Source organism: Physcomitrium patens, chromosome 19, assembly GCF_059467195.1.
Source record: "Physcomitrium patens ecotype Gransden chromosome 19, ASM5946719v1, whole genome shotgun sequence".
In the NCBI taxonomy this organism is placed as follows: Eukaryota; Viridiplantae; Streptophyta; class Bryopsida; order Funariales; family Funariaceae; genus Physcomitrium; species Physcomitrium patens.
In genome coordinates this window covers 4,873,667-4,945,755 of record NC_143428.1, presented here as the reverse complement: position 1 = coordinate 4,945,755, position 72,089 = coordinate 4,873,667, and the positions used below count along the sequence as shown (strand labels likewise).

At 36.2% G+C, this 72,089-nt stretch overlaps 4 protein-coding genes and 1 non-coding gene across 59 annotated transcripts in view; 1 reads left to right on the top strand and 4 right to left on the bottom strand.

Moving 5' to 3' along the window:
- The window catches only part of LOC112272796 (transcription factor GTE1-like), a 5,765-nt gene extending 950 nt beyond the window's left edge, over nt 1–4,815 (bottom strand). For 2 of the 20 annotated variants that reach the window (XR_016498595.1, XM_090244707.1), the window contains exons 1-7: nt 3,787–4,117; nt 2,801–3,002; nt 2,086–2,447; nt 1,644–1,800; nt 1,069–1,276; nt 796–873; nt 108–261 (exon numbers count right to left, since the gene is read on the bottom strand). Coding sequence is in view for 14 of the 20 variants with exons in the window: in XM_090244707.1 (XP_090100833.1) it covers nt 108–261; nt 796–809 (168 nt within the window). In the remaining 6 variants the exon portion in view is untranslated. The other 18 variants (XR_016498596.1, XM_090244718.1, XM_073529074.2 and 15 more) reach the window with 17 other exon arrangements.
- A 1,723-nt stretch (nt 4,816–6,538) lies between these two features.
- Nucleotides 6,539–14,060, top strand: LOC112295920 (ABC transporter A family member 8). The gene is made up of 19 exons (XM_024547962.3): nt 6,539–6,951; nt 7,347–7,722; nt 7,875–7,954; nt 8,253–8,403; nt 8,547–8,666; nt 8,879–9,003; nt 9,228–9,386; nt 9,609–9,771; nt 9,920–10,045; nt 10,324–10,407; nt 10,614–10,708; nt 10,831–11,178; nt 11,362–11,562; nt 11,705–11,814; nt 11,952–12,036; nt 12,222–12,350; nt 12,551–12,656; nt 12,781–12,869; nt 13,000–14,060. The coding sequence occupies exons 1-19, from the start codon at nt 6,820–6,822 to the stop codon at nt 13,297–13,299; spliced, it is 2,979 nt and encodes a 992-aa protein (XP_024403730.1). The 5' UTR covers nt 6,539–6,819; the 3' UTR covers nt 13,300–14,060.
- On the bottom strand, nt 13,606–16,829 carry LOC112295921 (uncharacterized). Of its 36 annotated transcripts, none has more exons than XM_090244590.1 (7): nt 16,529–16,710; nt 15,908–16,132; nt 15,134–15,204; nt 14,787–14,813; nt 14,557–14,631; nt 14,132–14,193; nt 13,606–13,972 (listed from the first exon to the last, which is right to left on the bottom strand). In XM_090244590.1, exons 3-7 carry the CDS (start codon nt 15,164–15,166, stop codon nt 13,861–13,863), a joined length of 309 nt encoding a protein of 102 aa, XP_090100716.1. In that variant the 5' UTR covers nt 15,167–15,204; nt 15,908–16,132; nt 16,529–16,710; the 3' UTR covers nt 13,606–13,860. The 36 variants fall into 36 exon arrangements, 35 of the variants coding, with proteins under 35 accessions (XP_090100716.1, XP_090100721.1, XP_024403731.1 ...); XM_090244595.1 differs by having other exon boundaries at nt 14,569–14,631; XM_024547963.3 differs by having other exon boundaries at nt 15,908–16,063.
- Nucleotides 16,830–56,159: 39,330 nt separating this feature from the next.
- On the bottom strand, nt 56,160–58,163 carry LOC112295858 (uncharacterized). The gene is made up of 2 exons (XM_024547867.3): nt 57,901–58,163; nt 56,160–57,284 (listed from the first exon to the last, which is right to left on the bottom strand). Exons 1-2 carry the CDS (start codon nt 57,958–57,960, stop codon nt 56,607–56,609), a joined length of 738 nt encoding a protein of 245 aa, XP_024403635.1. The 5' UTR covers nt 57,961–58,163; the 3' UTR covers nt 56,160–56,606.
- Nucleotides 58,164–59,147: 984 nt separating this feature from the next.
- TRNAS-GCU (transfer RNA serine (anticodon GCU)) lies at nt 59,148–59,229 on the bottom strand. Its single transcript has one exon. It is a non-coding gene; the product is annotated as a tRNA-Ser (tRNA).
- Between the last annotated feature and the right edge of the window lie 12,860 nt (nt 59,230–72,089).

Genomic DNA, 72,089 nt, shown 5'->3' with positions numbered 1-72,089 from the left:
TAGACAACTAAAAGATGCATACTAGGCATTGAGGTTCCTGATAAATTAGTGGAGGAAGCTTTTACTACTTGGAGCGGTGAATGCAGAGGGAGAAACGTTTGAAAAACCTGGGCGTCAATGTCAACTTCAATTTCGTCAGAGTGAATATTAAACGAGGGGTTTCTCTGAGAAACAATTTGGATGACGCGACTCAGATTGTCGGGTGGCAACTTCCCTAGGCTCTGTCCCAAATGCCTTTTCTCCTCGATCGACATAGACCTACTGCAAGACATAAGAAACCAGAAATCACGAAATGACAGTTTTGTGAGGCGATAAGGGACGCGAAGTACTAGATTTGCATCACGTTTGACTGTCAGTAGATTGAAGTATTTTTAACTCGATATCATCTTCCAGACATAAAAACTTCAAAGGAGTCAGCACTAAAAACCAGATTATCTAGGATGGTATGTCACTGCCACATTGCCCTGCTGATGCATAAGATAGTCAGCTATGCAGCTTTGACCGCAGTTAAATGTTTGCAATGAAACGTTGATGTATGTATGGAAAATTCGTATACAGTGATACACCCAAGCTTCAATGCAATCGTAACTCACCTGAAGTAAATATTGTTCCGACAATTTTTCTGTGACAGTTAGGCGATTGGTGACTGTTTCATTCTGGTTCAAAGAATATGCCTAATGATAGGACTTGACTGCCAAGGTATCGCTAATTACACTATTCAGGAAAGAGACAAACCATTTCAACAGGGAGACGTAGGTGAGAACACGGAGAATCGTAAGAATTAATATCACGTACATCGTTGTAATCATGCAAACCTAGACCTCTAACATCCACAGGTTTCATAAAAGGCCAAGCCCATCTGTGCTGAGATATCTGCAAAATATACCAACATATCCTCACATCAATTGCTCATTACAAGTCTTCATGGAGCTATCACTTTTCCAGAACCTCCGTCACAATTGGAAATGTTTGCACTTCATCTCTATTCATACCAGCAAATAGATTAAACCGTTAAGTGGAGTGAGAAAGAAACTTTGAGTGCGATATGGTAGAAATGCTGAAACGCACCTGTTAACAGATAATTTTAACCTGATTGTTTAGTTCTTCCATGCGTATGCTTCGAGCTGTATCCAGTTTGGTTACACTAGCATTTGTTGGTGCTTTTTGTTGAGCGTATCACCATCTTTGTCACGATCTTTCAAACCAATTCCCGACTTCCCCTTGATTTTGCGTTCAGCGGTGCTCTTCTGGTTACCTCTGCAAGCTTTCTTTCCATCTGCAAGTACCCCAAAAATTTGAGCTCGTTGCATACCTCAGGCAAACATATTACATAAGGGCATAATGTTATAATTTCCTGAGATCATTTATGTAAAATTACCGTATCCCCTAAGGTATCCAGAGGAAGGTACTTGACTCGATCTTCTCTTTCGGTCAACAGCATATACTTACAAAAAAAATGTGTGTAGGAGGCAAAGATCCTGCTGAAGCAGCGTATCAAAGGAGACTAATTTTAAAGAAGTGAGCTTCCAAACATGGAACTTGTGCAGAAGTGTCGGGTGCAGTTTCAATCATACAACAGGGATTGGGTTGGAGGGAAATCAAGTGAAAAGCACACAAAATATACTCGCATGAAAATGGAGCACCTCTTCAACTTTTTCTGTGAGGATCTGACTCATTGCTTCAAGAGATATCTTGAAGCCTCTGAGACCTCCGTTTCATCCTCCGTAGCTCCTGTCGCGCTGCTCTTGACCTGCCCAACTGCAGCTGGTAAAGTCGGTCTACCAGTCCTAGTTCTTGCTCCTGTCACATTCTCCCACACCATGACCCGATGTAACTTTTACTACTCAACCATGATAATTAGTTGTGCACGATATTCCACCAATTCATTCCCCAGGTCTTCTCTCAACCAATTGTCGGAAAAAGATTACAGTTCTTGAATTAGAGAAAAGTTACGCTGCGGGTGGAAGGTACCGGACATGACATTGTTGCAAACAACACTCTCCAAAAATGTTCCACTTGAAACAATAATGATGTTCATTGGAAAACGCAAACTGATTGTATAAAGAAAAATACGAAAGAGGATACCTTGTACTTCCTGTGCTGGTCCAGACTGAGCAGATTGTGCAGCTTCTTCGCCTCCGGCCCCAATCCGACATCTCATTATAAATGCCTAAAACTCTAAAAATCTACGTGGTACTGAAGCATACAATGGACTTAATGCTGAACTCGGCCTGATTGTAAAATTCTGAATACTTTCGGTAATAATTCGTCACAATGGTAAATGCTCACTTTCTGCTGCTAAAACTCTGGCTCTCAGAAATGAGTTCAAATCCAAGTCACTTGTATAGGTGTTATGTCTAACTCAAATCCTCTGACTAATTAACAAAACTAGATGTTTCAAGTAAGCCAGATTTCAAGAAACCATTCGACTCAAAGCGACGCCCGACCTGGTTATCAAGAGTAAAAGACAAGTAGATTCATTCAGATAACAACGCTAAGATTCGCAGTTCAGTAGCACATGACGCGAATCTGTAAGCCCCAAACCCACACGCCATCGATAAGTTCAAATCCCGTAAACGATTCTCGGACATCCTTACGAATTTAAACTACACTTCAAAACCTTGTAAGATGATAGCAGAAATTCAATCTAAATAATTCTTCCAAATTTTCCGATTCCTGATTAGGTAGTCACATGATTTGATATTGGAACAAGAACATCAGGTTAGATCAAGAACATCAAGTTAGAGAGAGAGAGTTCAGGAAAGAAAAGAATCTGCTGAAGCAACATGAAGTAGATTACCGTGCTATATGGAATATCAAAGACGTTCTTCTCCACGTAATAAGCTGCATCTTGACTGGCGAAAACTACCTGGAGAACCCCGATCCAAAACTCAATTGAAGGAGAAAAACGTTCAGTCATCTGCTATTCCTCGCGACCTGGTCCTTGCAGATTTCTTGTTTTCGTCGAGTGTAACCGTTATTATCAGAAAGCTGCCTTACATCTAGTAAAACGAACACGAAATCGTCAAGACTGAAGGCTATCTAATGAGAACAACATGACGACAACTAAATGTTACATGCAATACTTTCATAGTTTACCATAGGTATTTTCCCACGCTCCACAAGTTTCCTAAGCCTGAGATTAGGATATTGAACTCTACAATCAAGGCAGTTGTGGAGAAATACTGGCCACTGGAAGCAAGCAAAAGATTGGAAAAGGAAGTAGCCCCGTAAGAACCCTACACAAAAGTCCTAACAGTCAAATCGCAACTTTGGGGCAGTAAAGATTGCGAAGGAAACTGCCCAACATTCTGAAAATGGGTGTTCACTGCAGAATGCTTGAGGAAGAATCAGGCAAGTGATTTCTCCTACCATATAAAAAAAACCCAGCACACGAAAAGAGTCCATCCGCAATCAATCTCTGAACTTCGAAGCAGTTCATTCAAAATAAACACTTGTGCACGAAAACCGTAAAATTGTCAATTAAACTTTTTCAATACGGGAATTCGGTGCGCAAGTGTAATGACTTCATGTACAGCTTTAGACTGTACATCTAAGACGAAGCAGGAGACGGAGTACTTTGCATATCTACCGTATCCATTACGAGTGCGAGAAAAAGAAGTGGATCTAACCGTGACATGAACAGGATCAACAAATTAGGCTATCAACCCCTGCATTGAAACCTTCAACGAACGCACCACCCCTAAAGAATTCAATCAGAGGTCCCGTGATGCTAACTTTTAAGGAGCCCATGATACTGAAAGAATTAATTACGAAGCCAATTACCTCCGGCCACCGCATAACATCCAACCTGCAACGAATTCCTCAAAAAGACAAGAGCCGTCGCTTATTCTGGCTGAAGTGGCGATATGCAAAGGAAGAGGAAACCATACTACATGAATGAGAGGTCGAAAAACCCCCCAACCAAACAACTTGAAATCGTGGTGAAGAGAACGGCAGGTTGACCTGCAAGGTATGAGAGCAGGGAAGAGGTTTTACTTCGTCGGATCATTGTACATTACTCTCTGGGTTATGCTACAGCAGCGCGGTTGAAAAAAGCTTGAATGGAAACCCTATCACGCTATTCGGAGGACGCAGATAAGTGAAGACGGATGCAAAGTCACCAACCTCGTCATAACCATGAAATTTCTCCCTACATGGAGCGGGAGGGAAGACATCATTCACTCTCGAATTTCTCAAGAACTGTAGAACCATTTCCATGGAGATTACTAGCTGTCCAAAATTGCGCAACCTTCAACAATTGCAGGTCACATTGTATCATCTGACATGAAACGAAGAACAAAAGTGTCACTCACGCAAACTTTTAAAGGTTACAAACGACGAACAACGTAGTTTTTATGCTTCTGGGAGCTTGTGAAAGCATATATTGTATACTGAATCAAGAAATGCCAATACTCTCATGATGATTGTAGCAGCCCACTTGAACTGCATTTGACATGAAAAGCTCTCGAAAAACTCCCAGTCTGACAAAAACAGAAAAGTCAAATGCAACAACTAACCAAATGCGAGAACCTGTAATGACAAGTACCCGTGGGCCTAGTAGAAGCCCAAGCCCAAGACCTAAAGGTTTCCTCCCTTTTGAATTTGTAATGAAGCATCAAATGCTGGTCCATGGGAAGAACTGTAGTCGACAACGAAAGACTCGCTCAAGGAAACAATTTGAGGGACACAGCAGAAGCAACATGTGCAAATCGAAGACGCCATTGGTGAGTGTACAAACTGGAAACCTTTAGCCAGCAACTACGACGTCCCTGCAAGATCTAAAAGCCTGCGACGTTGTTCCTGAAACAACTACAACGAGAAATTATGCTAATTGCTTTGAATCAATATGACTTTAGTTAGCCAGGCAACACGATTAAAAATAGAATTGACGTTCACAAAAAGCCTGATTAGTAGAGCAAAATGGAGACATGTCAGAGGACGTCATTACACTGAGCAAGAGGGTCTTTGAAATTGACAATGGACTTGATTGATTGAACGCTGCAAAAATTGGAGGTAGACAGCTGAAGATGTGAATTTAACTGTCGATTGTCTGTGCAGAGCTAACTATACAGTCCTACAAATGCATGGACAAAAGGAGCATATAACCTTCGCATGCATCGTATACTCCAAATTAGTATTATTTTAATTTGTGGATATAACTCTTGTTTAATAGCACGGGTACAAAAATTCTTATTAATTGTTACATTTTAAGACTTATCTAACATTAAAGTCAACATGTGATTATTAAAATTTTATCTAATCTTAACAGGATGTGTAAGTAAATCCTAAAATTACAAAAAAAAATACATCCTATGGACTTAATTTAGATTGATATTGAAAACTTTATTTTGTTTTGTTTTGTTTTCTATTTAGATATTCAGCAGTTAGATACCAAAATATCCATAGTAATGACCGTATCTACCTACACTTGTAAGATTATTGTAAATGTTGTTTTAAAATTCTTCTGTAGTCGTAACTACTATCAATATCTAAGATTCCTTTCCAGAATGGTGACATTTGAATTCAACATTAGAAACATAACCATTTACAAATTGGATCTTAGTAATTATTGTTTTCTTTTAAAAAAGGAAAAATTAAATGAGGTTTAAGTAAAAATGAAATACATCTGAGTGGTTTCAAATTATATATATATTTATATATATATTTATATATATCTATATAAACATTTCACTGAAATAATATATTACTGAAATATTTTGATTTAGTTTGGCCATTTATTTTTGGCTTTGCTTTAACATACCATACCCATCTTGTATTGTCCAGAAAAGAAAAGAAAAGAAATTCATTATCAAAAATGTCAACAACAAATCATAATAATCATGCTATAAAAATCAATACTTGGTAAACAGACAAACTCAAACCACCATCCTTTCACAATTATACCTGTATTTTGAATTACTTTCAAACTATCAACCACTCTAATTACCCTACAAAATCTCGGAATCGATATCCCGCAAAAGATTTAGCATATACTGCTATAGTCAAACATTCAGCAAGACAAAATAATGACATCAGACTTCAATGACTACCACAACAAACCTATATCAGTTGAAAGGACTGCACAACAAAAACTATATACTACCAAGAGTACAGTTCTAGAATAAAACAAATAAAAAAAAACACTTGCACTCAAGTTCGTAAGACCACCTTTACATGAAACTAGCAAAAAGCACAACCATGTAAGAAAACAGATGCACAATAAGTGGTAAAAACCTCATTATACATATGCATATATACCTATATATACATATATATATATATATACATACTGAAAACATGAGAGTGAGAGAGAAGATTTCCAGCTCCCTCGCCCTTGCAACTAATTGTGGAGGCCGAGCTTGTTGCGGCGCCATCGCTGTCTCGCGGTGGCTGTGAAGCTGGCAGCGAGGAGGAGTGATGGTGGTACCCGAGGGGAGCAGGGGAAGCAAAGCGAGAGATTCGACACACTGGGGCCCACTGCCTCCGAGATGCAAGTGCCGCAACGCTCATCCCGGAATGGGGCAAGATGATAAGTCGACGCGTCTGGGATGCACCATGCCGAAACAGCGGTCGCGCAAGTTGTCGTGTTTCATGGGCAGGCGTGCAGCGACTCAGCTTCGCACTTGCGCAGTTCGGAGAATGTGTCAGTTGGTTCGTAGCAGAGGTTCAACTCGGAGCTCTGTACTGGCTCGGACCGTGAGAGGTCGCCTGTCTCCGCATCGAGTTCTTAGTCCAGTCCGACGTTTTCGTTGTCTGTAGCCGATCCCTTCGGTGAAAGTTTTTTGGAGGAGGATTCGGTTGTTTTGAAGGCAGGGAATGAATCCTCCAGCTGAGAGCCGTGGCGGTACTGGGGACCCAGAGATGGGTCGACCAGTCCAGGAGCCTCTGCGGCGCACTTCCAATGCCGCTCAAGCAAATGCCCTGTTCCGCAAGAATCTTACGTATCAGGTGATTTTTCCGCGGTGGTTCACTTGTGTTTGTAATAATACCCTGAAGGAAAATTGTTGTCGCGATCTAGATTCAACCTTAGAGTTAAATCACGGTACTGCTGGTAGTGGTTTCTGAGAGGAAACCGATTTGCGATTGACGGAGTTCAAACTCGCACTCTTAGAATCTAGAATGGTCTTTGGTGGAGAGGGCTTTGATTAGACACACACCCACGCATTTCAAAGTTATTTAATTAGTCAAGTGAACCGTTCTTTGAAAAGTATTGTCTCGATTCACCTAGTTCAAATTAAGAGCCTGAAAGCGATGGGAGTAGACTCCTGATGCGAGTAAGGGATGTATTGCTGGATGTTGTCGGTGAAGCAAGCAGTTTTCTGATTCAACCCGTGAATTTGCAGAAACGGAATTGGAAAACAAACTGCTGCCTGGTGGCCTTCCCAATCGTGCTGTGCGTTCTTCTTGTAGTGATGCAATTTCTCATCAACTCCTTCATTGGCGACCGCTTCAAGTGCGGCTGCAAAGACGTGCCCAATTCGAACGGGGTCGGCACAACGAAGCAGTGTGGGCTACAATTCTCTAATGCGGATGAAGCTCCGTTTTGTGGAATCGATAGACCATACCCGTGGCCATCCATTTTGCAGGTTCCAAGTCCGCAGTACCGTGCAACTAGAAGTACAGAATATCCTGATTTGGCTCAGGATGCTTCTTGTCGTTCAGCCGATACTTGTGCTACTACAATTCCTTACACCGGGACTAACAAAACCGCTGCCGATGGTAAGTGCTTGTTTCTGTTCGTTTGGTTCATAATGAATTGGGCTGTTATCTAGTTCGAGGTAATCTAGGTTTTCCCTGTTCTTTAATTCGGGCGGGGAAGTGGTCGATCATAAGTGCTTATGATGTGTCATCTATGTTTTTGGATGTTGCAGCCTTGGCGGGGTACCTTTTGGGTACTGGTTCATTAGACCTCCTCAATCCACAGACGTACTCTCTTTCCAGTGTTGTACCGGTACGATTTCAACTTCGAACTCTTGCGGACTCGCCGTATCTCCCGTAATCCTGTGTGGATTTAGGATGTGGGAATTTTATGATCTGTCATGAATAAGAACAGTTGTCATGTTTTAGGTCCTTTTCTTCTCATGCTCGTAATTAAGTGAGGTGAGCGTTCTGTAAGACTTGATTTTATGCACCGTAAATCTTGAGGTATCTTTGTTAGTGTAAGATTTGTCGAGAGGTTCAAGAAGGTAGTGGTTGTACTTTATGTGATCACGAACATCGATGGTGGCCGTGGCGTGAATTGTCAACAGGGTACAGATACCATTCCAATCGGCTCTCTTTTGTTCGAGTCGGCATTTACCTCTCCGAGGCCTATCTACATTCTTCGACCCAATTGTACGAACTCGAAGGACAACTTCAATTTCACCGTCAATGTTGGCGGAGGATTTCAGCTCAGCAAAGGTTATCATCAATTACCGTCATTCGATTTTCCTAAGAGCGCTTTGGGTACATGCGAAGTTCAGGAGACTTTCTGCGTCAGTAACGGCTATAAATGTTCAGCATATTCTTCAGAACATCGCACTGAAAGAAAATTGTGGATGCAGATTTTGCATGCTTGGAAACCAGGCCATTGTGGCGCGAAAATGCTTCCTCGGTGAACTCCATGCTATTTGCAGGCTACCGAGGGGGCAATGAACGAAAAGAAGTCAACGAAGTCCCAGCCGGTAATGCAACCTTGCGGTGCAACATCTATTTATTTTGATCTCGTCTAGTTGAATGTTCGGAGCTCCTGGTCGTCATATTTTTGCAATTTGCAAATCAACCCTGTAGAGTATGACCATTACCAGTTGAAACTGACAGCAATTGATGAGCATCTACCGTTCTACTGTACTTGAGGCTTAGGGGAGTATTTGGGTTGTGTCTGTGGTGGTTGCAGCTTACGACTTCCGGCGCACCACCCCAGCGAGGTTCGATGTGAATATATGGTATAACGAAACCTTTGCCAACAGGACGTCTCGAGGCCCGCCGTCTCTCATGCGTGTGACTCGCTCCTTGAACATGGTAACGGTTTCTCTCCCAATTTTTCAATATAGTGATTCCTGTCGAGTTTTCGTTGCCGTGCAGGCTTGTGATTCTGATTTCTGAAGTATAAGCATTTTACTATCAAGTTCTGTGTTAAAGGCTTTGCTTCTCTACTTTTTCTTTGCGATACATAGAACGTGTATACATAGTTGTACGGCATGTGCGCTAATGCTGGGCTTATTCTGTCTGCTGTGGAATTTTAGGCTGCACAAGCCTTCTTGCGTTTCAAGTTGGGCCCAACAGTTGAACTACCATTACTGTTCGTGAAAGAAATGCCAAAAGTGGGCACGCAGCTGCGCCTTGACTTCTCATCAATCATCGGGCCTCTGTTTTATATGTGGATCTTGGGTTTCCTGTTTCCCGTAAGTATATATTGCATCACCAGTTTTCTGCTTCCACCAAAGTTTCCCATTCATGCTATTACTTCAAGACCTCATTTCTGTTTTGAAGCATGCCTTTCTCGGGAATCGGATCTCTGAATCAGATGACATATTCCGCATCTCTGCTTGATAGACGAGTTTGTACTCCGAACTGGACCTTGTTGTCTGGGTCGATAATAAATCCTTGTAAACTTGGTGCATCAGGTGGTTCTGACCGCGCTTGTGTACGAGAAGCAATATCATCTTCGCATGATGATGAAAATGCATGGACTTGGCGATAGCGCTTACTGGGTTATCACATACTTCTATTATCTGGTCCTATTCTGTATTTACATGATCTGCTTCATCGTGTTCGGCTCCATTATTGGTAAGCCATTGTTCTCCTTCTGATCGCCTCATTTATCTTCTCAATGCAATGCCCAATTATTTTCCACTAGCATACATTAGTCCTTGCGAATGCGCCGCAAATGCATCTTTTCTTGCTGGAAATTAATCCAAGTCTCTATGGTTTGTAGGGCTAAAATTCTTCAGAATGAATTCGTACAGCTTACAAATTCTGTTCTACTTTCTCTACATCAATATGATTATTTCGCTTGGCTTCATAGCGTCCAATATCTTTCGGAATGTTAGAACGGCCACAGGTAAGCTCATCAATCGACCTTATTCTCTCATGTTTACCATGTTGGGCATGTGTTGTTATGCGAACGTGTCAAGGATGTGATCTGGTTCAGATCCTTTTATCGTGGATGTTTTAATACGATTAATTTTATTTCATTATTGTTCTCTTCCATTGTTGTACACCAAGCATAATGTCTTTCAGTTGAGGTGGGCACACGTATTTTGTAATCGGAAGATGTTCGATTTATAGATTCATAACTCTGACCAAGTGGAGTTGCTCATCTACTCAATTCGATTACAGCCTTCGGCTATTTGTACGTATTTGGATCCGGATTATTAGGAGCTTTCTTCTTCCAGAATTTTGTTGTAGACTTGAACACAGACAGTAAGTTTCTGCATCCTAGTTCCATTAACTATGTAGCTCGTAAATGTTTGGTTATACTTGGGCAATTTCTTATTGGCTTGCTTTTTCGGTGTTGAATACGGTTGCATTTGAGTTCAGTCCATCTGCTATGATAGTCTTTATCAACATATCATCCAATATCTTTCGGAATTGATGACACATATCTCTCTACATTTTTCTTCTGGCAGGAAAGATCATTACCGCATTGCAGATCATCCCTGCATTTGCAACGTATCGTGGACTCTATGAGTTTGCCGAGTATTCTTTTCGGGGAGTCTACATGGTAAGAGTCGAGCCAGCAAGTTTACAAGTTTGTTTTTGATCCACAGGATCATTTATTGTTGTCACCGCTGCCTAAAAGCGTTGTGGTTTGTGATTTGTAGCTAATGTATGGGTTTGACACAGAACTCGAAGGGAATGCAGTGGAGCGACCTTAATGACGAAAAGAATGGACTGCGAACGGTTCTGATTATCTTGTTCATCGAGTGGGTTGTTTTTATGCTACTCAACTTGTACTTGGACCAAGTGGTGGCATCTGCAAGTGGATTGAACAAACATCCCCTGTTCTTCTTGAAGTTCAAACGTAAAGGCAGCAAAGCCAAAGGCGCTATGAGCGCAAGCTCCAACCACACAAGCTCCCGCAGATTGTCTCGCAACTTCTCTGCCAACTCGAAATCTTTAACGCACATCGACGAAGGAGACAAACGATCAGTGGGGTTAAAGGTTACCGAACGGTCAGACGTCGCTAGAGAGGTTAGTTGCATCTTCCCTGCTCATCATTTTCCTTAGAAAACCCTTACCCCCATTAGTCTTATAGAATTTAAATCATATAGTTTAGATGTTTCTTGATTGTTGGCTGGTAGATCATTCAAGCTAATTTCTACTTTCGCAGAAAGATCATCGACTATAATCTTGAATTGCTTTCACATGCGGCAGAAAGAAGTGGCGGAGGAGTTGGCTGCCAATCCCAGCAAGGATTACCCAATAGTATGTGACAATCTTAAGAGAGTGTACCCTGCTCGAGATGGGAACCCACCCAAGTACGCTGTGCGAGGGTTTTCTTTGGCTGTTCCGCGGGGTGAATGCTTTGGAATTCTGGGGCCCAATGGCGCAGGCAAGACGAGCTCCATCAACATGGTGCCCTCCTCACTTTTCTGTTAACTGTCTTCAATCACACATCCCACTTTGAATGGATAATTGTACAGCGAATGAGTGATATGAAAGCACAATTTAATTTGGTTTGTGGAGGTTAACAACGTGATTTGATGTCTGATTGCAGATGATTGGGTTTTTGAAGCCAACTGCTGGCACTGCTTACATACAAGGGATGAACATTGTTACAGACATGGATCGTATTTACTCGTGCATGGGTGTTTGTCCTCAGCATGAGTATGTCTCTTCTCCCCTACCTCTCGGCCCCGTGGCAGTTATGGATTTCAGTGATAATCAATGATTATGTAGTCGGTTGGTAATTCAATATCAATGGAAGTTCATCATCTTACAATACACGTTTTTTTCCTGTGAAGTTTGCTATGGGGACAATTAACTGGGCGGGAGCATCTTTTGTTCTACGGCCGCTTGAAGAACTTGAAAGGGACAGAACTCACCAATGTGAGTGCAGCTAGTCCTTGTTTTGAAAGCTTGTAATGCACTTCCAATGAATTTTATGGCTTGTGAGTCTCTCAATACACAATCTTGTATAATGTTATTGGGCAGTGTTTGTGCATTCAGAGATTGCTGAATGCTGTGTAATAGGCGTTGATAACAACGCGGATTTGCTGGTTTGCCATGTGCAGGCTGTTGAAAGTTCACTACGAAGTGTCAATCTGTTCGAGAATGGAGTAGGGGATAAGCAGTGTCGGAAGTATTCTGGTGGGATGAAGCGGAGGCTTAGTGTTGCCATCTCTCTCATTGGGAACCCACAGGTAAGCATCTGCTCTGCCAACTTCGGAATTAATACCTTGCTTTCTTGTTGTAAATTTACTGCATATAATGATGTAACGGCGTTTGAAACACTACCATAATCTAGTCACTGGTAGAGCACCTCCAAATTCCTAAGACCCCCATTTTAAACAAGTTCAGTTTTAACGTATGGGTTGTACTTTTGATACTACGCAACTTACAGGTGGTCTACATGGATGAGCCTAGCACTGGCCTGGATCCAGCATCTCGTTACAACCTCTGGAACGTGGTGAAGCAGTCCAAGCAAGACCGTGCAATAATCCTGACAAGTAGGCTAACTCGTTTTTTTCAATCCCGCACTTCAGTCAGCTTCTGTTAATTCCATATACCGATTACGTATTGAACTGTAGGGAGATGTACTTTACATTAATCGTCTACTCCACATGACTGCAGCCCATTCTATGGAGGAGGCTGAAGCTTTGTGTGACCGTCTCGGAATCTTTGTTAACGGCGAGCTGCAATGTATTGGCAATGCTAAAGAGGTGATCATCTGTTGTGCCGTTCAAATTTGCTGAGAAATGTCTAAGGATATGAATTTTGTCTTCGGCTAATGCCAAAGTGGCTTATCTACCACCTGTAACTCACAGAAAATGGGAATTGTTAACTGTACAGCTTACTGCCAGATATGGAGGTCTGTATGTGCTGACCATCACGACACCTCAGGAAGAGGAATCTGAGGTGATTGCGTTGGCAAAGTCGCTCTCACCTAATGCAAACAAAATCTACGGCCTGTCAGGCACACAAAAGTTCGAGTTACCAAAAACGGAAGTAACAGTAGCGACAGTGTTCTCTGGTATTGAAGAAGCTAAGAATCGCTTGCACATTCAAGCGTGGGGTCTCTCCGACACAACATTGGAAGATGTGTTTATTAAAGTTGCACGAGGAGTGGATGGTGGGATTCAGCTTCAATGACATGGTAAGGCACGATTGGTTGTTATCAGTTATTTAAGAGATTCTAATTGACTTATTAATTCAAAAATTTCAAGGGCTTGTCGTGCCGCCAAGGTATCTGAGTAACACGCTTGTGATTTCCAGCTGTATAGGTTGATAATCGTATGCTCACGGATGAATAATGCACACCTTGCAGAGTTCAAGTTTTTCTAATTTAAGAATTTCCTACCCTATTACTAGTATGTTACGTTGTGTTAGTGTCACTGACTCGTCCATAGCTCTGTGTTTAATACCAGAGCTATCGACTCTTTTTAGAAAAGTTCAAGGTTGACGAATGCAGTGAAAATCTCATTAAATAGTGGTTGATTTAGACCACAAGTAGAGTCAATGCAGATTAGGAGTATGTCACCTCTTATTCTAATTAGTCTATCTTACAGCAAGAAATCCTCGCGCAACAAGTAACGCATGAGGAGAAGTACGAGATCCCAATGCAACTCGCCTCATATTTTGTAACGTTAGACGGGCATGTAAAGATGGGCTCAAGTAGGGGATTAGTGTGGCATATATATTCTTCAGTAGATCTCACTCGAGGTCATGACTGTTGGAATCTAGTCCCTCTGATTTTGCTTCGTCGGGACTACCACTGAAAGTTTTCATTTCGGGCGCAGCATGAAAAACCTCCTTCATAGAAATGCTGCATGCACATCGAAGTTTGTAAGGTGACTTATGGTTTACAAATGTACCTCAAGAGAAATGGATTTACCTATTGAGGAGACAGTAAAGCGTGTGGCAAATGCTACTGAAGTAGCTGATGTTTGGCAAAAGAACTCAGCAGAAGAGGATTGCAACAAACCGTAAGTCGTGTAATCGGCTGCCAAATTCTTCGGAGAACATCTGCAGTTCTTTCTCTAAATCCTGAAAATTTTGAAGCCATAGGTTAGTTCCCGACTCGGCTACCTTGCGAGCCTAAAAACATGCTTCTACACACATGCTGAAGGCAAAGTATTGATAAAAAGAACTGGTAGTTAACAAAGGCTACCAATGTTTCACCAAGATACCAATGAGCGAACTTGGCTAGACAAAGCTGCACATTACAGACCTATACAGTCCACTGGCTCTTCGGTTTTCTTAGAAATTAGATTCGTTTACAGAAACATTCAATTCACCGCAGCTTTCCTTCGTTGGATGAAAGGATGAAGTGCAAACCAAAACACGTCTGGCCTGCTATTTCCTTCATCGAATTTTATTAAAGATCCAAATTTCTTGAAATGGGCATACTTTATCTGGTACCTGCAGTCGAGCATTGCAAACATCTCGTCGGTGCTGCTCACGAGCCAGCTTGAACATTGCATCCTGAGGCAGCCATCACGTCATTCTAAGAAAATGGTTTCCTAGGCACAGCGAAACTTACTCAACTCTGTCGGTATTATAAATATCAGTATCATCAAAGCAGTTTTATCAGAATTCATTTACATACGAAGAAGCAAACGGAAGGGAATACATTCTACCTTTGCGGCTAGGGAAGGATCATGGACCTGCGTGTGAGATTAACTGCTGTCAAAAAGGGATTTTACTGTTTCCAAGTTGTAATTACAGTCTTATCATAATAGTTATAAGTCTCAAACATCAGTTTCTTTTCCATTAGACCTTATGTCTCACTGAATGAAAGTTTGCATCTTTGAGAAATTAGCAGAAAATTTATGGTAATCTGTGATTGGTATAAAGTGAATTAGTCCATGACTAAACAAGATGGAATAAAGATTGCTGGTAGAATCTAAACACTCGAGACTCGCAATATTTTACAAGAAGATTACAGGACAGATGTTAAACAAGTGAGTTTGTAGATATGGATTACCTTAGGTCCAAAGAATCTCATCTTTTGAGACATACGGTTCAATCCAAAGTCCAGCCTGGATCCTAATATCACTGTTGAAATGATCACTTCAAATCACTTCAGAATGATCACTTCAAAATGATCACTTCAAATACTACATTGCTTCACGAATGCAAAATTAACCAATATACTCCCACTACATTTGTCAAGCGCTGCTGTGAACCAAGGCTAGATGTACTCACATGTTTATATGTTGTCAAAAACCTATAATTAACAGGCCAGTTAAATACAATCACGACAATTACCTACATCTGGAATATCTACATTTTACGTAGATCGTCTCAAAACTATGATACTAGGATATAAAGCAGCTAATAAATCTAAAAGCAATCAGTAATGCCTGTGGCCAAAGAGACTGGCAAGATGCACAGCCAGGAAAAGAAAACTGCATGCCAGGAACATCTCATTTCTTGATATTACTGTAACCCTAGACTTGTCTCGGAATAATTCATCTCGAACTGAGAACTTGATGCCTCAATATGTTTTCGAATTGAGGCATCCAGGGGGAGTTAGGACTGTTCAGACTAGGATGTTTCAGATTATCCATTGCTGACAGACCAGTGAACGATTATCCTTGCGAAGGGATGGAATAGCTCCGAGGAGAGGGAGTGAAAATCAGAAACGCTTTTGATACTACAACCTCTCTAGCAAAGCAAGAAACAATGTATGCCCCAGACATTTTCTGACTACTCTCCCTCGAAAGAGTCATGCAATATGATCGGGAATGTGGTATACCTTCTCGGCTGCACTCTCCTTGCTCTCTATTGCAACTTAATGTACTTGAGTGCAAGCTCCAGCTCGCACAACCATCTCAACAGGAACTGCACCTTTCCCCTTCAAGCACACCTCCTTCTGAGGAACCCACCTTCACCCCAACTGTCACACATGTGACTGCACCACCCACAAACAACACGACCACTCGCCAAATAAGTCCGCCGCATGTCCAAGAAGACAAAAGCGCTGCGGCAGCACAAACTTAAGATGAGAGTTACACGACCTCACTAATTACACAACCTCGTGTTAACCAACTCATGCACAAGGGTGCGAATCAGCAATCCAAATTCCGAACAAAGACTGAAACACACAACCCTCATCCCCTTCGATGCACCTCTGCCTCAACATTTCTCCCAAACAAAACCCAACTCCCAATTATACCAACGACAAACCCACAGCAGCAAGTCCGTACCGCAGCAAGCGACACACGACAGTCACAAGCCCAAAATCTAATGACTCGGATACACAAAGGGGACCATCCCGCAATACACCATGAGATCTGTAAAGAGCTACGCGTAAGCAGTATAAACATACGCTACCGGCAAGTGGGTATTGAATGCAAAAGCAGAGAATGAGCAAGACCTGCAGCGCGGAGGTCGGCCCGTCTCCACCCAATCTAAGAAAGTACAGCTCCTCCCCGCACCCCACCTTCGCGATGGATTTATATGAGATGTACGGCTAATGGGTGGGAGAGGTAATGATCTCTTACCGCGCAGCTCGGAGGTGTGAGCAGCGCCGCGATTCAATCGCGACATCCACGATCGAAGAGGGGAAGCAAGATTCACCGAAGCGGGGCAGTGCTTCTTCTGAAACCAAGAAGGAGCGGGTTTAGGTGCCAGGCCCTCCCGCATGCGGGTACCGGTGCCCGAGACAGACGGAGGTAGGGGCAGGTCTGGCGTTTGGTTGATGGCACGTTCTTGTAATTGGGGTCCTGCCACGAATTGAGTGGCATGTTGGGGGCATCATATCCTTTGCAGACTGCCTTATCTCTCGGACTCAGCACTGCAAATGCAACTGGCGTAGAGTGACCCTACGTTTGTGAAATATCATAAAGTAAAACAAATAAATAAATATATCAAAATGTACAGTATCTCACACCTTTTTTGAAACCTTCAAAAATGATTCTCACGCAAGATTTTTATATAACTTTCTGAAGGTGGAACAGTGGAGCATTTCAGACCTTTTTGATGTGATCGGGGTTTAGAATAATGATAAACTTGGGGTCGAAGAATTGAGCCAGGAATCATTCTACAAAAGCAAGTGTATAACTTTCTATTAATATACTGTATAACCATGCGTTTAACTTGACTGTATAATAGCCATTAATTTGATACAATCTTTGTTGCTAAGTTAATGATATACTACATTTGCACCACCGTCCATTTCTGGTTTGGTGTACGCTCTACAGTGTTAAAAAATGATGCTCCGCTTGAATGCGTGTGTGGAAACAGAAGAAGAAACAAAATGGGAGTAAGAACTTATTTTCTAACAGACATAGTCGTACACTGCAGGGACAAATCATGGACGTGCGAGCTTTCAATTCAGCTGGCAAAGTACGAATCCATCTGGAACCCATCAGTGCTACACCTGCACCTTTCAGACATCAATGCCTATCTTATTCTGAGCCTCGTACATGGTGCGCCGAAGTTTCAGCATTTGAGAATGTCACCTAGTAGGCTGTAGGTGTAGTTTGTGAAGGGGTAACTTTACAAGTAAATACTATAGCGAAGTTGAGAGAGTAAAGAAGCTGGTTGAAAATAACCACGAAGGTGGTGTTTACTCTAACCGCAATGATCTAGGGTCTAATTTTGCACCGACAGCAACACTGATCATGGAGGAAAATGCAGGTTTCTGTCTCTTGTTGAGCAATCCAGGATTGAGCAAAGACGGACCCACTACGGCAAACTTCAAAAGAATGCTCTCAAGTATCACACCGCTGCATCTTCACGAAGATTGACAAACACTTAAGCGGTGGGCCCGAGAATATGAGGGAGGTTGGTAAACACATTAATTTTTGGAGACATTCTTACAAACGAAGCTGACGAAAACTGCGGATCAGCTGGGTACATTTCCTTTCAAAGAATTGGAGATTGCACTGTAGTCCTGCAGGGTTAAGAGCGCGCTGTACCAGAACATATAACTCACACATGTAATATAGACTCACACACGTTACACATTGGTTGCGAATGAGGCAAACATCTCACTTGAGCATAAACCATTCTCAAACAATTTTGTTTTTAGAAATGCCATTGCAAATAACTCAAACATTCAAGCAAGAGCAAGAGTAAGGAAGAAAAAAAATAGCCTTTCATTACGACATGTAGAGAGGTTACTCCTCTTACGAATTGCATACAGTATTCAATTTAAGTCATGTACTTTATTGAATTAGCTGAGAAACATACGCAGATCTTTTTTTTCAGAGCGCGTGCGATTGATACCGACAGATGATTCAGAAAGTCGATAATCTGAACATGCAGTTGCGAAATTATAGCACAATCCAACAGATGATAAATACGGACGAGATTCTGATGAGGGAATGGAGCAGTGCACCTCTGATGCTTAGGCTGGTCAGTGGTGATGGCCATGGTGATGGCCATGGTGACCTCCGTGATGTTCTGGCGGAGGCATGTGGTGGTGGTGGTGAGATTGGTCGTGGTGGTGAGGGTGATGGTGGTGGCCGTGGTGATGATCAGGAGCTTCAGGCATCAGAGGTGGAAACATAGGCGGTGGCGAGGGTGGGTGATGGTGGTGGGGTGGTGGGGGTGGAAAGAATGGTTGTGAAGAGAGCGGGTGATGGTGGTGAGGCGGTGGGGGTGGAAAGAATGGTTGTGACGAGGGTGGATAGGGGTTGTATCTAGGTCTCCTGTAGTCATAGTCGTCGTCGCTGCACCAGAAGCACGGTAGACACATATTGATTGCTCACGTTTTTTATCCAGAAACTAGCCAACACCAACTCTGAAAATAAGTCCACGGCACCCTAGCTCCCTCCAATCTGCAAATGACTCCAAAAATGCTCAGACAACAGAATTCCGCAACCAACAAGTAGCCAACCAAGAATCTGAGCGATGTTCGTGACAAGTAGGTTTAAATTGAGTACAAGATAAGTTACACAACCTTTGCTTAGCTAGTTGCCTCCAACATTTACTATCCTCATCAAGAATCCTCTCAAATAACAGATACATCTTGAACACACCCTAGACATTCTACAAGAACTTCTTCAACATCTTCTGCTGTAAGACACGATCTCAATGCCCACAGTTACCGCTCACAAAGAAACAAACAAACGATGACAAGAGCTACGACACGAAAATAAACACAAAATACTAACGCAACTCCTCTGAGTCTTAGATTGCTAATCAACTCGTAATCCACAACTAGACCGCAAGCAACCGCATGGAAACACTTGCCGAAAAACGACAACCCAAAAGAATCCAATCGAAAACACATCAATTCGAAATTTCTACATACCTGGGAAGAAGAAGGCAAGTAGTGGGTTCCCGAGACCTCGCAACGATCCAAGAGCAGAACTGAGACACAACCTAATTCGAGCTGAGAAGCTAAAGTTGAGACACAGAATCTGGGCACAGAGTCCCCGAGGAGGGCAGGCTAAGGTAGGGCTGATGATGAAGGTGATGGAAAGTCAGAAAGTGGCGGTATTCTCTCGCACCGCCCGTGTCGTGGATCCCACGCTTCCTGCGCTGCGCTCCCCTTTTCAACGCTGTTTACTCCCTCGTCCATGCCGTGCATCTCACTTCGCAACTCGCCCCACTCCATCGCCGGAGGTTCATCTCAATCTCATTGCATCATTTACCGCGTTCAATCCATAGCTCGCAATTCTGTTAGCAACAGAGGCGGAAGTAGATACGTTGGATACTCATTCTCTTGATTCTAGAACGATACGGTGTGCGCCTAAAGGAGGTGTCTTTGAAGGCCAAAGGAAATTAAATCACATATGTTTTTTTAGATACAGGAATGTTACAATCTGTTTTCCTACTTTGACACTCAGTAATATGAAAGCTCCCAAAGTGATCAATGGATGTGTGGTTCTGACAATGACCTCTTCTAAAACCCACTCTACAAGAAAGTTGCATTTTCTGATTGTTTCATACGTCTCATTTTTACACTGTTTGAGGTGTTCTGTAAAAATTTCTGACTTGTGCATCTGCTTCCTTCGACAACCGCTACTGGGGAAGCAAACGTGAAAAGATGAGTGAGTAAATAATCCAGAATGGAATAATAATGATTATATATATATATATATATATATATACATCCAAAAAAGAAGTAACATGTGGATGTTCACAAGATGCTCCAAGGACCCACTAAAAGTGGTTGTCTTATTCTCACTATAAAAGTGTGCAGAGGATATGTGTTGGTTTCATGGTTGAGTACAACATGCATGTTTTATTGTTGGTATTTAATTTTTCTTATATATATGCATATTTTTTCTTTTATCATTTTTTTAAATTGTAGAAATCATAAAATAAAATAAAAGGTTCATAACTAGTACTTGGCAACTACTGTTGTAGTCTTACGCACTATCTTTGCATGAGTAAGAGTTTTTTTTTGTTTTCTTTTGTTGTAAGAAAAACTTCATGGTGCAAAGTGATCAAAGATATTTGATTATTTTATATGGCATCATTGGATATAAGGATCAAAGACAAGGTCTTGTTGAATTCCACATCTAAATAAAAAATTGGATTTAAAAATCAAATTTTTTTGTTAGTATTTACTACCAAAGAAAAGAAGTTAGAGGATTTTTTTACCTTTAATATCGTGCGTTGCATGTAATACGGAAAATTTAATAGAAATATTTAAAAAATTAAAATTTTAATGTGATTTAATTTTCCATATAGTATTAATTTTTTTAAAAATAGATAGTAGAAGTAATATTAAAAATTAAAAATTAATCTTGAACAAAAAATTATATATTTTTGAAGCAATAGAATTATCTATGTAAAGAAAAAATAGTAAAGAAGAGAGTAATTTTTTTACTATTAAATTATTGAATAATATTTTGAATTTATGGTGCTTGCTTTGAAAATAAAAAATAATGCTTCTTGCTATGGAGGTCATTGTTGTTTATATATGTCTTAGTTAGATTCTATAATTTCTTTTGGCCCTATATCACTTTAGACTTATATAACTCAATTTTAATTCAATAGAATGATTTAAAACCTTTTGCAATAGATTATATATCCCATCTTCTCTTTAAATTCCGAATTTCAAAGTAATTAATGACTTAAATCGTTTTTAGCAAGCAAATTACCTAATCTAACTTTTTGGTCATTATTTTGTCCACACAATCCTATCCTTGCTTATTCTTTTATGCATATCACTTCAACCAAATGTCACAATGCCTTGAAACTTAGTAAATAGATTTTTAACTTAATAATAAAACTAAAATCTTAATTTTATAACCATAGTTGTCATAAACATCAAATTATGACCTTCAAAGTTGTTGTGTTTGATTTGCAATCTTGCTGAACCTCCTTTGCTTTGGCACTTCGATTCTCCTTGACTTGATTAGTTTTTGCTTTCAAACTTTTCAAATAAGTGGATACACTTGTCTTAAATAATGTCTTGAAATATTGCTATAATAAATGACTCAAATTAATCATAATAAACTTTCTTCCAAGATCCAAAATCTGCCCTCTTCATTAACCAAAACTAAAGATATAATAATCATTAAAACATTACATTATGCTTCTTTTTCTTCCCTTAAGTCACATTGATCTTTCAATATATCCCAAGATATCTCTAAAATGAGTATCTACTAGATATGGTCCCTCCTATCTTTATTGTTATCCAAAAAATCACCACAAAAACTCTAAAATGAGAATCAACCACTTGTGGTCTATCTTATCCTTATCCTCATCTTCAAAAAGTTTTCTAAATTGAGAATCTATTGCTGCACGACATTACACATTCCCTTGCTATTTTGTGGTGTGGCTTAATATTATTATTTTATGGTATAATATAATAACTTTCACCAAAGTACACATTTCCTTTCCAAATCCTTGTTATAAGCCTTATTGCATATAAAAATTACACTAAATAAACCAAATCAAGTTAGTATTAATGATTACATAATTTTAAACTTGATCTTTTCTTATTTCTTCTTAAGAACTAAACCTTGGCCCAAATCTCTAATGGCCTGTAAACATATAATTGCTTCTAGAATTGATCCTATCATCTACAACAATAAAAAGAATTATGAATCTCATTAAATATGATACTATGCATGGTTCAATATCTAGTAAGATGTGTCCATAATCAATCGTCCCTATAAAGCATGCCTCTTATTAAGACTTTGTTTGGTCATAGTTATAAATAATGGGTTTAATAGTATTTTTGAATAACTCTTCTAAAAGGTATCATGGACATACAAACCTCTAATATTTATCTATATGATTAAGTAGAAATAGATAAAAGTAGATTTATTTCATAATATGATTGATAGGGTCTCTCAACCATTGATAGTGTCCTATACTAGGGCGGGAAGACCACCTAATTATTTGATCGTTGTTGAGGCATTCATAACTTCAAATAAAACATTTGGAATACTGTCAGGAATTGTTCCTACTGCTAATAAAATCACTAAATAATGAGAGTCCCTTCCAAGGTCATGATACCAAATGGATTGTATCTCGCCATGAATTCGAGGAAGAACATGTCGTTCTTGAGGATCTTCATCTCAATTGCGTCGTCTTGAAGGTTGTGACAATCGTAATGTCTCCTTTGGTAGTTCAGTAAACAAAGGCTTTTGAGTCAAATTTGCTGGTTGTTGGTTCTTCATCTCTTCAGCATCACAATTATAAAGAAGCTACAAACAACGATTGAAAGTAGAATGTTATCTTGCCTAGTTCTTGTTTCTTTTATAAAGAAGGTTTTTATCTTGATTTTGATGGATGTTGTCGATGAAAAGCCTCCACCACCTTTGTTGCATTCACAAGATTCTTTACTAGCTTCCATATGCATTCATTAATATCATATCCACGGTAATAGACAAGATATTCCAATTTATTTTGGCATTGCCTTGAATCTAAGACTTCTTCTATTTCGAAATCTTCATTGTTATCCACTTCTATAGGAAGAGGTGGAGCTTGTCTTCTTCTTGGTATGTCCACTATCTTGTATGGTTTAAGAAGAGACACATGGAATATCAGATGGATTTTTATTAATTCCAATAGGTGCAAACGATATGCAAGTAGATTGATTTGTGCAGAAATAAAAAATGATCCAAGCCTTTAATAGTCCAACTTGTCACTATAATGAGTAGTCTTGATATTGCAATGAAGTAACCATACCTTGTTATCCATGTGGAATGATGGTTGTTCCTTTTGATAGACATCCATATTGATCTTTTGTTGTTCTTGAGCTTCTTTTAACTGTGCCTTCATCGTTGCATGTAGCTCTAATTAATGAATTGCCAAATCTTTCGTCGTAGGATTATCAACTTTTGAAAAGTCAAAAGTATCAAGTCATGGATGATAACCATAATTGACAATGAAAGGTGTTTATTTTGTAGAAGAATGTACCGTGTTATTGTAAGTAAACTCTGCCAATGGCAAAAGAGTTGTCCAATCATCTTATTGGTAGTTGATGGTACATCTTAAATACTGCTGCAAAACATAATTAACATGCTTCGTTTGTCCATCAGTTTGAGGATGGAATGCTTTTATATCTACTTTTAGAATCTTACAAAGAGTTTGCCAAAATCTTATTACAAATTGAGTTCTCCTATTTGATATAATATCCTTGAGAAATCCATGATAGCGATAGATATTATCAAGAAAGAGCTTAGCAGTTTCTTCACTTGTGATGGATTTTGTACATGGTACAAAATGTGCCATCTTGGTAAAATGATCTATTATCACAAATATAGAGTCATAAGAACTTAAGATTGAAGATCCATGATGAAATCCATAGAAATAGAAGACCATGGTTGTTCTCGAATGGGTAATGGCTGAAGAAGTCTGTAAGGTTGATGATGAGGAGTTTTTGATTTTGAGCAAACATCATATGATTGTACAAAATCTTTTACTATTTTCCACATTTGGAGCTATCAAAAGTCCTTGGATATTAGTTCCAAATTTTTATTGTACCTAAAATGTCTTGCTGTTGGAAAGTCATGACGAGCTTGAAGAACACGTAATGAAGCTTCACCTTGTGGAACATATAGGTGTCCCTCAAAATATAGTAGATTCTTCTTGAATTCAAACTTGAAAGTATCATGAGACTTTGAAGGACTTTTTTTAATATCACAATTAAGAGGATCACAAGACATACTTGATTGAACTTGCTTAATAAAATTTGAATCAACAGTTAGTGTTTATTTCATTGCTCGAAGATGAAGATGCTCTGGCTTCAAGAGAATTATTCATTATTGATTAAAAGCAACATCTCATTCTTTTGATATAAGAGAAGATCATCTAAAGAGTGCATCTGACAAACCTTGTTGTTTTTTTAGTTGATAAGTGATCTTGAATTCGAATCTTGACAAAGATATATTCCAACAAGCTTGGCAACGATTCAGAACATGTGTTGACATAAAATATTCAAGATTTTTGTGATTTGTATACATGATGATTGGGCTAGAAGCACCTTCTAGATAATGGTGTGATTCTTGAAATGAATCTACGATTGCAAGAAGTTCTTTGTCATGGATCTTGTAGTTGATTTCGGCTATTGAAAGTTTTTTACAATAAAAAGCTATTAAATGAAGTTTATCATCTGTTTCCATTTTTGACAATATGGCACCTAAAGCAAAGTGTAATGCATTTTTTTCCATAAAAAATGGTTTAGAAAAATCGATGTAATACAAGATTGGTGCAAAAACGAAGGTTGTCTTTAAAGCTTTAAATGCTACTTCTCCTTTTTGATTCCATTGAAGTTTGTCTTTATAAGTCAAACGTGTAAGTGGAGCTGCAATTTGAGAGAAATCTTTCATGAAGATCCAATAGTAATTGGCAAATTCCAAAAAGCTTTGGACATCTTTTACTGTTTTTGAGATCTTCCAATCCTTACTAGTTTGAACTTTCTTAGGATCGATTATAAGTTCATCATTTGAAATGATGTATCTTAAGAAGTCGACTTGAATAGTGTAAAATATACACTTTTCTATCTTAGCGTAGACTCTCACATCTCTTAGTTTTTGTAACACATGACAAACATGAAGTTCATGTTCTTCTGTATTCTTAGAATAGATTAAGATGTCATCTAGGTAATAGATGATAAAATCATCTAAAATCTCTCAAAAGACATCATTCATTAAATGTTGGAATGCTGTTTGTACATTTGTAAGTCCAAAAGGCATGACATTGTATTCAAAATTTCCATACCTTGTTCAAAACGCAGTCTTCCAGTCATCTCCTTCTTTGATGCATACCAGATTGTATGCACCTTGTAGATCTATTTTTGTATAGATTTTAGCTTGATTCAAGTGATCAAGGTGTCCAAATATTAAAGATAGCAAATACTTGTTCTTGATGGTGATTTTGTTGAGTCCTGAATAATCAATATACATCCGCAATGATCCATCTTTTTTCTTCACAAATAAAATTGGAGCTCTTATTGGAGATTTGGAATGGCGTATGAAGTTCTTGGCCATATTTTCTTCAATATACTCCTTGAGTTCAGCCAACTCATTTTGTGATAAACTGTAGATTGGTCCAAATAATGGTTGTGCTTTTTCTTGAAGATCAATTGAGTAGACATAGAGACGATGTTTCAGAAGAGTGTCTCCATTCTTCTTATCTAATATATCTTGAAAATTTTAATATTGGCTTAGAATGCCACTTAAAGTCTTTCCACCACTAGAAATAAATGTGACATAAATGACATAAGATGATCCTTGTTATGCGGTAGCAAGAAAGCTCTTGTACCTATAAATACACGTTTAATTGTATTAGACTTATGACTTTCTATTTCATTAACTATGCTCTTAGTTATACTTTTAGAAAAATTAAGACTATAAATAGCCTTATCTATTTTAGAGTTATATTTTTCTAGCCATGATAAATCTAAGATGACTAGATTAGGTGAGATCTAATGATATTAAATGTTACAAAGCTACTATGACCGTTAATTACTACTTCTATAGGAAGGGTTTCATGAATAACATCTCTTGAAGACAATGGACGATCATCTATGACTTCTACATGAACAAGTTTAGTTTTCTTCACTTAAAGTATGCTATATCTTTTAACAAATTCTTCATCTAAGAAATATGCTAAGGCTCCTGAATCTAACAAGGAAAAGGCTTTATGATGTTTAGATCCTAAAATAATATTTTTTGTAAAACAAAGAGAGGGTTTTGAGGAGAAAATAGGACCTTCAGTAGGTATTGTACAAGGTTTCAGCCACATAGTTCCTATTATAGTTAGACAAACTCGTTTTTTGATATACTATCTTCTTTGATAGTTGTACTCTTCATTTTATGGTTGTGTTGCTTCTTTGAATAATGTTGAGCACTGTGCTTATATTCTCCAAAATATAAGTACAATCCTTCTTCACGACAACAAGTCTTTTTTTGCTCAGTAAGAGGTTTGAAATGTATCGCATCAATTTACATATCCTCTACTTTTAAATGTATGTGTTCAAGATATGTTGGTGTTGCCATTGAATTATAGTAATGTTGAGGTCTACTTGTACAATGCTTAGATCAAAATTCAAAAAGATGATTGTCACACTTCACAGCAAAGTCAATTGCTTGATTCAATGTTTGAGGATCAGATGAGTTGAGCATAAATTTTTTTACCTCATATTGTAATCCATAGAGAAATTGGCTAACAAGTGCTGCATCATCCCACTTGATATCAGTTACAAGTTGTCAAAATTGTGAAGCATATAATGTTACTGATCAATTGTCATATCACAAAATATGGATCTTGTTGGTTGTAATACAAATTATATCATATTTTCCATACATGGATTGAAACTCCACCAAAAAAGCCTCTAGATTATCTAAAATTGGATCTCGTCTTTCAAAAAAAGATGAAAACCATGATATTAATGAACCTAAAAAAAATATACCAATGAATCTAATTTGTGATCCTGGAGTTGAATAACTTTAGAGTTGTTCAATCAAAAGTTGTACTTGATTGATAAATCCTCTAAACTTTGATTTGGTGCCATCAAACTTCTTAGGTAGGGCAATTCTTGATTCTCTAATAGTAGAAGGGTATTCCACCATAGGAAAAGAGACATGATTTGGTACAAATGTTGAAGCAATTCCAATCATTTCTATATCTTTACTTCCTACCAATCTTATTGCTCTTTATAGTGGTAAATTGAGATGATGCATTGCAAGCATTAATTCTCTCAATTGCTCTTACATTTATACCATTGCACTCTTCATTTCAGCAAGTTTTGCCATGATATCACTTAGAATAGAGAAGATATCTAATATTGCTCAAGACAAATAGAAGAGAGGATTTGAGAACAAAGAAAATTCTAAGGACAGTGTTAGTTAAAAAGAGGGTAATCCACAACTTCTAATATGCTTATGTCTTATCAAGAGAAAGGAGTAATCTACTTTTTATCAAGATTAGAGAAAGCTCTGATATTGTAAGTGCACTCTTGTCAATCTGTCAAGGACAAGAATTTAATAAAAATAAATAAATAAGTCAGACTTTTCTCGAAGAAAGATGACAAAATAGAAATAACTAAATACGTATATTCAAAAAGAAACTAGAACGGCTAATGCTAAAAGACAAGAAAATGAGAGACCCTTGAAACTAGACTAAAAGCAAGAAAGGAATTGACAAGAGTGAAGAAGGCTTCACTCTTGCCTCTATATATACTATTTACCTAAGAGCTACTTGTGATGTTCTATAGGACCTTCAAAAATTTATTGACTTTATAGAATAAGTATCTTAACTTACAAGATAAGTTTTCTATTTGGGCAGTACATAGCTAGCTTGTTTCGCAAGCTACCAATATGTGTGGCACGTGGTTAACTTGTTGACCATATTTCTAACCTACCAATCAAGTATAATCACATGTAAAGTCAAAACAACTTCTATGAAGCTTCTAGGAAACTTCACTAGAAGATATTATGAAATTAATCTACTTTACTTATTTCTACCTATTTATATGACATAGGTAACAATTATAGTGAATATATGTCTATGACAAGAAGCTTCATAGATATTACTTTGACTTTATATGTGTTTGTAGTTGATTGGTAGGTTAGAAATTTGGTCAATAAATTAACCATGTGTTGGTAGCTTATGGAACAAGCTAAAAATTTGGCATACATATAAAAATCTTGTCTTGTAAGTTAAGATACATGTCTTCGAAACTAAACATGTTTTAGAGGTCCTATAGGATATTGCCACATAGCTCTTAGTCAAGAAATTTATGGAGGTATGAATAAAGCCTTCTTCACTCTTGTCAATGTCTTTTTTTTTGTCTTTAGTCTTATTTCTAGAGTTTTTAGTCTTCTTGCATTTGACAATAGCCATTTTATTGTAGTAATATATTATTTTTGAGTATTTTTTTAGTCTTTTTGTGTGACACAATAATGAATTGTTATTTTAGTTCTTTGAAGTTCATATCTTTGATAATTTAGTAAGAATTGTAGTCATTGTATTTGCCTTGGTTTAGAAGTGATTGAATTATCCCACTTCTATTGTTATATTTTGAAGGTTGCAGATTATCTACCTTTAAACAACTATTTAGTTTTTTAATACTAATATTTTTCTTAAAGAGAGTAGATTATTCTTCTTTGTAAAATAATTTATTTGACATTAGAGGTTGTAGATTATCTTCATCTAATTTGATTTGTCGATTTGTTAAATTATTAGAAATAGAATGAAAAATTATTGATGCTACACTTAGCAGAGGTGAGAATAGATTTGCAACTATTGCAAAACTTTATATACTTGTTAATATTATTAAAGTGGAAATTTCACACATTGCTTATGCCATTCAAAGAAATATTAATTCTATGTCTATAGAAGAAGTTCAGAGTCTATGTTTAAAAATTGTGTAGTTAAAAGAAGCAAGTAGATTGACATCTCAACCAAATTTAGGAAGTTTTTCTTTTACAAGTATAATGGGGACAAGGATTAGTATACTTGAGAAGTTTAATTGAATAACATCAAAATTTTGAGGATTTTTGCAGTAAGTCAAGTTCTATCAAAGATTGCATCTCTTTTAATATTTTAATGGATTTATTCAAGTTAGATTCATAGATGCACTTCTATCTAAAAATATTCTCTTTTGATTTGCTTTTTTAATGAAAAAAGATTCATTATTCTTTTATGATTTAAATTCATTCCTAAAAGTATTTATAGCCACATTTAAAAAAATTGATCAAAAAAGAGTAGCAAAGACCAAGCTCTTATTTTTAAAAGAAAAATTATAGTCAGCTACCATATATACTACTAAATTCTAAAACCTTGCTTGCAACATGAATTAAAATAACAAAGCTCTTATCAATCAATTTTAATAAGGATTGAAGGACAACATCAAAGATTTGATATTAACAATGTTGAAAGTAAAATCTTTAGAATAATTTATTACTCAAGCTATTGTATATGATAATAGATTATTTGAAATACATCAAGAATTAAGATTTGGTTGAAGGAAAATAAGTCAAGTAATGACAACAACTTCTAAATTTTTAAAAACTTATTTATTAAGGCTAAAACCATTATAAATTGATATGATACATTTTAAATATCTTATTGAGTAAGAAAAGACTCATCATCATCTAAAGGTTTGTGCCTATATTATAGAGAATCCAAATACATTGTTCAATATTGTCCAAAGAATCAATAAAATGACAAAATGAGGAGCATGGTTGACAAAGAAGATAATGTCTCAAAAAATGAGTCTCTCTAATTACAATAGGAAGTATATGGCTAGAATCTTATGCAACTCCTAATAGAGATCCTATTCTCTCCTCAGATCTCTCACCTTATTTTATAATAGAAATTTATTTAAGACCAAAAAATCACAAAGTCTTAGCTTTGTTGGATTTTGGAACTTCAATATTGTCGTGTTGTAACATGACTATATGGTGAAAGATGATAATATGGATCTTATTATAGAAGAGCCAAATTAAAAGATAAAGTAAAAAAATATAGATAAAAGATTAGAAGCTAATAAAACTTTTAGTAGTACTATTGCCTTTTTAGAAAAGTGACTTCTACTTACTTTGTAGGACCACAAATAAGGTAAAACAAAGTAGATTGGAAACAAAAATGATATAAACATCTTTAAGAAGAAGTTAAGAGTAAATTCTAGCAAAAATTACCTAAAAAAACTAGATATTAATACTCGGAGAGGGCTAGTTATGAACTAGGGTCGAAATCAGATCCTAAGGCACAAAACCAAGTCTCAATGATAATTCTAGGATTCTTTTGTACATCAAAGAATACTATTTGATAGCAGACTAAATAAAGTTTTTATGAGCATTTTTTTTTTTGTGTGATTTGGATTTGTAATGACTTTGTAAGAGCTTTATAAAGTTAAGTTTGTTTTTGGATGACTTGGATTTTGTGAAATAAAATAGGATTGATATTTTGGGCAATTTCAAGAGTTTTGTAATAGATCTATAAGTAAAATTTTATAAATTAATGGTTATATTTGTGTTTAATATGTATTGTGATTTTTAGCTTAATCTAATAGTTGAATTGAGGGTTATTAAGGTTTAAGTGGGTCAAGGTCTTAGAAAGTAGAATTTTAGGTCTAGTGAGGATTTTAAAGATTTCTTGCAATCTACTAATTGAATTGGAATAAAATTTATAGATGAGGATAGTAGACTTGTTTTTTTTTATATATATAAGAATTTTGAGATCAATCGAATGGTAAAAAAGAGAGTTATTGGCTCTGCAAGATTGGCATCAAGGTCGGAGAATGAAGCACATTTTTGAAGTTATCATCTATTTGGTAATTTCGATCCTTTTCAAAAATTTTTGTGATTTTTTTCAACTTAATTTCTAAGAAGTGTGCAAATTTTGAGTTAAAATCAATGGTTCAATCATTAGTTATTGAAGTTTAAATCTATTATAGGAATTACTAGGATTTGGTTTAGGATTTAGGATTTGATTAAGAATTGATTTAGGATTAGGATTTGATTTAGGGTTAGTATTTGGTTAAGATTTGATTTAGAATTTAGGATTTGATTAAGATTTGATTTAGGATTTAGGTTTTTATTAGGATTTATTTAGAATTTAAGAGTTAGTTAGTTTTTGGCTTAAATTTTGAATGAAGTTTAATAGGTTTTTAACTAAGATTAAATTAAGATTGAATTGAGATGTATTTGAGTTATATTTGTAATCATTCTAATATTTTTTTAAGATTTTTTATTATTTCTTTGTAATTCCTCTGAGGTTTCTTTGAATTTGATTAAAACTTACTTAGTATTCTAATGGTTTAATTAGAGTTTAATTAGTATTCTATTAGAATTAAGATTTTGTTGTTGTAATTTCCATTCTATCTTTCACAGCCAAGTACTCAAAGTATTCTCAAGCAAGACTTCACATACTACAATAACGTATTTTATTAACATAGACTTTGTCAAAAAAATAAGATATATCCTTAATTAAGAAAATCAAACATATACATGTAAAAATAATAGATAGTTATTTATTGTCTTTTTAGGATGAGTCATGGACACAGAAATACAGGCTCGAGATCTAACAAGAAGTTCAAGAAGAATTGGCAAGAAGTAGATTAATCAGATGAATACAAGAACAACACCAGAGAGGTGAGCTAGAGCTCCAAGAGATGTGTTGTCGAGACTGAAGAACTCTTCAGCCTCGATTCTAATATATACTCCTATTTAGGAAGCTTCTCAAGCAACTTCTACGAACTAGGAAGCTTCTAGAAGGTTCCAGAGACTTGCTTCTAGAAGGTTTTAGAAACTTGTCTCTAAAAGGTTCTAAGCACTATGTCCCTAACATCTTCTACCAACTAAGAAGCTTCGAGAAGGTTCCAGAGACTTGCTTCTAGAAGGTTTTAAAAACTTGTCTCCAGAAGGTTCTAAGGAATATGTTCCTAACATCACCCCCTCCTTTAGCTTCGAGGTCTCTGAGAAGCAATGTTGTTGTTAATCAGTACCAACGTAAGAAAATGAAGATCTGTCGCATATTATTGTCGTATTACGTGCTTTCCTGCTCGAGAATGCGTCGGGCATCTAGCTGTAGAAGGTAGTATGGAGATTCGCCGATAGTCAAGCAGTCTATTAGTTTTTGACTGTTGGAATATGAACGACTGCAAGAATACACTGTAAATCTATACGGATGCCCTTTGACTGCTCGCCGAAGTCCTTTTTGTCCCAGCCCGTAGGTCTCTAGACGTTACAGAGAACCCGAAACAACCCAAACTGCTAATCTTCGATACCGCTTTATACTCACGATCTTTTATCCACTGACTATCTCCTTAGATTAACCCAATAAATTTCATTCACTCCGCATACTCAATCCTATGGACACCCTTTTAATTCTTCATCACAGACGTAACTCGATTTCACAAAACAGTCAAGAGTAATCAAACCCACTTCATTAAAAATCCCGATTCACCATTACAACACTGACTTCAGCAACGATTGCCTCAATCTTCCCAAAACCCTATGAAGAAAAAAAATCCAATTCTCTGTCTTTTTTCCCCGCCCGAAGCATGAAGCTAGCTCTTTCTTATCTTCAAAACCTCCCCATTAAAAAAAACCCCTTTCTCCTCCCCCTTCTTTTTTTAACCTTAATTCTGAATTTCTTCAATCTTTCGTCTTGGATCCAAAATTGGCTCCAACCGTCAGAGCTTAGATCCAAAATTGGCTCTCGCCATCAAGGCTTAGATCCGAAATTGGCTCTCGCCGTCAGAGCTTTCTCCTCCATTTTTACCTTTAAGAGATCCATTTATCGAAAACAACGTTCCCTGAAACGGCACAAAGAATAGGACAGCTTGAAACACAATCAAAACCTCGTACTCGGGTCCACATTGAGTCGCCCGACCAATTCAGGTCTCATATTGGGTAAGATGCCAGTAGTAACCTGGATGTTCGCGTAATTGGGTCAAATTGGTCCTCGCGTCACATTGGCTAAGACGCTCGTAGTAAGACCTAGATGTTCCCGTAATTGGATCAAATTGGTCCTTCACGTCAGACTAGCTGAGGCTCGTAGTAAGACTTGGATTTTCTCGTAATTAGACTACATTGGGTTGTCCGACCAATTCAGGTCTCATATTGGATAAGAGGACCCGGATTGGATTCTTGAAATTGGATCCAATTGGCTCTTCGAACCAGGCTCACCTGTCGTGTGAATTGGTCCTTTCTCTTCCTGTTGACTCCCGTTATTGGAATCGAACGAAGCATTTCAGTATGCCCCGGCTGACTGTAACGGGGTGACTGAACCTGACCACTCAGTATTTGCACTGGAGTTGGTCGTTGCTCCCAATATTTGAGGTAACTGAACATTAATAAAAGTTTATTTTTTTTTATATTTTCACGGTATACTCGTGTTACAACACAACAACGTCTGCTATAAACTCCAACTGTTGTTCACAAGGCAAGTGGTTCATCAGCCCTTGAAGCCAATGGTAGTAGCCCACTCCTTCAACTTCTGACCAAGCATGAACTTTCGTGTCCTCATTGTGAAATTATCCTACAAATACGCCTTCTGGCTGACCATCGTAAGCAGGTTCAAACTCGAATACAATCACCAGTGATCGGTTATTTGGTATCCTCCATCGTCATCGTGGTGTAGGCAGTTCTTCATCTCGAGGTTGCTTTCGTGAGCTAGTCGGTTGAGATAATCTGACTGGCATAGTATCTATCTCTTGGCTATCTATATCAGAAGACCAAACTATGGCTACTGAAAAAATTCTACTTTATCTTCGAGAAAATAACTACATCAACTACGAATTTTGGTGGTGCTTTCTCCCTTTCTTATATTCTTGGGTGAGTAAGCTTTAGAAGGAAGCTATCATCGAATCGGCTTAGGTTTATGAGGATGTTGTTGATGAAACTCCTGTACCTTTTGCGGTGCATTGGCAAAATTTTCAGCTGGCTCCCACGTTTGCTCCTTAATGTCGTAGCCGCACCAATGAACAAGATACTCTAACTTGTCCCACCTTTGCCATGAATCCAACACCTTTTCAACCTCGTATTCCTCGTGGTTCTTGATCTCAATACTAGGTGGCGGACATTGCACTCTTCCAAAAAAAGACGACTCTCGATAAGGCTCCAACAGAAAAACATGAAAGATTGGATGTACCTTCATAGAAGCCGGTAATTCCAAACGGTACGCCACTAGATTGATTTGCTTCTGGATGATAAATGGTCACAATCTTTGATAGTCCAACTTATCACATGGTCGCTTAGTCTTGATATTCCGTCGAAGAAGCCATGCTTTATCTCCAATTTTGAAAGTAGGTGCTTGATTCCGAAATCTATCTGCAGACGCCTTATAGGATTCTTGAGCAGATTGTAATTGAAGCTTCAACATATTTTAAAGCTCTAATAGTTGTTTCGCAAATCCTTCAGCTGTTGGATTGTTATTTGTTGACAGACTCAATAAATCAAGCTTCGGATGATACCCATAGTTGGAAAAGAATGGTGTCTATTGAGTTGATGCATGGAAGGTGTTGTTATAAGCAAACTCGGCTAGCGACAGATATGTGGTTCAATTATTGTGCTGATAGTTGATGCTGTATCGTAAGTATTGTTCCAAGACTTAGTTCACCCGTTCCGTTTGGCCGTCAGTTTGAGGATGAAAAGCCGAAGAAAGCTTGATATCCACCTTCAGTATCTCAAAGAGAGATCTCCAAAACTTTGATACGAATTGGGTTCCTCGATCTGATATGATATGATCAGATAGTCTATGATATCGATACATATTATTGAGAAAGAACCTTGCTGTGACTTCACTGGACCATGTCTTCTTACAAGGGACAAAGTGCGCCATCTTTATAAGTCGATCTACCACAACAAATATGGTATCAAATGAGTTCGATTATGGCAGGTCCATGATGAAGTCGATGGAAACTGAAGACCATGGTCGACGTGGAATCGGCAATGGCTGTAGAAGTCCATAAGGGCGATGCCGAGGATTCTTGGATCTTGAATAGATGTCGCAGGAGAGGACAAAATCTTTCACATCCTTTCACATTTGGGGCCACCAAAAATCTCAAGAAATAAGCTCCAAGGTCTTGTTGAATCCAAAATTTCCCAGAGTTGGAAAATTGTGGCGAGATGGAAGAACTTGGAGTCGTACTGGTCCTTTTGGGATATACAACCGCTCCTCAAAGTATAAAAGATCTCCCTCCACCTTGAACTTGTCGTCATTGGCATGCTGCTTAATATCAATGGCTACTGAATCTTCAATGGTCACGGCACATATTTGATTTAGGAAGTCAGCATCAATTGGCACAATAGTAGCACAAAGTTGAAATTGTTCTGGCTTCAACAATGTCATACATTATTGATCAAACGCTGCTTCTCCAGCCTTTGGTACAAGATACGATCTTCTCGATAAGGCATCAGATAGTCCTTGCTGCTTTCTAAGTCGATAAGTGATAATAAAATTGAACCTAGATAGTAACATACTCCACCGAGCTTGACGTCGATTTAGAACTCAAGCCGACATGAAATACTCCAAAATTCTTGTGATCTGTGTATACGGTCACTAGGTGTGCAGCTCCTTCAAGAAAGTGATGCCATTCTTAGAAAGAATCCACTATAGCAAGAAGTTCCTTATCGTGGATCTCATAATTGATTTCAGCAACAGAGAACTTTCGAGAATAGAATGCAACCAGATGGAGCTTCTTGTCTTCTCCCATTTATGAAAGTACAGCTCTCAAAGCAAAATCCGAAGCATCAATTTTCAAATAAAAGGCCTTTGTAAAGTCTGCATGTACCAAGATTGGAACCAAAATAAATGCAGACTTCAGGTCTTGAAACGCCTTCTCCGCTAAAGGTCTCCATTCCAGCTTATCCTTACATGTCAATCGAGTGAGAGGAGCAGGAACTTGAGAGTAATTCTTGATGAAGATTTGATAGAAGTTGGTAAAACTAAGAAAGAATTGTACGTCTTTAACCGTCTTCGGAACCTCCCAAGACACGATTACTTCCACCTTCTTGGGGTCCATCTTCAAGCCTTTCGTAGTCGCAACAAATCCCAAAAACTCCATCTCTATTTGGTGAAATAAACACTTCTCCAACTTGGCATATAGTCCTCGCTCGCGTAGTTTCTCTAAGACCAAACGAACGTGCTTTTCATGCTCTTCCTCGTTTTTGGAGAATATCAAAATATCATCCAAATAGATGACAACAAAATCGTCAAGGTGGTCTTGGAAAATATCATTCATCATATGTTGAAAGACCACTGGAGCATTGGTAAGACCAAAGGGCATGACATTATACTCAAAATAGCCATACCCTAGTACGGAACGCTGTCTTCCACTCATCTCCTTCCTTGATTCGTACGAGGTTGTAAGCTCCCCTTAGATCAATTTTTGTAAAGATCCTTGCACATCCAAGTTGTTCTAAGAGACTAAAAATCAAGAGTAACGGATAACGATTCTTCTTTGTTACCTTGTTGAGGTCTCGATATTCCATGTACATCTGCAACGAGCCATCTTTCTTCTTTACAAATAAGATGGGTGCTCTTGCTGACAATTTTGAATGACGGATGAAGTTCTTGGCTAGATTCTCGTCGATGTACTTCCGCAACTCCGCCAACTCTATCTGCGATAGATTGTAGATTGGGCCAAAAGGCGGTTGTACTCCTTCTTGCAAGTCTATGGCACAATCATATGGTCGGTGTTCTGGTAGCATGTCAGCATTCTTCTTTTAAAACACATCTTTAAAATCCTTATATTACTCAGGTATACTTGCTGTCGAGATCTTCTCCCCGGTAGTTGGAGCCGCATAAATGATAAATGGTATGCCTTCCTTAGACGATCTTATAAACATTCTTGCTCCAATGAATAAAAATTTCTCTATTCGGGGTTTTTTACTAGGCTTGTTCTTGGGTCGTTTTGTAGGAAAGGTCATCTTTCGCAACCTCCAATCTATAGATGGGTTATGCTTTTCCAACTAAGAAAGACCAAGAATAACAGGATTAGATGGGGTTTTAATAATATTGAAAATAATATGACTACTATGGCCCTTGAACGTCACTTCTATAGGTTTTGATTCATGGGTGATACTATCGGACAATAAAGGTCGCCCATCTATGACCTCAACGTGAACAGATTTGGATTTTTGTACTAAAGGGATCTTATGTCACTTTACAAATTCTTCGTCTAAGAAACAAGTAGATGCTCCTGAATCTAATAATGCTAAGGTTCTCAGTTTTTGAGGGCCAATAAGCAAAGGGATTGTAAAGCAAAGGACAGGTTGAGCGGAAAGAAAGGAACCTGGTTGTTGTTGCAATATTTCACTGTCCAACCGCACGGTTCCTATTGCGGCTGGGCATCATCATTTTCTTGAACAAATGCGCCCTAGTCCTGACAATACGTCGATTTTGCTTCTTGGAGCAGTTTCCAACTTTGTGGCCTTCTTCACCGCAATACAAGCATAGACCTTCCTCCATACGCCGCTTTTTTTCTTCTAGAGTAAGAAATTTGACACGTACCGCATCAATTTGCATATCTTCTACCTCTGAATGTGAATTCACGCTGCTTGCCGACATAGTTGGGGCGTAGCGAATTGTATGTTGTCTTAAACGTTGGTCTTGGCGGCGTTGGAATAGGCGATGATCGCACTTCACATCTTGGCTAATAGCTTCGTTGAGCATTTGCGGATCAGGAAGAGTTAACAGCAAATCCTTCACATCGTCCCTTAAACCCCAATAGAATTGACTCATCAACGCTTCTTCGTCCCAATTGATGTCACATGCTAATTGCTTGAAGTCCGATGCATAGACTGATGTAGAGCACATCTCTTGTCATAGTGACCGGATCTTTGTTGTAGCCCATCGAACCTTGTCATGTTAACCAAATACTTTCGAAAATGTCTCCTAAAAGGTTTCAAAGTTGTTTAGTATGGACGATCGTTTCTCAAATAAAGGAGCAAACCATGATAGAGCTTGCCCTATAAGTAAGGTTCCAACAAGTCCAACACGTGATTCCTCTGTTGGATAGCGTTCGGGCTGTAAAACTGTTATTAACCTAATTTGATTGACGAATCCTCGAAACTTGGAACGCGTACCATCGAACTTGTCCTGAAGGCTAACTCGGGGCTCCTTATGTTGTAGAACCAGCAGTGCTTGTCGAACTTGAGGCAAAGTTGCTTCTTTAAGTGCAGAAGTTTGAGGCTGGTGCAACCTAGATTGTGCCATCCCAGATACTCCATCATTATGAAGCCTTGCCACGACTCCTTCAATCTCTACAGTTCTTTGCTATAATGTAGCGAGGGCATTCATGATAGCATCTAACTTGGACTCCAAACTTTTCGTCATACTAATGTCTTGGCCTTCGACCATTCTAAGAGAATGACAAAAATGACTCTACAAGAAGACAATATTGGTTTAGAGGTATTGGTTTAGAGGAGGGTACTCCGCAACCTCTAAAATGCCTTAAGAGCTTCAAGAAAAGGAGTAATCCACTCTTTCTAAGAAGAATAAGACTTCAATATTATAACAAAAGAAGTATCAGTTTAGAGGAGGGTAATCCGCAACTTCTAAAATGCTAGTACACTTCGAAGCAGAGGGGTAATCCGCACTCTAACGAGGAAGAAACTAGCTCTGATATCTGAGGTGAGTGAAGTCTCGACAAACTGTCACGGACACAGAAATACAGTCTCGAGATCTAACAAGAAGTTCAAGAAGAACTGGCAAGAACTAGATCAATCAGATGAATACAAGAACAACACCAGAGAGATGAACTAGAGCTCCAAGAGATGTGTTGTCGAGACTGAAGAACTCTTCAGCCTCGATTCTAATATATACTCCTATTTAGGAAGCTTCTCAAGCAACTTCTACTAACTAGGAAGCTTCTAAAAGGTTCCAAAGACTTGTTTCTAGAAGGTTCTAGAAACTTGTCTCTGGAAGGTTCTAAGGACTATGTCCCTAACAGGATGTTACGCTTGAAACTATTTTTATAGAAGTAGCAACTAGTGGTTATAATAATTTAATAAAATTTAATATGATTAGATTTCTTTATAACTCAATTATTTTTTGGATTATTATAATTAAAAATTTATAACCCTCAAATAGATTCGATTTCTTGCAATCTTGATTCTTTTCATGCTTTAGCTTAAGGTTTTACTATTTAAATAGAAATCCATAAGATTAATATATCCAAATTATTATTAGTAGGTGTAAGAACTTTCATGCCTGCTGCAAAAGAAACATCGACTTTTGTTATATATACCTTATCTATTGTTGATGGAAAAAAGATTTTAAGTTACATTCCAAACCAATATCAAGTTTATTAAGATGATTTTGGAAAAAAATAGATATATTCTTTTAAAATAATATCCATATAATTATTCTATTAAGCTTCAAGAAAGAGCTCAATCACTATTTAGACAAATTTATAACCTATTATAAAATGAGTTGGCTGCACTCAAGGAATATATTAATAAAAATTTGGCTGATAACTTCATACTCCATTCTAAATCTCTACTTGGAATTCCTATCTTATTTGTGAAGAAAAAAAAGGGATCTTTGCAAATGTGTGTAGACTATGAAAGACTCAATATAATCTCTACAAAAAATAGATATCTTCTATTCTTGATTTTGAGATTTTTTTATTAACTAAATTAAAAATATATATATATATATAAAAATAGATCTATGAAGAATATAAAATCTAGTATATATTAAAAAAAGAAAAAAAATAGAAAATTATATATTGAATAAGGTTTGGACATTTTGAATATAATGTTGTACCTCTTAGACTTATGAATATGCCAATTGCTTTTCAAAATCTAATAAATTATGTCTTTTATAAGTTTCTTAATAATTTTGTCTTTTATTATTTAAATTATATCTTAAACTATTCTAAAAATATAAAAGAGCATAAAGTTCTTATTAATTACATGTTACAAAAATTAAGAAAAATAGAATTATATGCCAAGATGGAAAATTGTGTATTTTACACTACTCAAGTTGATTCTCTAGGATATATCATTTCAAACAATGGTTTTTTGATAGATCCTTAAAAGATCCAAATTATCATAGATTAAAAGATTTCAAAAGTAATTAAAAATATATCATATTTTTTAAAATTTTCCAATTATTATTAAATCTTATCAAGAAATTTTTTCAAGTTGTTGCTGTTCTTATATGCTTAACATGTAAAGATAAACTTGAGTGGAATAAAGAAGTTGAAGTATCTTTTGAAGCCTTAAAGGTATTATTTATTTCCACACCAATCTTATATTGCATCAACTTTTCCAAGGTATTTTTCATAGAAACAAATGCATTTGACTTTACTATAGCTATTTTTTTGTTACAAATAAAAATAAATATCAAATTCTATTGAGTAGCTTTTCATTTCAAAAAAATTTCAATAAGAAAGGTTAATTATTAGATCCATGACAAAGAACTTCTTACAATTATGGATTCATTGTAAAAATGGTACATTATCTAGAAGGTGCTTTCAGTCCAACATCATGTATATGAATTATAAAAACCTCAAGTATTTCATGTTAATACATATTTTGAATTGTTGCCAAGTCCATTGGAGCATGTCTTTATTAAGATTTGATTTCAAGATTATTTATCAATTCAAAAAATAACAAGGTTTATTAGACATCTTTTTTAGATGTTTTTATCTTGCACCAAAAGAAAGAAATGTAGCTTTTGATGAAGAAAGAATGATTTTCTTGAAGCCAAAGCATTTTCATCTTTGAGTAATAAAATCAACATTGACCATAGATTCAACCTATATCAAGCAAAATCAATCATGTATGTTCTTTGATCTTCTTGTTCATAATATTAAGAATAATTCTTCTAAGTTACATGATACTTCTAAGTTTAAGTTCAACAATAATCTACTATATTTTGAGAGATGATTATATATTCTCAAAAGTAAAGCATAATTACGTATTCTTCAAACTCTTCATATCTTTTTAATAGCTAAATATTTTAGATATAATAAGACTCTGGAATTAATATCAAAAGAATTTTGGTAGCTTTAAATGTAAAAAGTACTTAAAGACTCTTTATAATTATGTGATATTTGTTCAAGTTCAAAAAATCCTTGTCATCAATTTTATAGACTTCTCCAATTATTATCTATTTTAGAACAACCATTGTCTTCTATTTCTATGGATTTTATTACAAATCTTCTAGTCTTAAATTTATATGATTTTATATTTGTGATAGTAGATCAATTTACTAAAATAGCTTATTTTGTATCATGTACAAAATCTATCGCTTATAAAGAAATGGCTAAAGTTTTTATTGATAATATTTATTGCTATTATAGATTATGGAAGAATATTATATCAAATTAAAAAAATCAATTTATATCAAGATTTTGGAGAATTATCTTTAAAATTTTAAAGGTGGATATAAAGCTCTCTTTGGTTTTTTATCCTCAAATTGATGGGCAAATAAAATGGATGAATCAAGTTCTAGAACAATATTTGAGGTGTACCTTCAACTATTATCAAGATGATTGAACAATTCTTTTGCCATTGGCATAATTCGTGTATAATAATTTGGTACATTTTCCTATTTAATATTTTTTTTTAAGAATTATGGTTATCATCTATGATTTTTTTACTATTAACTTTTCAAAAGTTGATAATTTTATAGTAAAAGATTTGACAAATCTTTTGTGAGAGCTACATACAACAATGAAGGCACAATTAAAAGAAGCTCAAGAACAACAAAAGATCAATATGGATGCCTATTACAAGAAATAATTCATTATAGGTGATAAAGTATAGCTACTTCATCATAATATCAAGACTATTTGTCCTTGTGACAAGTTGGACTATTTTAGGTTTAAATCTTTTTGTATTTGTCAATAAGTCAATCTTCTTGCTTATTGATTATATTTGTTAAAGTTTATGAAGATCCATTTCATATCCATGTGTCTCTTCTTGAGCCATATAAGATAGTAAATATCTTGGAAAGAAGATAAATACCACCTCTTCCTATTAAAGTAGATAATAATCAAGAATTTGAGGTCGAAGAAATCTTAGATTTAAGGCAAAATTAAATTAGATTAAAATATCTTGTTCATTAGTACAAATATGATATTAATAAATATACATAGGAGCCAAGAAAGAATCATGCAAATCCAATAAAGAAGATTGAGTCTTTTCATTGACAACACCCATTAAAACTAAGATAAAGAATAAAAAATCTTTGTTATAAAAGAAAAAAGATTTACAAAAGATAGCATCCTACCTTCTACTTTTGTTTGTATCTTTTGTATATTTGTGATACTAAGGAGATAGAAAAATAATAACTAAAATATTCAACTTAAGAGCTATTATTTACTAATTTATTGGACAATATATTGTAATTGTTACAACCTTCAAGATATCATAATTGAAATGAAGATCCTCAAGAACATCATGTCTTTTCTCAAATAGATGGTAATATATAATGTATTTGATATCACACCATTGGAAGAAATTTCTAATGTTTGGTGATTTTATTAGAGATAGGAATGACTTCTAACGATGTTCCAAATATATTTTATTTGAAGGGAGTTATGAAAGCCTCTACAACAATCAAATAACAAATTGGTCTTTCTGTCTCAGTATGAGATACTATCAATGGTTGAGAAGACCTATCTACTATCTTTGAAGAGAACAAAGATTAAAGTATGTTGCAAATACTATTTTCCAAATCTTTGATTTTTTCAACTTATGATAATTACTCCTCATTGAATTTATTCTTAAAAAAGAAGAAAATATCATGAATATACATATTTATCCTAATATTTATCTATATTATTAAGTAGAAGTAGATAAAAGTAGATTCATTTCATAATATTCATTAGAAAAGCTTTATAAAAGTTTTATAGATATTACTTTGACTTTATATGTATTTGTATTTGATTAGTAAGTTAAAAACTTGGTCAATAAGTTAACCACGTATTGATAGCTTATATAATAAGCTAACTATGTGGAGTATATATAGAAAATATATCTTATAAGTTAAGATACATATTTCGTAAAGTCAATATGTTTTGGAGGTTCTATAGGACATGGCTACATAACTCCTAGTTAAGAGTATATATGGAGGCAAGAGTAAAGCCTTCTTTACTCTTATTAATGCCTTTCTAGTATTTAGTCTTATTTCAAGACTTACTAATCTTTTTGTGCTTTGCAAAAGCCATTTCAATTTAATAATATATCATCTTTGAGTGATATTTTAATCTTTTCACGTGACACAAGATTGTATTAATCTTTTAGTTCTTTGAAGTTCATGTCCTTGATAGAAGGTGTAAATAATAACTTTGACAAATACTTTTACATTCTTATAAACAACAATATAAGTAATTTAGACTAAAGTTCTAAATATTTATTAACATTATCTCCATTTTCATCATCTTATCAAAGAGTATTTGAAATAATTTTTAAAGTTGGAGATTAGATCTAAAAGTATGAATTTTTTGAATTTGTTTTTGAATTTTTTTGTATATGATTTTTGTTTTGATTGATTTGATGGTTTCTAACAAGCTTTGGAGAGTGATAGAAAAGAGACTACTTGTGAAGGTGCTAAAAGTAGCAAACCAAAGAATAGTAAATTTACATCAAGATTAAATTAAGTAAATGCTAATGAAGGCTCTAAAAGTAGAAAACTAACAAATAATGAATCTACATCAAAATCAGGTAAATTTTCTATCAATGAAGGTTCTTTAGATGGGGAATTGCTAGAGATTCTAAATCAAGAGTCTTTTGCAATGTACAAGAAAAAAATTGATGCCATAGAATGGTATATCTAAAGAATGCTATTTAGTGCTAAAACATCTACTAGATTTATTTGATATAAGTTTCAAATTTAAAATTTTGCAATTATTAATGATATGAATTTATTGGTTAAAATTAACTAATAACGGTTAGCATTTTTTTTGATAACCACTCTCAGAGGACATTCATTCTGATCTGTTCCTCAGGCATTCCTGGTATTTTCTTTCACACCCTTGATAATATAGGCAACATAATTAATCTTATACGTTCTTATTGTAAAGCTTGCCCATACGGTAAGCTTTTCTATGTGTAATTCGGGATACCAGTTGATCGCTAAGGTCAAACGTGTTTCTGACCTACATTACTGATGTTTGTATTATATCCTCAAATAGTAGGTGTAGAGTTAGCACTTGATATGGAAGCGATGATGTGTAGACCATTGTATATTTTATACTAGCAAAAGATAGATATATGTGATAACAACTTTAGTTCCATACCATCGTGTAACCAATTGGTTACTTATTCAATGCTGTTTGTCACAAATGTCTTTTGGATAATACAATGAAAAACTTTGGCATTTGTCAATTTTCCAACTCAGAACGGGTTCTCCAATTGCTTGTGTACTAACTCAACATTCCTGTGGTATATCGTAGCCCTCTGATGTCCCAGAGGTTACCCAAACCGAAGTTCAATTCTTTGTGAATCTATCAAAACATCTGTTCACTAACACTTCATATCTTACAAGTGGAGGCTCTCTTGCATGATGTCTCTGGGAAACTGCTACTTAGTATCTCTAGAGGCTATTTGGGGTAAGTTCTGAATAACCTTCAATTGTATAATTGGAGGCATAGTCTAATCCATTAATTCTGCTTACTGTAGGAAAAACCTGGTTATGGTTGCTAGATGAGAATTTGTGGGCCACAGAACTGGGATGTGAAATGGCGAAACCTAAATTATACTCCAAAAGTTTGAAGTTTACAGTTGAACAAAATATCATTTACTAAACGAAATCTGAACAGTCAAGAAGGATTACTGTCAATTCATCAAAAAAAATCTTTTCTGAAACCATGTGACGGTCAATCCTTGTCCTCTTCATATCCTCAAGCTTCATCTCGTAGGCAAAGGCAGCCCTCAATTTCAATCTCAGTGGCACGCAACTAATCACATCAGGAGGGGGACGAACCACAACAATGTCAATTTGATCACCAAAAGCTTGTTTGTTGTTTCAGTGATCCTATCTTCAACGCAGCAACTTCGCCGTCATGGGAACCTACTTGAAAGTTGTGAAGGAAGTTAGAGTGATAAAAGCTGAAGTAATTCGACATCATCCTGCCATGGTTGATGATCACCCTTTACATTATTGTGGTAAAATTATAGAAACAGACTGAGAATTATTATTCCCAAATCGACTTTGTAATTGCAGGTACAGTTGGATTATGTTGAATATCTCAGCGAGGAGCTTGATTGGCGAGTATGATAAACGAAGTAGGAGATGGTATGACATTTAAGAAGACCTTCGACAGAAGGAAATGACCACCTCGCAGTTGCACCACACAACGAAAGAAGTGTGGAGCCTGGGTTAAAGAGAATTCTGCTGCTCTCAGTTGAAACAAATTTTATGCTCTCAGGAAGTCTTGTTTCAACAATGTCATTTGATTGGATTGTAAATGAAAAACGTAGAGTTTTCGAAGCTTGGAATTAGAATATACTTGCTAGTGGCAGACAATGCCAGGTGGAGAATCTGTTTTTCTTCTCCACAATAAAACAAAGCGTCAGAATAAAAGTACTCAACTGAATCACTTCACCTTTAAATAAATGCACAATCACGACTATCTTTACCCAGCACATTTTCATCTCTAGAGAATCACCGATTTGGACTTTAAACTCTGGTTCAATCTCAAATGCCGAGTAGATACAACACACTCATGGCTGAAGTCCACTTAACAACGTCGTTAAGACTTGATGACCTCTCTTTGAAGCGTGCAGAGTGTTGCCTTGATGGCATTAGAACCCATAATCATCCATGAATTCATATTTATATCCAAGAAATCACCGACATTCCCTCAATACTTGAGCTCCTCCATTTCAGCCACAAACAAGAAATTGTTTAATGTGTGGCTTCCAATTTAGTGTTTTCTTTCGGCTGCAACTTCAGTTCAAAGATTTTGACATACCACAAATAGTTGAGGCCCAACCTCTAGTGAAGGGAGTTTATGCCCCAGAGGACTCCCATGACCATCACTACGTCGAGAAAGAAACCTGGAAAAAGATACGATGTAACGTACATGCTGGTAGTTGAATAAAAATACTCATATTCAACTACCAGCATGAATTCATGCAAGCACTGACTATGAGAAGTTCAAAACCTGTTGGACTCTTTTTGGCTGAAACCAACTTGCTTAATTCGGGAGCTGCTGCAGGTCACATTTTTTGAATAATATGCGGTAGGTCGTTTTCGAAGAAAAGATCAGGGCACAGTCTAAGCATTTAGCCTATGTATAATTAAGCACTCAACTGTTCAAATCCAAATACCAAACGAATTCATCTTCAGCCAAATGAAATTGACATAGTCTTTCCTGCACATGTGCATTATCTCGAAACCTAAGCTGCTCAACGGTTTTTGGAAGAATAGAATCGGCACCAACAAAAGCATAGAATCGAGTCCACGATCACTGAAAGATTCACCTTCTCCCTCATCCTCCTGATCATCGATTTCGTGGCGAAAAATTGCAATATACGATGAAGAAGTCCATTCGGGGCGTCAAAGAGAGCCAAAAGGTGCAAAATCGTAATAGAGAATTCCTATGGCTGCAATGGATCCAGAAGAGTGCGTCTATAGAAATACTCAAGGAACAAAAACTACCCGCTTGCTCTGAATGTCACCATTAGAAACTATTGCCAGCAATGATTGAAGCAAAAAGGCTTGGAGACAGCTCCGACACATTCAATGACCTCAGCAATGCAGAAGTGCATGCTTTACGCCCAGTCATATTTGCTGTTGGATCACCTTCAAGACGTCATGTTGTCAACTACTTTCCGGTAAGTTCGATATAGATGTTGGAACTATAATAACATTTTTTTGTCACCTATCACATCCATCCATGAGTGAAGTCCATAAATAGATATAGTTTGAATTAGATGTGAGCATAGAAAACCAAGTGTTGCAATGAAAGTTCTTTTGTATAGCTCAATATTGTCTACAACATGCAAACATACAAGTTTAACTTGATCATAGACTTTCTTCAACACATAATGAGAGATTAGTCAATTAACAACTTGAAAGATTTCACTTCATGAAGTTAGATTAGTGAATAACAAAATGTGCATCTTTTCACAAGAAAATTGTGCCACATACTCCTTGTGTATATTCTTGATGCAAAACTCTACATGCTTGCATATACCAAGAAAATCAAATTTTCTTGACCCGAGATATTGGTTGAGAGTGTAATGCATGCCTTCTAATGTTGAAGACATAGAATTGCCAAAGTGGTAAAACTTGGTTGTCTAAGCAATAAAAAACATCTCCTTGTATACATCAATTCATATATTTTTAATATACGTAATTTCCTTGGAAAAATTGATATTTCAAATCTTCACAAAGATAGTACATAAGGCTTCAAACTTGTCATTAGAATTTCCTTAAAAAAATTGATATTCCAAAAAATACAAAAATTAGGCCATGATGATGTAGAGTATATTTGAAAAAGAAGATCCATATAATTTTATTAAACCCAATACTAATTCTTCTACTTACAATGACAACATAGAGATGGGAGTAGGAGTAGTAGACATCACTACTATATTACGAGTGTTCAATGTCAACTGCAAATGGAAGCGAAGGACAAAGGCTATTTTTTACAACTTTTCCTTATTCCAAACATATACCATACTATCCTTGATATTAAAGATCCTAAAATTTCCTAGAACCACCTCAAGAACAAACACAATTTTTGACACCATAGTTATATTCAATTAATGAAAATACTTGCAAATGAACAAATACCAAGTTTTTACTTCTTTTATGCAATATGTTAACAATGTTATTAGGAATCCGAAAGCCATAAATTTGATGCAACTTCTAATAGCCATAGTATATAAAATTTTATATTGTTTACTAAATAGTATTGAAAAAATAAAAATTTACATGTAAAATGAAAAAACTTATCATCTTTAGAAGAATCATAGAATTGTTTGTATATAGAAGAACTAATGCAATTCTCAAAAAATTCTACAAACTTATCAACAAAGCCTTCATTATATGGATTCAAAATATCTATTACAACAAACTTTAGCAAAGTCACCTACATCACCAAAGATGTAATTGACATGGATCAAATAGTCTTTAAAGATTCTACTATCACCAATAAAGACCATTGTAAAGAATATTCATCTATTGTTGATGCGGTGTCGTGTTGTAACACGACTATATGGTGAAAATATAAATGAAAAATATTTTATTAATATTTAGTCATCTTGGATGTTAGGAACAGTGGCCAATTCCAGTGCCAATATTCAGGGGCCAATTAATGTCACCCCATTGCAAGTTATACCACCGTACGTGACATCAGTAATATGCTCTATCAACATCATTGAACTAAGTATCCTCTGTACCAACGGGACAACCAGGATCATTTTCTAATCCTAAATGGAACAAGCCTAGTAGGTATATACCAATGGAGACACCCAATATGCTTGATGGGGGTGCAAGAAGACCACTTCGTTGTTTTCGTTGCAGATAGATTGATCATTATGCTAGTGAATGTCCTAATCCTAGAGCTAGTGACGATTACACGTAAGTGTGTGGAAATTGCAAACAGTCGGGGCATACTTATCAGCAATGTAATGCTCCGTTCAATTTCAAAAATCGGGATCAGCAGATCCAAAGCCAAGGAAAAATTGAGGAGATAAATCGAGGTCCTCAAGATACTCCAATAAATTGGATGAAATGTGTCCAAGCCGTTCTTACTAAGAGTCGAAAAAAAGAAAAAGGACCAATTCAACATTTGGGTGAGCCTGATGCGAAGGGCCAATTTGACCCAATTATGGGGACATCTAATCTAGGTCCTGTTATGGGCCTCTTATCTAGTATGAGATTTGACTCGGTTGGGCAACCCAATGAGGTCTCGATTATGGAGGCTTCGGTTCCATTTTAAAGCTGTTCCAATTCCGAGTCCAGGGCAGAAGAATAGGGGACCTCATAGAGTTAAAGGAAAAGAGAGGAAAAAGAAGAGGGCATTCGGAGATCGGGATTTTGGAGTCGAAGAACTAACTTCAAGCTCCTTTGAAAGGTATAGGACTTGGTTTCATAGGATTTGGAAGGACTTTGCAATCGTTGCTCAAAGTCAGTGTTTGTATTGGTGAATTGGATTTTTTGCAATAAAATTAAGGCTAGTACTCTTGACTGTTTTGTGAAATTAGAAAAACATTTGCAGTTGAAATTTTAGAGATGTCTAGATGGTTGAGTATGCCAAGTACATGCAATTTTTTTTGTTAATCTAACGATATGCATAGAGGATATTTGATCATTAGTGTAAAGAGGTATCAGAAGTTGGCATATTGGAGTTGTTTAGGGTTTTTGTAATATTTGGAGATCTATCAGCTGGAATAAGGTGAATTTTGATGTGATAAGTCGAAGACTTAAAGGCAGAGCTATACGCAAGGTTTGAATGAGAATTAATGGTTGAAGAAGGAAAAATTGCAAGTCAAGGTTCGTCATTAACTTTCTAGGCGGTGGTCAAGGGACATCAGTGTAGATTTATGGCATTTTCTTGCAATCTATAAGTTAGATTGGATTGAAACTTCTTGAGCATTTAGAAGACTTACAAAGATACTAGTAGTAGTAGTTTTACAACAATCGGACAATCAGATTGAAAATTACAGCTTGTTGAAGCTTGTTGTCTATGGTTAGGATTTAAAAATTTAAAAATTTAAAAATTCAAAATTAAAAAAATAAAAAATAAAAAAAAATAAAACTAACAAATAACAAAAGAATTTGGTCTTATAATATCTTGAAGTTATTAGAAATAATATTTCTAAACACTTTGTATTGGAATTAAGCTTTTACATTGAAATCCGAAATAGTTTGTATTTAGATGGTTGAAACCCACTAGATTACATGGATACTTGCAAAATATCATTTTATCTTCCATAGTCAGATGCCCACTGTATTCTCAAGCAAGATAGCACGTAATACAACAACGGCAATGAGAGATATACCTCAAATGTTTGTCATGTGCTTGCAAACATGATTCTTCAATAAGGATATACAAACTCCAACCTCAATACTTGCTCCATTGCTAGAAATTCAAGCATGTTTTTTTCCACATCAACAATACAAAATAATTAAGGTATTCATACCATAGAAAAATATTATAGAGATCCTACTTCATCTAACCTACTAAGTGATGAAATCATTTTAAAAGCTTTTGAATTGCTAGCATTAAGTGATATGGATGACAATAAATGGATTTTGAATTTTGATGCTTTGAAGCACTTTACTAATGATTAGTATATATTTGACTAGCTAAATTACTTCCAAAGCAATACAATAACTTTAATTGGAGGCAAAGTCCATGTAATTATAATATAAGAATCAATAAACTTATCTATGTCTACTAAAAAAATAAAAAGCATCATAGAGATTTGATATGTCTTTGGTCTAAGAAAAAACATTTTATCTATTGAACAAATCACAAATATTAAAAACTTTTGGATTTTTAGACGTAAACAATGTATTGTTATTTTTGCTAATAAGCCATATAAAATTATAAAAAAAGATAGATGAGATCTTAAAAATAGATTTTTTAAATTAGAATAATTAATTATATATAAATTTGATACTAATATTAAAATTGAAACAATAGAGGTATTTGGACACAACTTCTCAAATTAAAAATATCACACTAATAATCCTGTTGATTCCTTCATTGATCTTTGGTATTTATATTTATGATACTTAAACTATAAGAGCCTTAAAAATTTTCAAATCAATAATCTAATCTCAAGAATCTTCTCTTTCTTGATAAAAATTTAAAGATACAATCATTATTATTAAGATATATAAATTAAAAACCAAATTCCTAAGGTAGCAATGTTTAAGACCACAAAACCTTTATAGATTATTCATATCAATGTATGTGGATGTATTTTAGTTAAATCTTTAATTCATTTATATTATTTTATTATATTTATTGACAACTTTGTTAAAAACTTCTGAATCTATTTTATGATTATAAAGAATTAATCCCTTAAAATGTTCAAGAAATTTTACATATTAATTGAGAAGTAAACCTATAATTACATCTTATTGCTCTATTTTGATCAAAGAAGCAAGTTCATGTCATAAGTGTTCACCAAGTATCTGCAAGACTAAAATATCACTTGTAAGTTGTCTATTATACATTCCAACATAATGGGGTATCAAAAAAGAAAAATATAACTATCTTGAACAATGTATGAGCAATGTTAATAAGTAAGATTATACCTTTATTTCTTTGGATTGAAGCTACTTACATTGATGTCCAACTCATTAATTATAATCCTATTTGAATAAACCAAGGTAAGCCTCTTGACTATCTCTTCTATAAAATAAAGCCAAATATTAGTTGAATAAAAATATTTGGATATTTCTATTTTATAAGAAAAGATAATATATAAAGATGTTGTCACGGACATATGCATGTAAGCTAGTAATTACATTTATAAATAGGTAGAAGTAAGTAAAAATAGGTAAAAATAAGTTAATTCTATAATATTTGCTATGAAAGCTTCTTAGAAGCTTTATAGACGCTGCTTTGACTTTATAGGTTTCTTTAATTGACTTTTTGGATTAGAAATGTAGACAACAAGTTGGCCATGTGCCACACATGTTGTTAGCTTGAAGACCAAGCTAACTATGTGGCCCACATATAGAAAAACTTGCCTTGTAAGTCAAGGCATGTGTCTTACAAAGTCAACACATATTGGAGGTCCTATAGAACATCACCATGTAGCCTTTAGTTAGATAGTATATATAGAGACAAGAGTGAAGCCCTCTTCACTCTTGTCAACTTCTTTCTTGCTTCTATTCTAGTTTCAAGGGTCTCTAGTTTTCTTGTCTTTTGGCAATAGCCATCCAATTTCTTTCTTAATATACATATTGAGTTATTTCTATTTTTTCATCTTTCTATGAAAATAGTCTCACTTGTTTATTTTTTTCTTATCAAGTTCTTGTCCTTGACGGATACCAACTTGAATCTAGATCAAAATTTGACATCTATCTAAGAATTGATGATGAATCTAAAGATTATAAAGTATACTTTTCTACTTTTTGTAAAATCCAAGTCTTTTGTATTATCTTATTTGATGAAACTTGATTTTTTAAATTACATCTTATAATGACAATATTTAGTATAAAATCCTTTCAAATACTTTATTTTAAAGGGACTATATTCAATAACATCAAAGATGACGAAAATGTTAGAATTGAGATCATATTTATTCTATGCAATTACTATGTTACCTCAAAAAAGCCATAAAGATAAAAAATCCTCTATATTCATCTCATACTTCATCTCACTAGACTAATTCACATCAAATTTAAGCCTCCTATTTATCTCTAAAGATGCTCTTATATCAATTCCATAATTAAATTTTATGCCATATTACAAAAAATTAGAGGACATCGACATCTAGCCTACTTATAGCAATAACAATGCATATTCAATTGAATCAAATACCACTATTGAATACTTTGATGATGAAGTAGAAAGCCAAAGCAGATTTAAGCACTCATCTAACAACCTCATCATCACTCTTTTGGTGATTTATTCTGGTAAGTATATAGCCAAACTACTAAAATGGATATAAGTCTAGTTTTGCGACTTCATCAATCTTTTTAATATTGAGCCCTTATCTTACATTGTAGCTATCAAAGATGAAGGATAGAAAAAGAAAATGCAAAATGAAATGTTGTCTATCTACAATAATAAAACTTGAATTATTATCTCAATTTTATCTTGCAAGCAATTCATTTCAACAAAATTATTATTCAAGGCTAAGCTAAAATCAAATGGCAACTTATAAAGGAAAATGCCAAATTAATAGTTTGTAGTATTGAACAAAAAGCAAGAATAGACTATAATGAATTTTTTGCTGTAATTATAAAATATAAAATTATACAAATGATGATATCATTAGCAGCATATAAGCAGTGGAAACTTTATCATATAGATATTAAGATTGTCTTTTTCTATGTTGATTTGAAGGAAGAAGTATATATCACACAACTACAAGGTTTTATTAAAATGAGACAAGAACATCTTGTTTGCAAAGTCCTTAAAGCACACTATAAATTCAAACAAGTGTTTAAAGCTTGGTATGAAAAAATCAACTTTTTTCTCAAAAAACAAGGTTTTTGTAATAGAAAAGGCAACTACAATCTCAATATTGTCAAAAATACAAAAAAAATATTGCTATTTGTCATATATGTAGATGACATATTTTTTATTGATGGCTATTTAAATTAGATAAATTGATTTACACAATTCATATTCAAATTTAAAATGTCAAAATTCAGCAAAGGCATTATGGTACTTTACTTCAAATTCAAATACATCAAATTACTTGAAGGTATTTCTATAATTCAACAGAGCTATATACTATAAATCTTGAATTTTTTTTTTTGCATAAAGAATTATATTCCTGCCACAATACCAATGCAAGAATGACTAAAACTTGTAGTAGACAAGATTGTAAAACCATGTGATCCTACTTACTACAAATCTATAGTCAAGAAATTAAACCACCTCATTCATACTTGGTTTGATACCTCAACGACTATTGGTAATTGCTCAAGATTCCTTTCTTGTTCTCCACAACCTCATTTAATAGCCAAAAGGGTAGTTAAGTACATTAAACACACTTAAGACTATAGAATCTTCTACTTTTTTAAATCCAACACCAACATAACTAGCTTCATTAATATAGACTACGTAAGAGATATGACAAAAGAATTGCTCTATAATGGGCTTTACATTCATGCTTTGCTTTGATCCTATCACCAAGCTTTCTAAAAAACAACCAATAGTAGCCATGAGCTCTTCTAAAGTCGAATATATGATTTTACCCACTTCTTCCAAAGTAGCCACTTGACAAGGTAAGCTCACCTCCAACTTTGATCTTCAAATTACAAGATCTATTTTTATTAATTGCAACTATAAGGATAGTATTTGTATGGCAGTGAATCCCAACATCAACTCCATGACAAAATATATTCATATACATTACCATTTTACACAATAAAAAAAATACAAAGTAGAGAAATTATACTAAAGCATGTCTCTTTATTAAAACAAGTTGCTTGCATCTTTACACAATCTTTTGAAAAAGGCCTATTTAAAAAATAAAAAATAATTCTAAACCTTATGTCCTACTTTGAAGTTCTAGACTATAAACCTCACAATTTACAATGTATCACTTATTATCCCTAATCCTTTAAAAAGATATTTGAATACTTGCCTTCTATCAAATGATTTGCATCTACTTATTGCTAAAATCAAAAAGCTTTAAAGAATATTTTCCACTTGTGGGAAGTAACTATGGACTTTTTATTCTCTCTCTCTATAGCTATATAATCAACATCCTTCTTTGCTAATCTTTTTCCCCAATTGTCATGCTTTGCTTGAAAAAGGTGCAACAATTTCAAAATCTCTCATAAGTAAATATTCAAGTAGCAAGGTCCAAATAAAAACATACAACCAATGACAAGCCTCCACGTTTTTTGGGTGTGCATATAGTAATATGAGATATGTGTGTTGTAACTTAGAATGTGCTAATGGCCTAAGCCTAATAGATAAAATGTATGCATTAATAAATAATTGACAATAAATTCTAATGAATTGATATTTCTATCCAATTTTTTTTAAACACATTATTAATAAAGTGGTTTTGAAAACCAATGCATTTTAACAAACAATTCACTTGTGTGATTTGAAACAAGAATTTCCACTCTTTTGAGATAATTATCCAACAATTATCCAACAAATTGTAGTGAAGGTACATGAGTTGATTCTTGCTTCATACAACAATACCAACTATGTTAGATCCCATTGTTGACAATGACAAAAAGCTTCTCCGATGTGGCACTGATCAAAATAAAATTTCTATTAACAAGTCACAAAACCACAACAATAACAATAACAACAACCATATGTAGACACAATACAATACTTGGTGGAGATAGTTAAACTTTGGGTAGATAGAACAATATCCTCAACTCAACTATCATGTTTAGGATAAATAAAGGACCTTCTAGACATTTGCCTTATTTGCTTAAAGAACAACCTTTACAATCAATACCAATACATCATCTTATACATGGTATAACAAATTAGATACTTTCTTCAGTCAGAACCATGTATTATTATGTCAACTGCTACAATTATAACAGCAAAAACTCTACACCCACACCAACCCCCATCACCAAAATGCACACATCTGCAATACATTACCCTCTTCATATCTCTCTTTCAGTTTCAGTTCACATGTCCATCCCAACTTCCATCACAACCCTCACAACTCTTCTCATTCCTGCTTTCTCCATCATCATCCAACATTCTCTCTCATTCATGCAATCTCTCCCAACTCCAAAACCTTCGCAGGTCTACCTTTCCCTGCTTGTCAAAACCAGGAAACCGACTCTTTCACCTCGCACAATCCTTCTCCACTCTGTCATTCAAATGAAGCTTACAACCACAATATCCAACAACCCGCTGGTTCCGATCTCATACAGCACTCGCCAGTTCCCACATACAATGCTCATTCCGAATCCTACATTGCACTGTTGCCCGTCACCACACATTCATTGTCCATTGTCCATTGTCCACCGGGAAGTAGAGCGGTCCAAAACATCAGAGTTCCCCGTTCTGAACAACGCCTGCTACTCGCTCACTCACTACCCTCGGCCGCTCAAATCTCCGCGACTGACAATGCAAATCATGAATGCACAGGTGCTCCTTGCTCCGACTGCATTCGTTGCTTTCAGCGAACAAAGCTGCACGACACGATTCCATTGCCTGTCCATGCGATGTTCATTGCGTGCACCGTGGACCACCGGTTCTACAATACCACCATGTTCCCGGCTTCCCCCCATCGCCTCAAAACCTAATCCCACACTGCGTTTGTGACACGACAACGAGGTGATGAAAGCAAACCCATGGACACGCTCCATGACACAGGTTCCACGAAAGACCCAGTCGAGGGAGCTGGGACAGCGGCCTGAATGACCTGTCGCCCTGCTGCCACAACACGACGCATCACAAGACTCAGAGGATGGCAACTTCCCCCCGAGACAATACAGACCCAGACACTAGGACTGCAAACGGACGCCCATGCTCGTTCTTTTCTCACAGAATCCGGGATTTGGACCAAAACTTTTATTAACCAAATTTTACACTCTCGGCGTGCCCTCATCGTTACCCAGTCCTAGCCATCCCTTCCCGTCACCACCTTCTGTACATCAGTCAGCTTATTTGAATCAACAAATGCCTACTAGTAACCTCCTCAACATCCAGCCGAGAGTCGCCTCATGGCTCGCGATGCCTCCTGACGCAGCGCTCCGCTGCTTGGGCGCAGTTTGCCCCAGCCCCTGCCCCATTGGTCATTGACAACTAAATCCGTCTCGCGTCGCACCGCAGCTCCGAACCGGGCGCTTGGGGGCGGCTACGCTAATCCACGTCGGCGTCGCTACGAAACCGTCGAGGTGCTTCGACACTTCGACGGTCGTACCGATCAGTCGCCGAGCCCGAACCCACCCTCCCAAACGCGCTCCGCTCCCGCGAGAGCTCACTGTGAGGGAGTCTTCAAACCAATTTTCTCGGCGATCCTCGACGCGTCCCTCTTGACGGCCTTCGCAGCCTCTATCCCCACCTCCTTCAATCCTTGCGCCGTTTCCTTCGTCTTCTCTGGGATGTCCTTCGTCATGTCCTTCGCGGTGTCCATCTCCCTGTTCACCGCGTCCTTCACCTTGTCCACCACGCCCGCGCCCTCCTCTTTGGCTTCGTATGCCTTGTTCTGTGCAGTTCCCGAAGCCGATCGCGCGGTGTCCTTGGCATTCTCGGTCGCTCTTCCCGCGGACTCCTTCGTTTGGCCGGTCACGTCGCTGGACACTTCCTTCGCCTTGTCCGCCACGTTGCTGGCCGTCTCCTTGGCATTCTCTTTCAGCTCTCCGGCCTTGTCCGACATGCTGCCGGCCACGTCCTTCGCCTTGTCAGCCGCGCTGCTGGCCGCATCCTTGGCATTCTCCTTCAGCTCTCCGGCCTTGTCGCTGGCCTGGTCGGTCTTCTCCTGGGCGTACTCCTTGCTCTTCTGGGCCGCATCCCCTGCCTCCACCTTGGCTCTATCGAAGGTCTGCGTCCCATCGGCGAAGAGCCGTCGCAGAATGCTCTGGGCAGGGGCGGTCCCCAACGCCGGAGCAGTTGCCCGGGCTGCGGTCGCGGGCCCTGCGAAATGCTGCCCCGCCACCTGAAACCAGAAACCGTCGCCTCGTTAGCTCTGTTACGCAAGCCAGCATTCAGGCTTCGCTGTGCACGACCTAACCTAGACGTACGGTTTTCAAGCTGATGCTCGGTCTTAAACTGATCAGACTGGATTACTAGAATCCACCTCTTCCGCGCACGCACCTACACACAAGCGCCCATCTCTGCCACACACTACTGCCCCGAAGCCAGCTGATGCTAAACTCCTGCGACAAAGAATGACCGCTGGTACCAACACGCACGCCCCCGACTTCATGACCAAAGCCGGCTGTAGCACCCTCGATTATCGTGAGTCCACCCGACCCGACCCGACTGACCCTTGGCACCACAATTTCTCTCAAATATCAATGCGGCCGGACAACACAGACAGACGCAGGGCAAAAAGCACTTCACGCCGCACAACCAACGATAGCCAATAGCAGACAGCACAATCTCTACGACCACCCACTTGCAGACCGTCCCTCCGGGCCCTAGTCGTTGTTCGTGCGGACGGACGTTTCACCAGCCATTGCATTCGCAGCGGGTTTCGGCGAAATACGCCGACCGCATATTCACGTGATGCATCCAGCAAACCACCTACCACCCCACTCCATGTTGTGTACCTGTGCCACTGCGCTCCTGTGAAGAAGTCTCAACAGGCTGGTTCCCCTCGTGGCTGCCATGGCGCTCCGATGGATTGATCCGAAACTCGCCTCGACACTTTTGGGCTCCCCCAAAAACTCTGCACGGGCGGCCTCGTGAGCTGAGCACCGAAACACTGGAATACGAGTCTAAACTGATCAAGAGCTAGAGAGCGCGAGAATGTCCGATGAGGCGTGCTAAGAAACCGATTGGCGCTGCACGAATTCGAGATGATAAGTCAGTTGCGAGACGGCCCTGGAGGTTGTTGGCGAGAGCGAGAATTTGAGGTCAAGCAGTTGCCCATGGGGAGGGGGGGCTGTGAACGAGGTGGAAGAGCGACACACCAAGAAAGACAAGTGTCACCCATGAGAGCCACCGCGACACGTGTGCTGATCCCACGTGTCAGCACAGCGCCAGTCCGAGGGGGCTCTTCCTCGCGTACCGCTCCATACCATGGTGCGTCTGAACTTGGGTTTAGGGTGAGGTCGAGCTTAACGTGGCGCCCGGCCTAGCTCCTGCACTTCCAAATTCGGGGACTATTTCCGTCAGAATTGTGAGTGGGTAAGATCGCGGCGAAGGGTTGTGGACACGTGTTGGGGTCCTCTCTCGGAACACCCCGTTCTGAACGATCTGCTCTTCGCTTCATCGCGGAGGCAGATGTCCAGTCATGCTGGGGGGATGTCAAATTGAAGAAGTTCGACGGACGCAGAGCTGATGCACCTGAAGATTCAAGTGATTCTCCGGATTACAAAGTTTTCTGTGATCGGACGTGATCCGATTCAGGCAACTGAAGGAGAAGCTGTAATTTGAATGTATGAAGGTTGTTTGTGCCCGAAAATGCCACGTTCAGGGGTGGACGGTCGCATGGAGCACTGGAATGCGATGCGGTGAAGGTGTGGGACAACGTGGCCATATGATGTCGATTGCAAGTCGAGCCGTTTCTTTGCAGATCCGATTTCAAAACCGGTGGCGACAGCGTGATTGCGAGACTCCGTGACTGGACGTTTGAGCATGAAGTGTATAGCAGACCGCGATCCTGAATGAAAACATTGATTACCGAGGCTTTATTCAACCAACTGGATTGTCTTGAATCGGTTGCTGCGTCTTGGCGATGTTGCCCGTCCGTGCACCAGCCTTCGATGGGGAGGCGCAATGGTGCAGGAAGGGGAAATAATAAAAGCACACGAAAAGGAGAACGTGTCGCAAGTCTTGTTCTGGCATCACTCATCGTCGCCTAAGAGATTCGAACTCTTGCGGGGAGACCCCATGTACTTAGCAGGCACACGCCTTAACCACTCGGCCAAAGCGACACAGGATGTTCCCATTATCTTTTTTGTGGTACTTAACTAAGCACAACCATAGGCCCTCCCCAGTCTCCCGCTTGTGCCGGTTCATGTCAGAATGCGCTCTGTCCATCGCAGTCTGCTAGATAGAATGGCAGGGTGTTCATCCACAAGTAGACTGGCGCCCAGCTGGGCGTTCAGGACGAAAACCCAACCGCGCTCAGCCTCGAGACGGGGAGCCCTGCCGATGTGGGTCGTCCCAGCGGGTGGTCTTTATCTTCGGCTGTGGTGGACGACACTCACCGGATGTATGCACCGCAGGACACCAGAAAACATATCCCGTTCAACTATGCCATTCTACTTCTTCCCACTGTGACGCAAGGCCAACCAGACTCAAATCCAACAGAAAGTTTGAAGCCAAAAAGGATTTCTTTACTATTTCTAGTAGACTGCGATGGACAGAGCGCATTCTGACATGAACCGGTACAAGTGGGAGACTGGGGAGGGCCTATGGTTGAGCTTAGATAAGTACCACAAAAAAAATCTTAAAGAAATATTTTTAAAATATAAAAATAAACATTTAAAGAAATGAAAATAATCTTTAAAAAAAAATACTAGAAATAAAAACTTTCAAAAAAACTTTCAAAAAAACAAAAACAACAACAACAACAACAACAACAACAATAACAAATCCTAAAGAAATATTAAAAATAAAAAATCTAAATAAATTCTAAATAAATTCTAACCAAATATTAATTTAATCCTAATCAAAATTCTAATGAACCTTAATCAAATCCTAGGTCAAATCCTAAACCAATCCTAATAAATCCTTAATCAATTCCTAAATTTTAAACAAATCTTAACAATCCTATAGAAAATTAAAATTTCAATGTCTAATATTTGAACTATTGGTTTTGACTCAAAATTTGTATATCTTATAACAACTAAGTAAGCAATAAACAAAAAAAAAATTGAAGAAGATTACACATTCCAATAGTAAGCAAAGCTCTCAAAACCTCTTGGTTGTTGGCCACCTTTCTTTTCCAATTTAAATATTGATCTTTCAACATCATTTTTTCTTTATTGAACCATTCAATTATTCAAAAATTAGATTGTATGTAGATATTAAAGTATTAATTTCTCTCATCAAATTTTTCTTTAATCCAATAAGCAGATATTGCTAGATCTTGGAATCACTCATTGACCCTAAATCTCAAATTTTTGAGACCATAATCCACAAAAATCTTCATATGCTTCAATTTAATTGCTTGATTGACCTCAAATTTTCACACATATTCATTACAAGTACAAAAAAAAACTATCAAAATTTCACTTATAAATGTGCTATGAAATTCACAAAACCTTCAAGTTTATAAACTTATTTTTATTTCTCAAAATCTAAACACACAAAGCACATCACTAACTTTGAAAATTCTTCTAAACCTCAATATTAATTTAAATGATATGAAACTAAATTTTAAAAATCTCTTTTCAAGTCTACTTTCAAATCTCACTCTTTAATCTGCAAAAGAATCCCAAAGTTGCCATAGGAGCTTAGTTTTGTACCTTATGGCTTGATTTTGACTTTGATTGGCAACTAATTCTTTCTCGATATTAATTCTTGTCTTTTAAAGGTACTTTTTGTTAAATTCAACTTCTAATTTCTTAAATATGCTTATATTCTTTATTTTTTTAATCTATTTTTTAAAAAAAATTATTTATGGCTCTTCAAAGTAAATAGAATCTAATTTCATAAAAGACAATTTTAATACTAATAGATTTTATTATTTTCCTATCATTTATCTATGTTTTTTTACTATAATTTTTTAATTAGGCTCTTCTATAATAAAATAATTTCTTTTTTCTTTCATCTAGTGGATGTGTTATTACATAACAATGTCACAAACAAGGTTTTGGAATATTGTAACATATATGGTGGCTAAACATTATCATTGTTGTGAAGTTATAAATTTGGTCTCTACTACCCATCCTCAATCACTTTCTTCAAATGTGGCCATAAAGACTTTTAAGAATGAATTTAGATTATAATGGAGTTGTGAATCTTTTTCTATCAAAGATGCAAATAAAGAGAGAGCAATCTCAAATAGAACTGCATCTATGAATCCAACTTGAGTAAATTTGCTAAGCTATTGAAAAAGATCCAACCTTAGAAAGAACTTCACTTATTATAAAAATATTCAAAACTTTGATCTTGTTTTTCAAACTTCTCTAGCATAATATCTTTACGTCTTTTATACTTGTAGTAGTAAGACTTCTCAAATTTAATTATAAACTTGATCTACTTACTTCTATCAAGGACATGAACTAGAAGAAGATGTATAAACCTGAAAAATCTATGTTAAAAGAAAAGTGACAAAATAGTAATAAAATAATATGTATATTAAAAGAAAATTGGAATGGCTATTGCCAAAAGATAAGAAAATTAGAGACTCTTAAATCTAGACTAGAAGTAAGAAAGAAGTTGATAAGAGTGAAGAGGGCTTCACTCTTGCTTCTATATATACTATCTAACTAGGAGCTACATGGCGATGTTCTATAAGACCTCTAATATGTGTTGACTTTGCGAGACACATGCCTTGACTTACAAGGCAAGTTTTCTATGTATGGGCCACATAATAAGCTTGTTCTTCAAGTTAATAATATGTGTGGCACATGGCCAACTTGTTGACCACATTTCTAACCTAAAAAATTAATTAAAGACATCTATAAAGGTAAAGCAATGTCTATGAAGCTTCTATAGAAGATATTATGGAATTAACCTATTTTTACCTACTTTTATCTAAATCATATAAGTAATTATTAATTTACATGTGTATGTCCGTGACATTATCTTCTCTTCTAAAGACAAGTTCCATAAGGAGTGGTCTTCATATATTGAAGAAATCCAAGATGCAATAAATTATATTTGCCACATACTCTAATCTTTGTTCTCTTCAAAGGTAATTGATAGGCCCTCTCAGCCATTGATAGTATCCCATATAAAGATGAGAAGACTACCCTATTATTTGATCATTGTTGAGGCCTTCGTAACTTCTTTCAAATAAAACATTTGGAACACCGTCAAGAGTTGTTCCTACCTCTAATAAAATCACCAAACATTGGGAGTCTCTTTCAAGGTCATGATACCAAACACATTGTATCTCACTATCTATTCAAGGAAGGACATGTCATTCTTGAGGATCTTCATCTTGATTTCATTGTCTTAAAAGTTGTGACAATTACAATATCTCATTTTGTAAGTCTGCAAATGAAAGCTCTTGAGTCGAATCTGTTGGTTGTTAGTTCTTCATCTCCTTAGTGTCATAAATACAAAAACACTACAAACACAAATAGAAAGTAGAATGCAATCTTCTTTAGATCTTGTTTCTTTTATAATAAAAGACTTATTATTCTTCATCTTGATTTGAATAGATGTCGTCGATGGAAAGCCTACATCACCTTTGCTGCATTTGTAAGATTCTTTATTAGCTTCCATGTGCATTTATTAATATCATATCTGTACCAATGGATAAGATATTCTAATTTATTTCAGTGCCTCTTTGAGTTTAGAACTTCTTCTACTTCAAATTCTTCATTATTGTCCACTTTTATAGGAGGAGGTGGAGCTTATCTTCTTCTTGATATGTTCATAGTCTTGTATGGTTTAATAAGAGATATGTTGAAGATCAGATGGATCTTCATTACCTTCAATAGATGTAATTAATAAATAATTGGATTGATTTGTCTACAAATAGGAAAAGATCTAAGTCTGCAGTAGTCCAACTTATCACAAGGACGAGTAGTCTTGATATTACGATGAAACAACCATATCTTGTCACCTACATTGAATTGCGGTTGTTCCTTTTGATAGGCATCTGCATTGATCTTTTGTTGTTCTTAAGCTTCCTTTAATTGCACCTTCATTGTTGCATGTAGCTCTAACAAACAATTTTCAAACCTTCTGCCATAGGATTATTAACTTTTGAAAAGTCAAAAATATCAAGTCATGGATGGTAACCATAATTAGGAAAGAAAGGTGTTTGTTGCATAGAAAAATACATCATATTATTATAAGCAAACTCTGCTAATGGCAAGAGGGTTTTTCAATCATCTTGTTGATAATTGATGGTTGTCGAGGATATGAACTAAAAGATGATGCATAAACGAATGAAATTTGTGTCAAAAAAAGAGTGACAAAATAGAAATAAAGAACTATGTATATTAAAAGAAACTAGAAAGATTTATTGCCAAAAGACAAGAAAACTTAAGACTCTTGAAACTAGAGTAGAAGCAAGAAAGGAGTTGATAAGAGTGAAGAGGGCTTCACTCTTGTCTCTATATATACTATCTAACTAGGGGCTATATGGCAATGTTCTATAGGACCTCCAATATGTGTTGACTTTGTAGGACACATGCCTTGACTTACAAGGCAAGTTTTTCTATGTATGGGCCACATTGTTAGCTTGAACTTCAAGCTAACAACATGTGTGGTATATGGCCAACTTGTTGACCACGTTTCTAATCCAAAAAGTCAATTAAAGACACCTATAAAGTCAAAGCAGCATCTATAAAGCTCTTAGGAAGCTTCCATAGAAGATATTATAGAATTAACTTATTTTTACATACTTTTACTTACTTCTACCTATTTATACATGTAATTGTTGGCTTACATGCGTATGTCCATGACATTACCTCCCCTTCTAGGGACGAGTTTGATGAGGAGCGATCATCATATGTTGAGAAAATCTATGATGTGACGAATTATATTTACTACATACTCTAATCTTTGTTCTCTTTGAAGATGATTGATAGGGTCTTTCAACCATCGATAGTGTCTCCATACCAGGGCGAGAAAAACACCTAGTTATTTGATCGTTGTTGAGGTATTCATAACTTCAAATAAAATATTTGGAATATTGTTAGGAGTTGTTCCTACTACTAATAAAATCACTAAACAATGGGAGTCCCTTCCAAGGTCATGATACCAAATGCGTTGTATCTTGCCATGAATTTGAGGAAGAACATGTTGTTCTTGAGGATCTTCATCTCGATTGTATCGTCTTGAAGGTTGTGACAATTATAATGTCTCCTTCAGTAGTTCAGCAAACAAAGGCTTTTGAGTCAAATCTGTTGGTTGTTGGTTCTTTATCTCTTTAGCGTCACAATTACAAAGAAGCTACAAACAACGATTGAAAGTAGAATGTTATCTTACCTAAATCTTGTTTCTTTTATAAAGAAGGTTTTTATCTTGATTTTGATGGATGTTGACGATGAAAAGCCTCCACCACCTTTGTTGCATTTACAAGATTCTTTACTAGCTCCCATATGCGTTCATTAATATCATATCTGCGCTAATAGATAAGATATTCCAATTTATTTTGGCATTGCCTTGAATCTAAGACTTCTTCTACTTTGAACTCTTTATTGTTATCCACTTCTATAGGAAGAGGTGGAGCTTGTCTTCTTCTTGGTATGTCCACTATCTTGTATGGTTCAAGAAGAGATATGTGGAATATTAGATGGATTTTTATTAATTCCAATAGGTGCAAACGATATGCAATTAGATTGATTTGTGCAGAAATAAAAAATAATCCAAGCCTTCAATAGTCCAACTTGTCATTATGATGAGTGGTCTTGATATTGCAATGAAGTAACTATACCTTGTTACCCATGTGGAATGATGGTTGTTCCTTTTGATAGACATCCACATTGACCTTTTGTTGTTCTTGAGCTTCTTTTAACTACGCCTTCATCGTTGCATGTAGCTTTAACAAATGAATTGTCAAATCTTTCGCTGTAGGATTATCAACTTTTGAAAAGTCAAAAGTATCAAGTCATGGATGATAACCATAATTGGCAATGAAAGGTATTTATTTTGTAGAAGAATGTACCGTGTTATTATAAGCAAACTCTGCCAATGGCAAAAGAGTTGTCCAATCATCTTATTGGTAGTTGATGGTACATCTTAAATACTGCTACAAAACTTAATTAACACGCTTTGTTTGTCCATCAGTTTGAGGATGGAATGCTTTTATATCTACTTTTAGAATCTTACAAAGAGTTTGCCAAAATCTTATTACAAATTGAGTTCTCCTATTTGATATAATATCCTTGAGAAATCCATGATAGCGATAGATATTATCAAGAAAGAGCTTAGCAGTTTCTTCACTTGTGATGGATTTTGTACATGGTACAAAATGTGCCATCTTGATAAAACGATCTATTATCACAAATATAGAGTCATAAGAACCTGAGATTGAAGATCCATGATGAAATCCATAGAAATAGAAGACCATGGTTGTTCTCGAATGGGTAATGGCTGAAGAAGTCTGTAAGGTCGATGATGAGGAGTTTTTGATCTTGAGCAAACATCATAAGATTGTACAAAATCTTTGACTATTTTCTACATTTGGGGCCACCAAAAGTCCCTAGATATTAGTTCCAAAGTTTTATTGTATCCAAAATGTCTTGCTGCTGGAAAGTCATGATGAGTTTGAAGAACACATAATCGAGCTTCACCTTCTAGAACGTATAGGCGTCCCTCAAAATATAGTAGATTCTTCTTGAATTCAAACTTGGAAGTATCATGAGACTTTGAAGGATTTTTCTTAATATCACAAATAAGAGAATCACAAGACATACTTGATTGAACTTGCTTAATAAAAGTTGAATCAACAGTTAGTGTTGATTTCATTGCTCAAAGATGAAGATGCTCTAGCTTCAAGAGAATTGTCCATTATTGATCGAAAGCAACATCTCTTTCTTTTGATATAAGAGAAGATTGTCTAAAGAGTGCATCTGACAAACCTTATTGTTTTCCTGGTCGATAAGTGATCTTGGATTCGAATCTTGACAAAGACATATTCTAATGGGCTTGGCGACGATTCAAAACACGTGTTGACATAAAATATTCAAGATTCTTGTGATTCGTATACATGATGATTGGGCTAGGAGCACCTTCTAGATAATGGTGTGATTCTTGAAACGAATCTACGATTGCAAGAAGTTCTTTGTTATGGATCTTGTAGTTGATTTTGCGTTTTGAAAGTTTTCTGTAATTAAAAAACTTGTGTGAATTCTTTTTTTGATTTTAGTGTAGTTTTTAGAGTCTCATGTTTTCTTTTCTTTTGGAAATAAGATTTTTTAGTGTTTTTTTATAGACATACTTCCGTATTTCTATTTTTTCATTCTTTTCTTGACACGAATTTGATTCCTTTGTGCATCTTTTTTTTTTTCTTGTCTTTGAATGATTGAGAAGAGTGCTTTTGCAATATTAGAGCTTTGTCTCATTTTGATTAAGAGTGGATTGTTCCTTTCTCTTAATAAGAAATAAGCATATTAGAAGTTGCAGATTACCTTCTTCTAACCTAATGTTGTTCTTAGTATTTTTTTTATTCTCAAGTCCTCTCTTCTGTTTGTTTTGAGCGATATTGAACATTATTTCTTTTCCAAGTATTATCATGGTTAAACATGCTGAAATGAAGAGTGCAATGGCATAAATGCAAGAGCAATTAAGGGAGTGAATGCTTACGATGCATCAATTCAATTTACCAGTACAAGGAGCAACTAGATTGGCAGGAAGTGAAGATATAGAAATGATTGGAGCTGCTTCAACATCTGTACCAAATCATGTGCCTTTGCGTATGGTGGAACATCCTTTTAATGTTAGAGAATAGAGAATTGTGCCATCTGAGTAGTCAGATGGCACCAGATCAAAGTTTAGAGGATTTATCAATCAAGTACAACAAGTGATTGAACTTCAACTCCAAAGCTATCCAAATCCAAGATCATAAGTTAGACTCATTGGTATGCTTCTTTTAGGTTCAGCAATATCATGATTTTTGTCTTTTTTTGAACGATGAATTCTAATATTGGATAATCTGGAGGTTTTTTTGGTGGAGTTTTAATTCATGTATGGAGAATATGATTTATTTCATTTTACAATGAGCAAGATCCGTATATTACAACAAGGTAATTGATTAGTAACGTTGTATGCTTTATAATTTTGAGAGCTTGTAACTGATATCAAGTGGAATGATGTTGTACTTGTTCGCCAATTTCTCTATGGATTATAATATGAGGTAAAAAATTTATGCTCAACTTATCTGATCCTCAAACATTGAGCCAAGCAATTGACTTTGTTGTAAAGTGCGACAATCATCTTTTTGAATTTCAATCTAAAAATTTTACAAGTAGACCTAACCGTCACTATAATTCAATGGCAATACCAACATCTCTTCAATACATACATTCAAAAGTAGAGGATATGCAAATTGATGTGATACATTTCAAACCTCTTATTGAGCAAAGAAAGACTCATTATCGTGATGAAAGATTATACCTATATTTTGAAGAATATAAGCACAGTGCTCAATATTATCCAAAGAAGTAACGCAACCATAAAATGAGGAGTATGGCGATAAAAGAAGATAGCATGTCGGAAAACAAATTTTTCTAGCTACAATAGGAACTGTGCGGCAAGAACCTTGTACAATGCCTAGTCAAGGTCCTATCTTCTTGTCAGAACCCTCTTCATGTTTTACGATAAATGTTATTCTAGAACCTGAACATCACAAAGCCTCTGCCTTGCTAGATTTAGGAGCCTTAGCATGTTTCTTAGATAAAGAATTTGCTAAAAGACATAGCATATTTTTAGTAAAGAAAACTCAACCTATTCATGTAGAAGTCATAGATAGTCGTCTGTTGTCAGCGTAGAGAGAGTATGTCTCAAGAAAGTGCTAGACTTCTCGCTAACATTAAATACTCAATCAAGTCTAAGTTATAGAAACCCAAGTTTATACATATAATATTTTCCCTTTTTAGACAATTACATCAAAATATAAACCCAAGTACCAAGAAAACATCCAAATGTATGATAAAGTATCTTAAAATCTTACATATCCTTGTGAGAGATGTTTTCCTAAATTCAACAGCTCATATCTCACGATCAGGTAATCTAAACAATCTTAAATTCTAAGTGATGTATTGATATACTTTCAAAAACTTCCACAAAAAAATTCAACCATAAATTCATTACAAATCTTGAGATATCGTCAAAACCCTAAGAGTAGCTTTAAACCCTAGCTTATATACACCTATGTGCTAATTTCTTCACATCTCACAAAAAAAGTATTCAAATACCATGAAACTTTGATCTATAGCTTTTTAACCTAATAACTCACACTTATGGATATTTAGAAACAAAAATTCATCCAAAAACTCAAGATATGGCTCCAACCATTACTATCAACGAAATGACTCAATTACTTCCTTTGAATTACATGTGATGTCTTCAAATGTCTATAACTCCTTCATCTAGACTTGAAATTTGTCAAACAGTATATGCAAAGTGTAGCTAAGAAAGTGTCCTCTCCAATTCCAACCGCCGATCTTTCATTGCTATGTGTATACATATGTTATGCTTCAAAGAGTGACAATAGGTACAAATTTGACACCTTAACTTTGAACACCTATATCTCCTTTTTAAAAACTCATAATCACATAACTGCTTCATCCAAATTATATCCAAAACCCTGAACTTGCTGATCCTAGCCTCCAAAGCTCAAATGACTTCGAAAAAGAAACCCTTATCCCTAATATGGCCTCGAGCAGCCTCCTTGAAGTCCATTGGATATGGCCTTCGACCAATAGGAATGAAGATCCCTATTCCTTGCCTTTATCCAACCATGCCTTGCTTTCATCCTTTCCAATAAGTCTCTTACTAGTTAAGATTTTCTTCTTTAGGCTCTAATCTCCTCTAGAGGCTTTATACTAAACATTTAGGTCTTATGAGTTTTTTTTTTTTTAAAATGCTATAATCAAAAAAATAAATTCAAAATTAAATTTCTTAAATCTACTCTTTTTAAATTAATCTATTTAACCATTCTAATATATACCAAGTCTTATGAACATATTATATGTTCTAACTAATTTTTACATATTGTAAACTTTTACAATGCAACATTTGCCCCCTCTAAACTTGCATATCCTCTAGCATGTGCCAACCTTACCATCTTTGTTCTCTTCATCTTCATCTATGTCTGTATCTTCTTTTTTATATTTTTGGTTTAAATATTGAGATAAGAATTCTCCAAAGTCTTCTATTTGAAATCTCTTATTTCTTCTCTTAAAAATCTTCATCCTCTTCCCTGCTATTGGAATTCTAATGATAGCTCCATCTAACTCACAAAATATATATGTTTCATTGTGTTGCAATATAGCAACTACATATGACTCAAACTATCTTTAAAAAAAATTCTTCTATCTATTATATTAGTAGTCTAAAGTGCCATTAGAAACCTCTATTCACATATCTTCCATATTATTTGAAACTCTCAATATCCATATTTGGTTGATATCAATAGACCAATTCCTCCAATCAAAAAGTCTCATAGAAATGATTTTTTTCTCAGAGTCATGGACAATCAAAGCTAAAATCATATCTTCAAGGTCTTCAAGCTTTACTTTCATCCAAAATAAATGATAATAATCCACCTTTCTTTCTTTAATATACTCAAAGTTGTGCTTATCAACAAAAATAAGTACCATTGTATCCTTATGAATCATCTTTTCACTAATTATTTCTCCAACCCTCCATCCTTAAAATTAAATGGTCTCGACTTTTTTTATAAAGCCTTGTGCTCCTCCATATTCATATTCACCTTGATTTTGGATAAATATTGTATCCATAATATCCCTTATATTATTCATATAAGTTCCAGCAAATACTTATAAAACCACATTTTCTACTTCTCCATTGAAAAATTCTTCTATTTCTTCAATATTTTCTTCTCAAGCTTCACTAGAATAAAATTCTAGCTCTTTCTTGTAGCCATCATTAATCACAGGATATAACTTAAGACAAACACTTGGCCAACTTCACTTACTAGCTTTTCAATCTAAAAAATTCTTAGTAGGCGAAATCAACTACAAGATCCATGACAAAGAACTTCTTGCAATCGTAGATTCGTTTCAAGAATCACACCATTATCTAGAAGGTGCTCCTAGCCCAATCATCATGTATACGAATCACAAGAATCTTGAATATTTTATGTCAACACGTATTTTGAATCATCGCCAAGCCCATTAGAATATGTCTTTGTCAAGATTCGAATCCAAGATCACTTATCGACCAGGAAAACAATAAGGTTTGTCAGATGCACTCTTTAGACAATCTTCTCTTATATCAAAAGAAAGAGATGTTGCTTTCGATCAATAATGGACAATTCTCTTGAAGCTAGAGCATCTTCATCTTTGAGCAATGAAATCAACACTAACTGTTGATTCAACTTTTATTAAGCAAGTTCAATCAAGTATGTCTTGTGATTCTCTTATTTGTGATATTAAGAAAAATCCTTCAAAGTCTCATGATACTTCCAAGTTTGAATTCAAGAAGAATCTACTATATTTTGAGGGACGCCTATACGTTCTAGAAGGTGAAGCTCGATTATGTGTTCTTCAAACTCATCATGACTTTCCAGCAGCAAGACATTTTGGATACAATAAAACTTTGGAACTAATATCTAGGGACTTTTGGTGGCCCCAAATGTAGAAAATAGTCAAAGATTTTGTACAATCTTATGATGTTTGCTCAAGATCAAAAACTCCTCATCATCGACCTTACAGACTTCTTCAGCCATTACCCATTCGAGAACAACCATGGTCTTCTATTTCTATGGATTTCATCATGGATCTTCAATCTCAGGTTCTTATGACTCTATATTTGTGATAATAGATCGTTTTATCAAGATGGCACATTTTGTACCATGTACAAAATCCATCACAAGTGAAGAAACTGCTAAGCTCTTTCTTGATAATATCTATCGCTATCATGGATTTCTCAAGGATATTATATCAAATAGGAGAACTCAATTTGTAATAAGATTTTGGCAAACTCTTTGTAAGATTCTAAAAGTAGATATAAAAGCATTCCATCCTCAAACTGATGGACAAACAAAGCGTGTTAATTAAGTTTTGTAGCAGTATTTAAGATGTACCATCAACTACCAATAAGATGATTGGACAACTCTTTTGCCATTGGCAGAGTTTGCTTATAATAACACGGTACATTCTTCTACAAAATAAATACCTTTCATTGCCAATTATGGTTATCATCCATGACTTGATACTTTTGACTTTTCAAAAGTTGATAATCCTACAGCGAAAGATTTGACAATTCATTTGTTAAAGCTACATGCAACGATGAAGGCGTAGTTAAAAGAAGCTCAAGAACAACAAAAGATCAATGTGGATGTCTATCAAAAGGAACAACCATCATTCCACATGGGTAACAAGGTATAGTTACTTCATTGCAATATCAAGACCACTCATCATAATGACAAGTTGGACTATTGAAGGCTTGGATTATTTTTTATTTCTGCACAAATCAATCTAATTGCATATCGTTTGCACCTATTGGAATTAATAAAAATCCATCTAATATTCCACATATCTCTTCTTGAACCATACAAGATAGTGGACATACCAAGAAGAAGACAAGCTCCACCTCTTCCTATAGAAGTGGATAACAATAAAGAGTTCAAAGTAGAAGAAGTCTTAGATTCAAGGCAATGCCAAAATAAATTGGAATATCTTATCTATTAGCGCAGATATGATATTAATGAACGCATATGGGAGCTAGTAAAGAATCTTGTAAATGCAACAAAGGTGGTGGAGGCTTTTCATCGTCAACATCCATCAAAATCAAGATAAAAACCTTCTTTATAAAAGAAACAAGATTTAGGTAAGATAACATTCTACTTTCAATCGTTGTTTGTAGCTTCTTTGTAATTGTGACGCTAAAGAGATAAAGAACCAACAACCAACAGATTTGACTCAAAAGCCTTTGTTTGCTGAACTACTGAAGGAGACATTATAATTGTCACAAC

Bases quoted from the DNA above. Each gene is read 5' to 3' on its own strand.
- LOC112295920 (XM_024547962.3), top strand. From the start codon at position 6,820: ATGAATCCTCCAGCTGAGAGCCGTGGCGGTACTGGGGACCCAGAGATG. The intron at 7,955-8,252 runs GTACGATTTCAA...AATTGTCAACAG, and splicing joins CTCTTTCCAGTGTTGTACCG to GGTACAGATACCATTCCAAT. The intron at 12,870-12,999 runs GTGATCATCTGT...TTAACTGTACAG, and splicing joins GTATTGGCAATGCTAAAGAG to CTTACTGCCAGATATGGAGG.
- LOC112295921 (XM_090244587.1), bottom strand. From the start codon at position 16,797: ATGCGGGAGGGCCTGGCACCTAAACCCGCTCCTTCTTGGTTTCAGAAG. The intron at 16,038-16,528 runs GTCTTGCTCATT...GTTGGGGTGAAG, and splicing joins GGCCGACCTCCGCGCTGCAG to GTGGGTTCCTCAGAAGGAGG.
- LOC112295858 (XM_024547867.3), bottom strand. From the start codon at position 57,960: ATGGCAGCCACGAGGGGAACCAGCCTGTTGAGACTTCTTCACAGGAGC. The intron at 57,285-57,900 runs GTACACAACATG...TTCTGGTTTCAG, and splicing joins ACAGGAGCGCAGTGGCACAG to GTGGCGGGGCAGCATTTCGC.